The sequence below is a fragment of the Gouania willdenowi genome, chromosome 4 (assembly GCF_900634775.1).
Source record: "Gouania willdenowi chromosome 4, fGouWil2.1, whole genome shotgun sequence".
Classification (NCBI taxonomy): Eukaryota; Metazoa; Chordata; class Actinopteri; order Blenniiformes; family Gobiesocidae; genus Gouania; species Gouania willdenowi.
The window spans coordinates 37,258,929-37,323,873 of NC_041047.1; the positions used below are offsets into that span (position 1 = coordinate 37,258,929).

Sequence of the window (64,945 nt, forward strand, 5' to 3'; positions counted from 1 at the left end):
GAGTGCGTATGGATGACCTTACTTTGGACGGAGCGGCTGAGCGCTCCGTTACGTCCTGTGTATTCAGTGGTTAACTGATGCTGAGATTTCCCATGGCCATGAAAGCATCATGGTTACAGCTTTCTCTGCCAATGTGTGTCTTTGTTTACATGTGTTCTGAGTGCTGATTAGCTGAGAGGCTGGGGGAAAGGGCGGGCGTAAGCGGGGAAAAGAGTGAACAATTCTGTTACCACGGTAGTGTGGGTGTGTTCTTTGTGTGTTTGATTGTTTATTTTTGGAGTGTTACTACGACCTCCATTAAAGCCAGTAAAACTGTGATTATGGCCCGTCACATCATTAAAATACCTTTTGGGCTGCGGTGAGTGTGTGCACGCCCCCCCTCACCATGCGAGGCACCACGCTAATAACCTACAGGCTGCAATACATTCAATAAAATAATAATTTAGGTCGGGTTTGCTTCGGGCTCAGACCTACAATTTAAGTTAATGGGTCAGGCTCGGGTCGGGTCGAGCTTTATGCCCGTGGGTCCTAGTGATGAGACGGTCCATGCTCACACAACTTGGCTGCAGGTAATTGAATGGTGAATGCACCGAGTGTAAACACCTATGTGCTCCTTTGGAGTGTGCGTGGTCCGCTGTGAACGGAGCCAGACATAATGAGTCCTTCAGTGCGCGCTCACATTGAGTGCAGCAGTAAAAAGGAAAAACGTGCCGAGCTCCGTGATAGCGCGTACACGCTCATCAGAATCAGCTTGGAGGGACCAGAACTGATAGACTGTGATACCAGGACAGATGTTCAGCTGTGGTTCTCTCAGGGCTGGGGTCTGCAACCTGCGGCTCTGGGGCTTAATGTGGCCCTTTGACTCTTTTGCAATGGTTCCCTATAATAATAATGATTCATGACAAATAAAATCAAGATATAACAATTTGTTAACCTTAAATAAATCACGTTGTGCAATGACTCAGCACATTCCTACTTCACCTCCAGCAACATCTACAGACCATCAACTTTCCTGCACCTGTGACTAACCTTAAGTTTTAAATCCCTGGTAAAATAACTAAACCAACAAAAACACTATTCTGGAAGAAAATAAAGATTCTAATTGTTGTGGGAACAGATTCATTTAATCACCAATGTACAGGTTAAATATACATGTTTTATATGTGGCAAGAAATGAGCAATTAGCATGTGTTGATCACATGATCATGTGTTATCATATTCATGTTACTTTTGTAGACTTTCAAATGCATTAACTAAAAAAAATCTTCTTTATAAAACATTGTGTTTATGTAAACTGAGATGTGTAAGAATTTAAAGATGAAAGATAGGGTTTTTTTATTTATTTATTTGATTTTAAACTGTTTTTCCATTTACATGATCAATATAAATCAAATGAAATCAAACATTATTCTATATCATTTAATTCACTGTATTGTCTTCATTGAGAAGGTATTTATGGCTCCAGGAGGACTTTAATCCAGGTGAGATGAGGTTAAATGGTTCCTTGTAGAGTAAAGGCTGCAGACCCCTGACCAGGGGAAGAGGGTTAGGAGACCCCACTATCAGAGCTGGACCCTCTGAATTTAATTCCATGGGGTGAAACAATACAGATGCTAAGTTGGTTATGCTACGGTTAAGCAGTGATGTTGATAGGTTTTCAATGTAGTGAGTTCACGGGACCCACAGGTGGTGATTTGAGTGGGTCTCTGGGAAATTCAATGGGTCCCCAATAAAAAAAATGTATTTCTTTCTATTTCTTATATTCTTCTATTTCTTAAATTGTAGTGTTAAACTCTCTTAATGGTGGTATGATATGGCTACAATTAGCAGATATATTCACGTATGTTCAAAATGTATCTGAAATTAAACAAATACAATTCTAAATCTGAAAAGTTGATTGCACAGTAACAGGTTATATTGCACTTTTGTAGCAACATAAAAGAGCACCAAAATAAATTACTAAAATTCAAATGAAAACAAAATGGTGTCTGTTGTACAAAAATACATTATCAATAAAAGTGCTGATTTTAACACGAACAAAACATTCTCATCACCATGACAGAGTCAAAAAATAAATTGTCACCAAAATAAGACCAGAATGTTCTTGTCTGAAGATCAACTAAATCAAATGAACTGAGTCAATCACTATGAAACTATTAGCACAGAAATGTAACTTAACTAACAGTGCAAAGTCTGTTGAGAAAAATAAAATGATCAGATATGTTTGTGGTGTATTGTAAGCAGCTAGTGAACTGGCTGATTGTTGTTGTAGTGGCTAAACTAGCATGTACTCAAGGCGACCATGTCTGCGCTGAGTTAATGGATAAAGGGGTCCACTGACGGCTACGTTTCTTTTGCTAGTTACTGTGATTTTAAGCATAAGTTGATGTTTACAATGTATCGTACCAAGCAACATCACTGCTTACTACTAACAATTTTGTATCTTTAACTTAGGGCCATATAAAATCCGGTTTTTTTTTTGTTTTTTTTTTTACAATTTACGTTTTATTTTTTCCAAAATTCCAATATTTTTCCCCAAATTCCGTGTTTTCCACTTAATTTTTTTAACTTAGGGTTTTTTTTTAGAAATATTTATAATTTTTTAAAGAGAATTTTAGTTTTTAACTCCTGGGAGGAAACAAAATAAATGCTAATAAATAAAAAACTCATAATTAAACAAAGAATGTATGTAAAAAATAAAGTAAGATACAATTAAAAGGTAGATATATTTGTAGTGACATGAATTATTCTGACTTCTCCTTTTTAATTATTTATATGTCATATAAAGATGTATGAGAACAGAATTAATGTCACCCATTTCCTCTCAGGGATCAATGGTTTACTGAATCTGATCAGGTTTAATGATTAAGTTTTGATCAACTTAGTTTAAATTAACCTAATCTAAATGATCCTATCTTCTGTAGTTCTGATGAGAAGTTGTTAGAATGTATCATTCTAATAACGTTGCTCCAACGGACTTTTATTTTGTAAACCGGAAGTTCCCACTGAAACGGTTGTACTTGAGGTAGTAATGTTTACCTACGAGACACGGACAAAAAGGCTGGAATAAAAAGAACTAAAAGACAACACGGACTGAGTTATTCTTAGTTAACCATACACAACAGTTCAAACACTGAGCAGGTGAAGATGATTAAAGCTGATCACATTCTCACGGAGCACCACTGCGCTACACGAAGCACGGAAGGAGCTTTGAGGGGGGAGGGCAGTGCACTTAATAAGCGGTCCCAGGAAACATTTTGAAATGAAATCCACGTTAACTTGCTAGTTGGCTAAACTAGCATGTAGTCAATGGGATCATGTCTGCGCTGAGTTATTGCGTAAAGGGGTCCACTGACGGCTACGTTTCTTTTGCAAGTTACTGTGATTTTAAACATAAGTTGTTGTTCACAATGTGTCGTTTTTCATGAGAAAAATGAGGTGCGTCCTTGGGACGCATGGATAGTGGATTTATCCTTTTAGATTTTTATGCGTCAGGGACGCAGGACGCGTACCGAGCAACATCACTGATCACGGCAGAGGGAAAGGGAAGTTAGAAGCCTGAAAGGTTTAATGGCTCAGAAAGATCAGGAGAAACTGGTCCATGCTTTTATCTCCAGCAAACTGGACTATTGTAATGGTCTTCTGACAGGAATCCCCCAAAAGAGCATCAAACAGCTGCAGCTGGTTCAGAACGCTGCAGCTCGGGTCTGAACCAGAACAAAGAGGTCAGAGCACATTACTCCAGTTTTAAAGTCTTTACACTGGCTCCCAGTCAGCCTCAGAATAGACTTTAAAGTTCTGCTGCTGGTGTATAAATCTGTGAATGGGTTTGGTCCAGAATACATCAGTGAGATGTTAGTCAGGTATGAACCCAGCAGGTCTCTCAGATCTATGGACACAGGTCAGATAGTGGAGCCCAGAGCTCACAGTAAACATGGTGATGCTGCTTTTAGTTGTTATGCTGCAAAGAAGTGGAACAAACTGCAGCAGAGCTGAAGTCAGCATCACATGTGAACATTTTTAAATCAAAGTTAAAGGCACTTTTTTTCTCTACTGCATATGATTGAGAGAGAGATTTTTTGTCATGTTGTTGATGTAATGATGATTTTACTGATGATTTTAATTGATTTTACTGATGATTTTAATTGATTTTACTGATGATTTTAAATGTTCTTATTGATTTTAAACAATTGAATGTTTTATCATGTAAAGCACATTGAGTTGCCTTGAGTATGAAATGCGCTATATAAATAAATTTGCCTTGCCTTGCCTTGAAGTAAGATTGAAAGCACACAGAAGTTTAACATAGGCCAAAAATGTTGAAAATATTGTCAATAATGCAGTTATTGATGCCAAATTACCGAAAATTCCAGTGATGTCAATTGATTTGAAGAGGCCGCCATTGACTTCCGGTGTACGAATTCAGTCTTACATGAATCACGTGACGGTGAAGGATTTTGGACTTCTGATGTTGCGACTCTCTATACCATAGACATTATATACGTAGACGCCGCATTGACTGTTGAGGGACATGTCAACAGCGCTGCCATCCTGGACCGGTGGTGGTGGAGGCAGCGGTGCATGGACATTACGACAAAAAGAGGTATTTCTCAATCTCTAAGTAGAATTATTCGTTGAATTTTGAACCGATTTCTAAACTATTTAATTTTTTTAAAACGTCACACATGTAGCTATGTTACAAGGTGCTTGGATATATTTAAAATACTGGTTTTACCACTCAACACTTAATCTCCACACCCACATCCTTGAATATTTCCGTTCTTTGACTACAATAAATAATGATGATAATATAATAGTGATAGTGGTAGAAATAATAGTAATAATCATAATAGTAATGGATATAATAATAATAATAATAATAATAATAATAATAATAATAACAAAAGAATATAATAGGAATCCAATAACAATAATAAAAACAATAATATAAATAATAAACAATATTTATTAATAATAATAATAGCAATAACAAAATATATCATATAAGAATCCAGTAACAATAACAAAAAACAATAATATTAATAATAAACAATACTTATTAATAATAACGTAATATAAGAGAATAATATAATAATACAGCAATAATAATAATACAATGAGATGTCCAGTAACTATAATATAAAATATTAATAATAAAATAATATTACAATAATATGAGAATATAATTATATTTATAAGAAGAGCAAAAACAATAATATAGTCGTAGTACAATTATACAATAATAATAATAATTGTCAAGTGCAATGTATAGCCTTAAACAATGTTGTCAATAAAAAGCTTAGGCAATCTGAACGTATTCTGGGTTCCTTTTGTTCTCTATCTATCTATCTATCTATCTATCTATCTATCTATCTATCTATCTATCTATCTACATATCTATCTATCTATCATGTCTTGTTCCAACCAAACCCCGTGAAAATTGCTCACAAATTGAGTGATTTATGACAACTTTAATTATATAAACACATCATTCCTCTATAGATGTAATGCACTGTAGGAGCGATTGCCACCGGTCCAAGATGGCCGCCCTGTTGACGCAGCGCTCTGGTGGGCGGTAGCAGTCATCTACGTATATTTATGTCTATGCTCTATAGGGCTCTGATGCAAACAGTTGGTGCTTACTTGCCAAATGGGCTCCGTCTATTAACTGTCTCAAAAAAAAAAAAAAGACATAATTTGCGACACATACGGTCAACATCTACATATAAACTTGGCAGAAACATGAAAAACAAATTTCATAACTTTGAGTCGCTGACTGACATATGAATACTGGAGGTTCCCAGCATTTAGCCCACGCCACGCACTACAGCTTGCAATTCAAGCAGGCAAATAAAGTCAAAATAATGTATATATAAAATAGAAATAACAGAGCCGAAGATAAGGATTCCCTGATTCCCATGAACATTTCTAACAATTGAGAGACACTTACTTTCCAAAGTAGTCCTGAGGTTGTTCCACTGATGGCTGAAAACGTGGGTGATGAGTTGAAACTTTCACAGGTGGGGGCGTGGTTTTTGAGGGAACATCCTCCAAAAATATGAAAATGTCAAATGACCAAATCATGTTTACTTCCAAACATAATAAAATGCTGTCGAATGTAAAATCTTTATGTTCCACGGTTTTTTTCAGTGTAGAACCCAATAATGGGAACCTGATGAAAAAATCTAACATGTAAAAAAAAATTGATTAAAAATGTACAATATATTATTGAAAATAGTTTTATTGTGACTTGCTGATGTGCGTGCGTTCCACATCTGGCTCTAACAGCAGCTTTGTGTGAAACGTGACTGCGGGCAGCTCGCGCTCTCCTCCCATTGGCTGGCTGTGACAAGAGTGGGCGTGTCCACAGTGTGAGGATGCGGATGAAGTAAATGCTGGATGCTGAGTGGATGGATGGATGGATGCAGACTTCCTCCATCCTCCACCCTACCCGCGCTGCGTTCTGACGCTGGCCCGTGGACTCGTTATGTAACACGGAACAAACAGACGGTCTGTCGGTGCTGAAAGATGGAGGTTATTATCACACGGTAAATATGACGATGCAGACGGTGTTTTCAGTGTGAACGGAGGCTGTAGCGGCCTGTGGACAGACGGCGGGGCTCGGTTTGCTGCTGAGGCCGCATCGACGCATCTACCAGGAGTAGATCAGGATCAGAACCAGGACTAAGACCAGGACCAGGACCAGGATCAGGACTAAGACCAGGACCAGGACCAGGATCAGGACTAAGACCAGGACCAGGATCAGGATCAGGACTATATGATGGCGGGTCCAGAGCAGCAGCAGCAGCACCAGCACCAGGAGGAGAAGGATGCTGAGCGCATGGATGATGCTGAGATGGCTCTGCAGGGCATCAACATGCTGCTCAACAACGGCTTCAAGGAGAGCGATGAGCTCTTCAAACGCTACCGGTGGGTTAATAATAACAATAATAATAATAATAATAATAATAATAGAATGAGAACTAATCCTTGTATTTTTAGATCTGTAGTATTTACAGCACATACAGATGTGTGAGACTCCTTCATAAACATCTGTAATGAGCCAAACCATTAAAATAGCATTAACAGGCACAACATGTTTTACCATCTAACTTCACCAATGTGTTTTTATTTTGCCAGCAAGTCATTTTTAAAGAGTATGTATTTACATATTTAACAAAAGTAAAGTGTGATGTTAGTTATTTTCGGCCTCCTCTGATGTGTCATACAGCAAGGGTTCTCAACCTTGAGTTCAGGATCACATTTGGGTCGCCAGATGTCTTCAAGAAACTAAGAGTATTTCTTTTTAACAATTTGAACCCATTTTTGCTTATTTTTACCTTTTTTCTGCAACTACACCAAACTTGCCTTATTTTAACCTATTTTCATCACTTTTTCTTGCCATATTTTTGCTCCTTTTAATGCATTTTTGCTAAATTTCTCCCATTTCTAACACTTTCGACATTTTCAGCACTTTCTACCACTTTTCCACCTAATGTTGCATATGTTGACCCATTATTGTCACTTTTAACCTCTTTTCACCATATTTCATGCTTATTTTTGCCAATTTAACCACAATCACTATTTGTCATGTTCATTACTTGCCAGTTTAAACTAATTGTTGGTACTTTTAAAATGACATTATCCCAATCCCCCTTCCCCTATTTCTGCCACTTCTGAGCCAATATTGACACTTTGACCCCTTTTTACCTCTTTTTCTGTCTGTTTTCTGTCTAATTTGCAACTGTTAACCAATTCCTGTGGTTTTTAAAATCCTCTTTCACCACCTTTTCCACCATTTTGTTGGTGACACTTTTAACCCATTTTTGACCCTATAGATGACTATACTCTATAGTCCAAATGATAATAAACGTTCCTGGATAACAGTGGATATTATTCAGATGAATAAATAAATGTGGTTATCACAGATTCATAGAACAATAGACCATCATTTTACTGACTTTATGGATGGACCCCAAAAATCTCTCCCCTTTATTCCCCCTTATAGATGGTCCTGTCTCCACATGACTGTTCTTCAATGTTCATGTCTGTGTTCAACCACCTTCAGCTACAGTGGGGGTCCCCACTCTCTAATACCTTTATTTTGGGGCTCACGGCCTGAAAAGGTTTCTGTAGATCATTCACTGCATGACCTGCAGAAAAAGTTTCTCTTCTCATGATCCAGTTCTATTTTATTATCCAAGGACATCATTATTAACGTGCGTTCCTCTCTTGTTTTTCCTCTGCAGGACCCAGAGTCCACTGATGAGCTTTGGTGCCAGTTTCGTCAGTTTTCTGGTGAGTTCTCTCTAATCCAGTGTTTCTCAATTGGGGGTACGTGTACCCTAAGGGGTACGCGATGGCACTACAGGAAGTAAGAGAAAGAGAGAGAGAAAAAAAGAGAGGGAGGGCAATTTACAAATGAAAGCATTAAAAGTATGGGCTTTTATGTAAATTTTTAGTTAAAAATGATATAATATTACCAGCAACTCACAAAACGACAACAAAAACACACAAAAGAAAAGAAGAGAAAAATATACTGACTATTAAAAAGAACATACAAACAACAACAAAATACACAAAATGACACAAAAACACACATACTAAGAGATAAAAAAAATACTTACGACCAGCAACAGACAAAATGACAACACACACTAAATGAGAAAAAATACACAAGATCACAACGAAATACACAAAACTAACAGAGAAACATACAAAACGACACAAAAACACACACACTGAGAGAAACATGTACTGAATAATTAAAAGAACAGAAAACAACAAAATACAGAAATGATCTTGATTAGAACATGAAGTGAAAATACAAGAGTCAGTCTTGGTCCCACACCAGGAGGGAGATTATACCTTCATAGATAAAACTATAGAAATAAATCTATTCAGGAGGCACTAAATACTGTTTTATTCACTTATTTACAAAATGAGATCCTTTAAAATGTGAGATATCACTCATTCATTCATCATTATGATCTATAGTTGTTATTTTACTGAGCAAAATGTTCTAGTCAGACATAGGGGGTACTTGCATTTAAAAGTTGGATAAAATTTGGGATCCACTGGTCTAATCCAATGTGAAACGTACAGTATGAATGTGATGAGGATGAGATGATTAACCTCAAACTAACAATCATCAGGAGAACTCTGGGTCCTGAGCTGACCCAATGTGTTCTATAAGTGGCACCATTGACACTGGCTGCTTTGTCTTCTTCTCTTTTCCCTCCATTAACATAATGGATGTTTCTTCTTCCTGTCAACAGCAGCATTACCTCTGCAGGGAAGCATCTTACTGAAGGGCAGACTGGAGCTTTTTCATACAGTGATGGCACAAAAACACAAAGTCCACACAGCTGAAGCACACATGAGGTCATCCACCAATAGGGAGAAGAAAAGGTGGTGACGCTCATGGGCTTCAGGGCAGACGGCAGTGTAGGAAATATAACAAACTAACATACAAATCTACAATTCTCCATCTTTTTACTACTTTTTTGGTTCATTGGGTTAAAAAAAATCTCTGTCCAGTTCAGTGAGATGTTAGCAATGACTGAATGACATTTCCAGCTCGTTTCTGCCCACACACACACACACACAGAGATGTCGCTGTGTTCTACCATTCACTCTTGTGCACAAAGCCTTTTTCTGTCCCCGCTCTAATATATGACGATTACATAATAATGCACCGTCATTGAGCTGCTGAGCAGATTCATTAAAGTGCTCCGTGTTGTTGGATTATCTGTGAACCTTTGATCATTGAATGTCAACTGCTTATTCTAAGTAGCCCTTCAGGTTTAGTCCCCTTGAAGCACATGTGTCAACCTCATGGCTCAGGGGCCAAATCCGTCCCTTTGGAGCACCCAATTCGGCCCGCTGGAGAAAGTAAAAATAGAAAACATGAATCATTGTGTAAATGAAACTCAACTTTCCTAATGCTTATATCGCATGATTGCAGTCGTTTTTAGTCTTAAACTGTTGAAAAAATTCAAAATTCTTTCAAAGTTCTTCAAATTTCTCAAATTATTACATAATATTTCCCTGCTATGCTCTGTCTTGGAGAATAAGGTCCTATTTCCTCCATACAGAACATCACTGGGGGCTGTACGGACGGAAATAGGACTTTATTCATATTCTTAAATGTAAATAGTTCCTAAACATTTACAAATGCACTTCAGTAATCAGTATTGTGATGAATTATAGGTGAAATTGGCTGAAGGCATAATAAACCCAGATAAGGGACAACTTTTAGTCACTTTTAAGGCTATTTTAAAGAGTTTCAATCCTTATTTTATTTTAGTGTGATATTTACTCCCTAAAGCATGTGGACTGATGCTGATAAAAATGTCATATCCGTGTGTCGCCAGGATGTCTGCTGTGAAGTTGTTCTCAGTGCACACAGGGGGGCAGACGTCACCTGCTCAGTAGCGGATTCTCTTCCACAGAGCGTTTAAATGAGCTTCTTAAATTCCAGTCTTCAAATCTTTGTTTTGCTTCACCTCAGATATGAAGATGTCTATTTTCATCCTGGAGAAGTTTCTTTTCTTGTTTGACCTCAGTGGGCGGGGCTTCCGAAACATGAGGGCAGAACATGTTAATGACGATCAAATTCATTTATCAACACCTGATCATTTGTACGTTGGGATTGGTTGAATACCAATGTTTCATAAATCACATGTTGGTCCTGTCGTACGACACAATGTGCTCAGATTTACACCTGTTTTCACACAAGGTTGATAAATTAGAGTCATTGTGTGTATTTTTGTTGTTGTTTTGTATATTATTTATCATTTTGTGTGTGTTTGTTGATGTTATATGCATTTTTTGAGTATTGTTTTATTGTAATTTTGTGTATTTCTGTTCTCATTTTTGTTGTTGTTCTTGTCGTATATTTCTCTGTTATTTTTGTGTAATTCCAGAGCGATTTTGTGTTTTTATGAAGTAATTTTGATTATTTTAGTTGCCTTTTTGGAGTCATCTGCCAGTATGCAAACCTTGACCAGTTACTTTTTCTCCATTTTTTGCAGAATGCCATGATGACCTTTGAGGAGGAGAAGATGCAGACAGCCTGCGATGACCTGAGGACCACTGAGAAACTGTGTGAGAGCGACAGTGCCGGAGTTTTAGAAACCATCAGGAACAAGATTAAAAAGAGTGTAAGTGTAAGTTTATAGCAAAAATATCACAAAGAAAGAAGAACTCAAAAGCTACATTTAAATTACATTTGAGGGCCTCCATTTTTTTTTGATGAGCACAAATGCACACGATCTGTTCCGCAAATATATATGTTTTGCAAACTCGTAATATAAATTCTGAAATGCACACGCTCTACTTCACAAATATTATTTTGAGGCATACTTGTAATATAAATCCACAGATGATGCAAAATGCTGAATGTGCATTTACAAACTGCTTCCGTGCTGTGAGAGAAATGTGTGTGTGGTGAATTATGAGACTGCCCTGACGTCACCATTGGCTGGTAAAAGTGATTGACAGATTCATCAGCCAATCAGGTGTGTTTGCTTTCAGCCAATCATATGGCTTCTTACATTTTCTCCACACTTTTAAACCAATTGCAGAGCTACTGATATGTGCGCATACGCAGTGTTCAAACAAGAGTGTGGAGAAAATGTAAGAAGCCATATGATTGGCTGATGAATTCATTAACCCGCGACGTCAGGGCATTCTCAAAATTCACCACACACATTTCTCTCACAGATACACAGAGGTTTCACAGCACAGAAGCAGTTTGTAAATGCACATTCAGCAATTTGCATCATCTGTGGATTTATATTACAAGTATGCCTGAAAATAATATTTGTGATGTAGAGCGTGTGCATTTCAGATTTTATATTACATGTTTGCATAAAATAAATATTTGCGAAACAGATCGTGTGCATTTGTGAATCTGAAATACAACTGTGAAACAAAGCATGTGCTTTCGTGAAAAACACTGCAAGAGTTCATTCATTATGATTCTGTTCTGATTCCATAAAACTCCATTACAGTGGTAGGATTCTCCTTGTTCCCCTTTTTGCTCTCTAGGACTCTCCTGGTCTGATGCAACTCATGTTTAAGATCCTCAATATTTGAATCATAGGCTTTAGCCAACAAAAGAACAGCTTCCTCTTTCAAAAAAGTGGGATTTGATGGATTTAGTGCCTGGATACCTTGCATAATATTACAGTTTGTGTTAGAGATTCTTCTCCCTATTTCTCCAATCATGTTATCCACAACTGGATAGTACACAGAGACATTAAAGGTGTGCTTGCAATCTGGAACTGTATGCTGTCCCAAGGTGGTGTGGATTACAGTATCCTGAAGCACCTTTGGTGTGAGTCTTGCCCTCTTTGGTCTTTGCTGAGCTGTACTAATGTCACTTTTTTTACATACATCGGGTGTTTCACTCCACATTACTTCAAAAGAGGCTGGACTACGATACTGAACCAGTGTGTTTTTAAGAGCTTCGATAAGTTCAACAGCCTTAGCATAGTCCACTGTTTTAGATTGGAGCATGTCTGATAAAAACTTGGGCTCACTCAGGACCATTTGGAACAGAACAAGGGATCCAGCAAAATTTAGATCAATCTGGACCAATATCCCTCTTCCTTCAATAGCTCTTTGTGGATTATTCTCAGAAGCTATTGCAGGCAACCTGTCCTTAACATTGTGACAAGCTATGTGTCTACAGGCCCAATGTGTATCACTGAGCTGTTGAAGCTCCCTTGGTGCACCATCAAACATTTCTCTCTGCACTTCCAGCCATTTGTTATGTACATAAGACCCAGACATGAATACATACAGTCGTTCTAATAATGAAAAGAAGTTGCCTGAATCTGCCACACTTTTTACAGTATCTACAATGACTAAGTTTAAGCAGTGTGCACGACAGTGAACATAGAAGGCATGTTTGGCTACTTCTTTTATTTTTGCTTGGACACCAGCATGTGTCCCACTCATCCCTGCAGCACCATCATAGCCCTGGCCCACAAGGTTTTCCTTGCACTCCAGCCTATGCTTCTCAAAAAGCATATAATCTTCTCACTTACTGTAAGGCGACAGCATCCTGGTGTTCTGCCACTTCAAACTCCAGAAAGCTCTCATGAACCACACCGTTGTAAAAATACCTTAAAACAAAGGATATTTGCTCTTTCTTTCCTACATCTTTAGTTTCATCAACAATAAGTGAAAATTGCTTGCTTGTTTTAACCTCTTGGATAATTTCTTCTTTGACCATTGTAGCCAAGCATTCAAGCATTTCATTCTGGATTGTTTTACTTGTGTATTTAGCATTTTTAGCTGGTTGTTCAAGCCTTTTTTTAATGATGGGGTTGTGGTTACCCAGCAATTCTAACATGGACAGAAACACACAGACTTCCTATGACCACGCTGAGCTATGTTTTCTGTGGCTGTTAAAACAAGAACTTCAGCTAATGTTTTAATATAGTTTAATATAGTACTGATTCTCAGCCACCTGCTTCTTATTTTGTTTATCTGTTTATACATTGAGGTGTTTCTATCCATAATGTTCTTGTTCTCTGTCCATGCAAACATTGTATATACATGGAGTTCAGATCTGGCATGAGAACAGAAACCACTGTCTTTCATAACAGCCTTTTTCCAGATACGAAAACTATCGAAAGAAGTGAAAACTGTCCTTGGAGCATTAGGAAGCAAGTTTTGCCTGCAGGCAGAACAGCATGCTGCATCTTCTGAATACGAGTATTCTAACCAGCTGTGAGTTTTGTACCAGTTGCTACGGATGCTTCTCCTGGCTCCTCCCTGAAGAGTCTTTGGGAAACTCTCTCGCACTGGCTGCACTGGTACCTCACACCTGGACTTGGATATGTCTAGAAGATAGAGTGGAGTAAAGAATCAAACTGCATTACATCACAACTTATCACACAATATAACAACTAGTAAAAACACAATCAATTTGGAACTATCATTGATTAGTGATGGCCCTCAAGCTGTGTTATAACACACCAATGTTTTGTTTTTTGTTTGATTTTGAAATTTAACCTGTACCAAAATACACAAAATAGTAAAACCCTTTATCTACTCACACTTCCAATTTTCACAATTACTCACATTTAAGCAAACAAATGACCATAAATATTTATTTTATTTTAAAGAAGTTTAAGCAATAACTCATGAATACATCTCTTAGCAAAATGTAATTTTTTGCCTATTCTTGTTCTTATTCAATGGAACTTGGTGTACTATGCAACAAATATTTGCATACCATGTGGACCAGCTGGAGCTGGCACAGACTGTCTGTGATCCACATAGCCTGTCACTTTCTCCCTCTTCATGTTGGGGATGTTCTTCCTCCTTCGTATCTTCACAGCTGTGGTGTTCTCTGACCTCATCACCTTGGCCTTCTACTCCACCTTTGTCATGCTTTTGTGGCTCTTCTCTCTCTTCTTGCACCTTTTCCATTTCTCCTTCTCCATCTACCTTACTGAGTTCTTCTGCTTCTGTTTCTTTTTCCTTTCTCTTTGGTGGGAAAAAGTGACTTATAGTACCTTTCCTCTTCATTTGTGTAAGATTCACAAAGTAGCTTCACAATGTTTTCCTTGACAGACATTGATTTATAGACATACAGAAGTAAGTGGACATCTTGGCTGCAATAGCTCGGCACTGTTAATATCTTACTGTAGTGGAGACTAACATCCACACAGAAAAACAGATTCTGTCTATGAAAATGAACAGGACAACTGGCACATCCATCACATTAAAGAACCATTCTGTAATATTTAACATTGTGTAAGACTTGGTTGAGTAATAAAAATTGTGGAGTAGTTTTATACCCTAATCTCACTCAAGCCATTTTTGTAAAAAATGTACACACAGATACCAGTGATTATTTATGTGGAGAAACATTATTCATACGTTTTTGCAATTCATAACAATTCACAAGAGCCACAAAACGTCCCAATCGACAACAAAAAAAATCCAATGCATCACAATTTATGTGAGTAAGTTGTTTCCCATGTTTTGAATTTATTTTATTCTATTGTTTTCACTCAGAATATACTTAGAATGTAAAAGGCTTATTCAAGGAGTATTCCATTTTAATTTTGGCCTCAGGAAGTTGAGGAAATGTAAAACCCTCTCAGTGCAGCTGCAGCCTCCAGCTGTACAGACGGTGAGGACCAGGGGAAGTTACATAGGGAGTGAATGTCGTGACACAGCGTTGCTCAAAGTCGCTTGGAATATAAACATTTGTCAACAAAGTCCTCAGTGAGTTGTGTCACTGGAAGGGAGGTCGTTTGATGTCGCATCATTTACATTCATTTAAAATTTAATCTCGTCAGCAGAGTCACTGAAGTCGCATTCGGCGTCAACGCACTTTTAGGTTTACATTCAATGTATCCCGTCTGTTCTCATTCTCCCTCTGACACATATACGTGGGGTGGACTGCGCGCAGCACGGATGTCTACTTTGAGTTTGTGTAGACCTTGGTGGAGTCCCTTTCCCCCAAACATCTTTGTGCCTTTATTCTGTTGCTTCTCCACTTCATTCCTTCTTCCTCGTGCTTTGCCGTGTAAAGATACAACAGATAGCGACATGAACGCAAATTACCTTCAGTCAAGGAGCCAATAGGAACACCCAGCGCTGTTTAGAGAGAGAGTTGCAACATCTCCGTTCACGTTCTTTTTACAGCAATGAAAATTGATGGAGCCTCACAATAGTTCCTGGAAGTGATCAGTTGACTATTGCAAAACAATAGAGCTAGAGTGGAGTAGACAGTTGGTGATGCACTTTTGAACGGTAAGACGTTTAAATAATCATATTGGATATTATTATCAGCGTATCTGAACCATTAACGTGTGCATTATTAACTAATTATTTATTAATTAATAATACATTATTAACATATGATGTGTACTGTATAAATATTGTAAATCAATGCAGTTATTGACGACAGATTACCTAAAATCTCAGTTATGTCACTCTGAATCAATGGATTCGAATTGCCCACCAATAACTTCCGGGAACTATTTGAGTCTATTTTGAACTTCTCTCTAAACGGCTCTGGTAACCCCCCAACGCAGCTCATGGAGCACTCCGTACAAAGATCTCTGATTGGCTGAAAAGAAGCTTTGACGCTCCTGGATTTCTAAATCTAAAATACAGAGCGAAGAGAAGGAGCAGAGGTCCAGAGTCCTCTCAGAAAACTTTGAATTACAATATGATCAAAGGTTAGGATGGATTTTAGACCAAAAAACACCCAAAAAAACAAACTTACATACTGCAACTTTAAGTCATCTTAACATGGAAAGATCATGAAATGAAAAAGTTTAAAGTGACGCGGACGTGACACAGAAATGTGTGAACTCTGAAACAGAATTTGGGAAATTTTGAAATGGAAAATCAAAGGCCCTATAATCCCTCTTAAAACATACAAATCCATAAATATGCTGCTGTAGTGAAATGTGTGTGTTCCAGATGGATTCCCAAAGGTCAGGGGTCGTGGTTGTGGACCGCCTACAGAGACAGATCATCGTGGCAGACTGCCAGGTGTACCTCGCTGTGCTCTCCTTTGTCAAACAGGAGCTGTCAGGTAAATACTGATGGTTTCTTTGGCACAATAAGAACAATGTACATCTTGGTCTGTGTTCTACCGTTAAAATCATGTAAAAACTCAACAAATGAGCCTGAGGAGCCCAAATATGATGCTTTAGATTATTGTCCCAACATCAAATGAAGCCGAGCCCTATCTTATATTAAAGTTAAATGTTTATTTTTATTTTTAAACATTTTGGGATTAAGATGAAGATGTGCCTCTTTTCTCTTTTATATTTATTGTCAGTTTTTACGTTTGTTATACGTAATGATAATAATAAAAATGCAATAAATCTAAAATACCATTTAAGCTCTTACTATGTGGACCAAAAAATACATTTAAATATGGCATTTTGTTTAAACTTGTCACTTGTTCAGTTTAAATATTCAGCTAAAGATGAGGTGGATTTTTCCAGAAACGAAGAGATGAATGAATATTCATATGTGGGAGTGAGACGAGTTCACAGTACAATACAATATTAGACTATGGACTCACGATTACAATAAATACAATGTTTTTGGAGGGAATAAAAATAGAAAATAAAATTGCAGTTGGAAAAATAAGCATGAATTTATTTTATTTTATTTAACTCTGGACAAACTTACTCTGACCTTTTTCAACTATATAGGAATTAGAGGTGGGACTCAATTTAAAAAAAAAAATATAGAGACTTTGTAGTTAATGAATCTTGATTCATCTAAATTAATAGCTTAACAATATTTGACATGAGAAGCAACGTTTTTTAATATTAAATGTATGTTGGTTTATGACTGAATCAATGAAAACAATAAATGAGCTGAAACAACTAAAATCATGTTTATTATTAAATCACTGAGCACAAACATTATGTGTAATGTGAATAAAGAATATTATGATTGCATTGTTCACAAAACACTAACTTACATTTAATTAAGATATATTCATGCTTTTCTGGATTTTTGTAAACTTTCTACAACAAATGTGTTGTCTCTGCTAGCTGCTACATGTTAGCATTGAGGTGCTAGCTGTTACACATTAGCAGTGAGGTGCTAGCTGCTACATATTAGGATTGAGGTGCTAGCTGCTACATGTTTAGCATTGAGGTGCTAGCTGCTACATGTTTAGCATTGAGGTTCTAGCTGCAACATGTTAGCATTGAGGTGTTAGCTGAGGGTAGAAGAGATCCGGTGATCAACAAACTCTGTCTTGCACAATTTTCACAAAACTGGGCTTTTGTTTTCCATCCAGTGTTTTTTTTTAAATAGAATTAACACCCTTGAAACATAGAAATGACTTCTCCTCTGGTTCTCCTGTTTCTTGTGTTGTGGTCTGTGTATCAGTATTATGGGTATACGGGGAACTTATCACTCGTACCCTCAATGATTAATATTAATATTCTGATGTCTATCTTTATTCATATATAAGGATTTCTACTAATTTGTGACTTTTGTTGCCCTACTTTCACTAACAGCCTACATCAAAGGGGGCTGGATTCTCCGTAAGGCATGGAAAATGTACAACAAGTGCCACAGTGACATCAGTCAGCTGCAGGAGGCGTGTCAGCCGAGTGCCGCCGCCGCCGCCGCCAACCAGGAGTCCATGTCAGCCGACAACGCCAACCACAACGCGGTGGAGAACGGCGTGACGGCCGAGGCCCTGGACCGGCTCAAGGGCTCCGTCAGCTTTGGCTACGGCCTCTTCCACCTGTGCATTTCCATGGTGCCCCCGCACCTGCTCAAGATCATCAATCTGCTTGGTTTCCCTGGCGACCGTCTCCAGGGTCTGTCCTCCCTCATGTATGCCAGCGAGAGCAAAGACATGAAGGCTCCGCTCGCAACGTAAGACACACTTTCACTGAAATAGGAAGAGTTTAATGTCCCTTAAACAACACACGTGGTTTCAGGGCCCGCAGAATATTTTCTATTTTTCAATCTGAAAACTCTTCACCTTCCTCGCACCAAACGGCTCCCAATGTTTGTTATTGAGATATGAAATCTGAAATATGCTGCAGATTGTCTTTGTGCTCAAATGCACAATAAAACAACAACCACAAAAATGCAGAGAAATATAGAAAACACAAAAATTACTCCTAAAGCACAAAATCACAAACTAACACAAATTGACTCCAAAAACACACAAAATGAAAGGAAAAATACACGAAATGTTCTCGAAAAAACACCTGATTCTTGCACAAAAATTGTTCTTAAAACACAAAACAAAATAACAACAAATTAAAAAAGAAAAAATACACAAAGTACAAGAAAAATACACAAAATGTACTCCAAAAAAACACTATAAACATACAGAAAAATATACAAAACAACCATAAAATGCACAAAAACAACTCATAAAACACAAAATGACAACATAAATTTACTCCAAACACACACAAAATAAAAGAGAAAAAAAAATACACAAAATTTACTTGAAAAACACACATACAAAGAGACAGAGAAATATACAAAACAAAACAAAATGACTCCAAAAATGCACTGAGATGAGAGAAAAATTAAAAAACACAAAACAACAACACAAGAGCACAAAAATGACTAAAAATACAATATCACAACAAAAACACACAAAATGAGAGAATAATATACGTAATAACAAGAAAAAATCCATTAAAATCATTCCAAAAACACAATATCACAACAAAAATACACAAATAGACATAAACAGAAAACAAAAAATACACACAAACGTACAAAATGAGAGAAAAAAACAAAAAACTGCAAAAACAAAAGAAAAGACTCCAAACACACAAACTCTTTGTTCCTTCCTGTGTTAATGCCCTGATTGGTCAATATTCTAATGTTGGTATGAATGTGGAAAATGTGACCCACAGATCAGATATAATCACATTTTTGTGGCGCTAAATGTGATGAAAGCTATTATATTATTATACCCAAAATATGATTAAAAAAAAGAAGCAGAACACTACTGAATGAAAATAAGGAACTTTATTAGTAACACTGTCAACATAAGGACTGTAATCACATTGATAAATAAGAAAAGGCAAACATTAACTGATTTCAAGGAATAATCAGCCTCCTGAATAATGAAAAACAAAAACCCACAGATGAGTTTAAAAACACAGGAAATGAGCCTTTCTTTACAATGTTAAACATGCTTAGAGCTGCCTTGTTGATCTGATTATTCCCGTGTTGTGTTGCTCAGGTTGGCCCTCCTGTGGTACCACACAGTTGTGCTGCCTTTCTTTGCCCTGGAGGGTTCAGACACTGATGCAGGACTGATGGAGGCTAAAACCATTCTACAAAGAAAGTCTGTGGTTTATCCAAACTCGTCTCTCTTCATGTTCTTCAAAGGACGAGTTCAGAGGCTCGAGGTAATGCTCGCTGATCCTCCACTGTTTTTACACCTAAAATCTTTTAAATGTACTTATTAGCAGATCTATGTCTAACAAAACACATTATTATGAACAATATTCATTTCATTTCCTTTTTGAAATGGGTCCACTTTACAGTTTTAGAGCCTCCATCATGAAATCATGTGATTGATGATGTCACACGGCCCCACTGCCTGTAATTATTTTATTGTTTCCTACTTTAACTTGTGCTATTCATAAAAACACCATGTGATATTTGCTCGCTATAAGCACCACATGTGGTCTTTGCTGAGCTTTAGGACTGATCTACTCACTCTGAGGAGGAACAGATGAGGACCGTGAAACAGCCATAAAAAATAAATAATGAAAAAGAACGGCACACAACTGTCACTCAGTTCTCATGTTAATAAAATAGATTCAGTTCATTTTTTAACATCACATCAATAACAGCCTTTGGATCAAATCTGACACTTTAAACGTTTAACAATACAGAACAAAAAGGAATTATAAAAGTGTGTTATATAGTTATATATTATACACTTTTTTATAATAATAATAATAACAATATATTTATATAAGTAGAATATAAAATTATATCATATGTATGGAACAAAACAATATTTAACAGAATAAAGTTCTCTTGTAGTTCTAATTATATTTAAAGTTTTTTAAACTTACTTTTATCCATCCCACGACATGCATCAAGTCTGCAAAAATATGAAAGATGATAAAATTATTATAGTTGTTTTTTTTTGTTTGATTTGTATTCAAGACACTTTGATAAAAATTACTGCATATTGTTAATTGCACTTTTTTTTTAAAACTAAATTTGAAAAATAGATTTTATTGTTGTTCATTTGATTCCAATGAAAAACACTTAGAACAATGACTGTAGAGTGTTAATTTCACTTTTTATTAGAAAGAAGAAATATGAAAGATCATAAAAACCTTTTTCTTTGTGTTTATTTGATTCCTATTCAAGACACTGTGATAAGAATCTCTGTATATTGTTAATATATGCTGCAAAGTTTCATTTTTTAATATTTTCAGTTGGTGGTGTCATGCCTTGGGATAATTTTTCAATGAAAAGATATCCATGTAATCCTCTTTTGTTTACCACAAGAAGATTAAAAAGCACTTGTGACCCTAAAAAAATTGGTGACCGCAGGGGGGACAGTTCCAAGCAGAGAAGAAGAGCTCTCTTAAGGCACCTTTACTCTCCCTTAAACAGTGCGCTGACACGCTCTGGTGGGTGAAGATAGCAACGGACTGTTGAAGACACAAACCCTGACAATCCTTCAACAGTCCTTGATTTACAATGTGATGTTTACAGGCAGTGGGGCCGTGTGACATCATCAATCACTTGGTCTCAAGATGGAGGAACACAGGCTCTAAAACTGTGAAGTAGTCCCATGCGTGTCCAAAAGTCCAAAAAGCCCAGTTACGCACTGTGGGTGGAGCAGCCCTGAAATGTGGGCGTTCCCATTCAAATCTGGCTTTATGCGCATTCTGCGGTGTGCGTAAGTCCTTTTCCTCTTACGCACTTCTAACCCTGGAATATGTGCAGCGCCCCCATAAGGTGAAACATTATATTGCACTACAAATATGGATTTACTGTAGTTACATTTGAAGCCACACAGACTTGTGCGTCGCGCAGCAGCAGCTGTGATCACTCAGCTGCTGCTGTGATTAATTAAAACTCTGACAGACGCAGACTTCTGTCCACGTTGGTCACAGTGATTCAACTATTTTCATATTATGTCCAACGTAAAGTCACAATTTGATCCACTACAGAGTGAAACATGCTGTCATATGCAGATGAGGATGGAACACAAACTCTTCCCACACATATTTTAATGAGGCTCAGGTCACTTTAAACTATTTATATTTAAAACTGTGTATCATAGAAGCCAATAGTTCTGTTTCACTGCAAACTCTGCGGATAGGTTATTTCCTCATATCTCCAGCATCAAACTCAGTCACACTTTACAGCGATGATGATGATGATGATGATGATCAAGGAGAGAGATTTTAACTGTGACTCAGTCACACTGCAATAATCTGATCAATGATCTGATCATATCAACCTGTTACATTGTTTATCAATGAAGGCATTTCACATTAAAAGGGCGCTTAATAATTCTCACGGATTTCAATGACATTTACAAGCGTTGGGAAAACTCCATGTTCCAGGATTTGTAGACGGCCCAAAAAAGACATCACTGCCTCCTTTCCTTCGGCCCTCCTCCATTGACAGAATTCTGGCCTCCTTACTTGCGGTGGGCGTGTTAGTAGCCTAGACGGGAGGATATGAGCAGAAGAGAAGTGTGTAACTGCAGATGCGCAAAAAAGCGCATAAGTCCAGATGGGAGAATAGACCCCTTAGTGAATATGGTGCATAATAATGTGTTTTGCGTAGGCATAGATATACTTATACACGTGTCAAACTCAAGGCCCGGTGGCCAAAACCATCCCTTTAGAGCAGGTACCCTATGGATATCCAATGGCACTACAGGGGGTACTTTTGAGAAAGGGAGAGAGAGAGAGAGAGAGAGAGAGGAAAAATAACAAATTACAGCATTAAAAATATGGGCTTTTTTTAAATTATTTTTAGTTAAAAATGATAATCCTACTAAATATTACTAGCAAATCACAAAACTTCAATAAAATATACAAAATGACACCAAAAACACACGCACTAAGAGAGAAAAATATTACGTACTATTACCAACAACACACAAAGACACACTAAAACCAGCATCGACCTAGTAGCTCATTACAATCGCACTCACATTCAGCCTTAATGCTCTTGCACCAGTTAAAACTGCAACAGTCACATTCTCCTGCTCTGCTCCCTGGTTTACCTCTGAACTGCACAAACTTAAAAAAGAACTCAGACAACTGGAACACCTACAGAAGAAAACTGGACTCACCGTACACCTACAAGCCTACAAGGATCACAGCCATCATTACAGAACAGCGCTCACATCAGCCCGCACAGCTTTTTATTCTGGTATCAGTCACTCTAGATCCTCCAATCCCCAGACTCTGTTTGCCACAGTCAATAAACTACTCAAACCCATTGACAATATCACTCAGTCATTCATCATTCAACATGAACTCTCAGTGACAATCTCTCCCAGTACAGACCCTCAACCCGACTCATCCCTTCCATCTCACACCACTCTCCCCTCCCCATCAGTCATTACAGATTCTGATCTCACCAACCATTTCAACAAAATCCACCTCACAACCTGCCCACTGGCCTCCATTCCATCTGCACTGGTCAAGCTCTGCCTCCCCTGCCTCAGTCCACTCATCATGGACCTCATCATCTCCTCTCTCACCTCTGGAACAGTTCCCTCCTCCTTCAAAGTCACATCACACCAATACCAAAAAAACCTGGCCTGGATCCTGACAACCCCAACAACTTTTGCCCCATCTCTAATCTTCCTTTCCTGTCGAAAACCTTGGAACACTCGGTCACCTCTCAACCAAAACATCACCTCCTCTCCAATCAGCTCTATGAAACCTTTCAGTCTGGATTCTGCACTCATGATTCCACCGAAACCGCACTACTCAAAGAAACAAACGATCTCCTGCTCGCCTCTGACTCTGGTTCTCTCTCCATCCTCCTCCTATATGACCTCTCTGCCACCTTTGACACCATCGACCACTCCATCCTTCTCCAACACCTACAGCATCTTGACATCTCTGGCTCAGCTCTCTCCTGGTTGACCTCCTACCTCACCAATTGATCCCAATTCATATCCATCAACAACTGCACGCCTGTCAACCATGGAGTTCCTCAAGGCTCGGTGCTTGGTCCAATTCTGTTTCTTCTGTACATGCTTCCCCTTGGACTCATCATTCATAATCACAAACTACAATTCCACAGTTATGCAGATGACACATAACTCTACCTCAGCACCAGATCCATCACTCCTACCACAGTATCCACCATCACAAACTGCTCCTCTGCAATAAAATCCTGGATGAACGCCAACGTCCTTAAACTCAACTACAAAAAAATCGGAAATCATTGTCATTGGTCCCAAATCCCTCCTCCCCTCCTCTCAGGATTTCACTCTCTCTGTCGATGGCCATACAGTTACCACCTCTCCCCTGATCCGAAATCTTGGTTTCATTTTTGACCCCACATTCACATTTAAGCCCCACATCCATCAGATCACCAAATCCACCTTTTTCCTCCTCCGTAACATTGCTCCCCTCCGCCCTACCCTTTCCACGTCTGCTGCTGAAACGCTCATGCATGCATTTATCACATCAAGACGACTCCTGTATGGTCTACCTTCCTCTGATTTACAAAAACTGCAATATGTTCAAAATTCTCCCGCCCGCTTCCTCACCTACACCCGCGCCAGAGACCACATCACCCCCATCCTCCAACAGCTTCACTGGCTAACCATACACCAGCGCATCCATTACAAAGTTCTGCTCATCACCTACAAAGCCCTCAATAACCTGGCCCCTCCGTACCTCACAGACCTTCTACAGTGCCACCAGCCCCCCCGTCGCCTCCGCTCTGTCAACTTAAACCTTCTCAAACCATCACCAAATCAAAGCACCGAACACTGGGGTACCGAGCCTTCACCATTGCTGCCCTGACCCTCTGGAACTCACTCCACATCCACATTAGAAACTCGGACTCACTGACCACCTACAAAAAACTGCTCAAAACTCACCTATTTCAGCTTGCATGCAACCTACAATAGCACTCCCATTGTTTGATTGTTTTAATTTGTAAAGTGTTTTTCAGTTCCTTGAAAAGAGCTATGAATTATTATTATTATTATTATTATTATTATTCAAATGAGCAAAAAATACACAATCATGACAAACTACAACAAAAATAACAGAGAAACATACAAAACAACATAAGAAACAACCAAACACACACACAGAGACTAATTCCAATAATACCAACAACACACAAACATGACAACAAAAACACACAAAATAAGAGAAAAATATACTGAATGATAAAAAGAACAGACAACAACAAAATACACAAAGTGACACAAAAACATACAAAATTATGATAGAAATGATATTGATTATGAGGGAGATGACCGTAAATTATAAAAAACTATAGAAATAAATCTATTCGGGAGGCACTAAACACTGTTTTGTTCCACTTATTTACAAAATGAGATTCTTTAAAATGTGTGTTATCACTCATTTATTCCATCACAGAATTCTGAGCAAAACGTTGCAGTCGGACAAAGGGGGAACTTGATTTCATAAGTAAGAGAAAGAGGGTACTTGAGCCAAAAAAGTTTGAGAACCACTGCTTTAGAGCATCCAATACGACCCGCAGGAGAAAGTAAAAATCAATTATTGTGTAAATTACCAAATAATCCAGTTGTAGATGGACAAATTCAAGCAATTTAATGAAACTCCACTAATTTTTGGGGGGCCTGCATGTTTCCTTTGTTTATATCACATGAATGCAGTCATTTTTATTTGCAAACTGTGTAAAGAACTCTCAATTTTTCCACAAATCTTGCAATTGCTCACAAATGATGGCACAAAATTCCTCTAAATTACACAATTTGTAAGAAAATCAAGAATTTTTGAAGTGAATTGAACTGATTGAAAACTAGGTCACAATTATGTTAAAATGGTTTTTTTTCCCAATCTATAATCTGCGGCCCACTTGAGATTAAACTGGTCCGTATTTGGCCACTGAACTAAAATGAGTTTGACACCCCTGCTCTAATAAGTACATTTTAAAGATTTTAGGCCATACTTGTAAAAAAATTGTAGCATCCCTTCATCAAATGCACACACACATGTTGAGGACGTCTCCTGTGTTTACAGTGTCACATCAACAGTGCTCTGGCCTGTTTCCATGACGCCCTGGAGTTGGCTTCAGACCAAAGAGAGATCCAGCACGTGTGTCTCTATGAGATCGGTGCGTACGTGCTTCCTCATCACATTAGTCAACACTTACTAATAACAATGGCAGCCAGTGATTAACATTACAGTGTGTTGGGCTCAGGTTGGTGCAGCATGATAGAGATGAACTTTGATGATGCGTACAGGGCCTTTGAGAGGCTGAAGGACGAGTCCCGATGGTCCCAGTGCTACTACGCCTACCTGACTGGAGGTGAGCTTATTAAAGTTCAATGTGTGCTTCTCTTTAAACACACCACAGATGACACCCACAAGGTAGTTATTACCTCGTCTTAGAAGCTTAATGTTAGCTGACTAATTATAAGAGAAAATAAATAATAATTATTAATTATGCATCAAGTAATATTACATTAATATTGATTCTATCAGAGATGGGTCACATTTTCTACATTCATGTCAGCATTTAGAACTAGAAAAGCACTCGGACAGCGCAGACTTCCGCCAAGCAGCCCAACCTCGGCTAACACGCTCCAGTCGCGGTAACATAGTAAAGTCAGGATTACGATGACTACCTGTCAACACTGAGCTGTGTTACCATGACTAATCACCTGTTTCTTGTCCCATTTATCAATTTTTCTGAAAATTTCATCCAAATTCATTCATAACTTTGAAGGTTATCTTGCTAACAGACAGATTGACCCCCCCCCTTGTAACCGTAACCTCAACCAATACACAAGCAGAGACGCACACAGCCGCTCCCACACACCTCTTCACCGATGCCTGCCTGGCGAGTTCTCTGCCAGCGGCGGAGATCGAGCACGCGGTCATGGAAGGTGTACGAGCTGCACTTCAATGTACTCCCCCAACACCACAGTGCAACACAGTTATTAAAATGTATTTTAATGCTGTATTTTGTCAATGTTTGTTAATTTGGTAAACTAATGGCTTAATCCAACGATGCGACATGCTGAGATCTCCTGGTGTTCATGTGGTTACGGTAGCTGAATAGATAAGGAAGTGGTTTAGGGATCGAACCCACCATGGACCAGCTTTCTAATTTCGTGTTTCTGGGGATGTCTAGAAAGTTGTAAAAATGTTCATTCTGCACCCACCAGAGACGTCATCTCAACTTCAGGCCATCACGTCATTTCAACGTTGGTCTGCTCAGCAGACGTATTCTCGACATCCCAAAAAAGTAGAAAGGAGGCCCCGATCCCTAAACCTTTCAAGCGCACCTCTTTATCTTCCTGACCCATGTAACTACCGTAAAATTACCAAATTAACAAACACTGGCAAACTACAGCATTAAAATACATTTTAATAACTGTGTTGCACTGTTGTGTTGGGAGTATACTGTGAAGTGCAGCTCGTAAACCTGCCATGACCGTGCGCTCCATCTCCGCCACCGGGAGAGAACCAACCATACATATCACCCAGGCAGGCATCGGTGAAGAGGTGGGTGGGAGAAGCTGTGTGTGTCTCTGCTTGTGTATTGGTTGAGGTTGCATGGGGCGGGGTCATTTTGCATATGTGCAAAACATTTAGGTTCAACATTTAGATTTAACATTTAGATTTAGATTTAACATTTAGATATAAGATTAAGCATTTAGATAATGATATATAACATTTAGATTTAAACATTTAGATTTAACATAATATTTACTTTTAGATTTAATATTTAGATTTAGATTTAACATTTAGATATAAGATTTAGCATTTAGATATGATATTTAACATTTAGATTAAATATTTAGACTTAGATTTAACATTTAGATAACATAACATTTAGATTTAAAATTTAGATAAAATATTTAGATATAGATTTAACATTTAGATTTAAATATTTAGATTTAATGCTTTTTTACCTCTATATATGTGGTTAAATGTTGTGTTAAATGTAGGAAAATGTGCTAAATATGAGAAAAGTGAGATAAATAATGAAAATGTGTTAGCTTAGCTACAACTTTTAAACTAATTTTTTTACACTTGGCACCCCATAGTTTGTGTACTTTGTTGTCGTTTAGTGTTTTTGGAATCATTCTGAGTGTTTTGGCTGTTTTCGTGCATGTTGAGTCATTTTGTGTATTTTCAAACATTCATATATTGTTTGTAAATGAACGATAGAAATTTGAAGTAAATGCTTGGAAAAGAGGAGATTTAGCCCTTGGTATAGGTTTGTGCTTATTCTGTGTGTTTTATTAGTTCTTTTGTGCATTTTTGGATTAATTTCATGTATTTTTCTGTTCTTTATGTGTATCTTTGTCATGATTTTGTGCATTTTTTCCCCTTGGTATATTTTCTGTCATTTATGTGTTTTTGTCATTCTGTGTATTTTTTGTATGCTATTGTTTTATGTGTTATGAGTGTTATTCTTTGGTGTATTTTTTGAGTAATTTCTGTGCCTTTGTGTATTTTTTGTCATTTTTGTTGTCATTTTGTGTATTTGTTTTCTCATTGTGTTTATTTTTGTTATTTTATGTGTTCTTGTTATTCTTTTGTACAGGCTTATTGTATTGTAATTTTCTGTCTTTTTCAAGTCATTTTATAGATTTTTATTGTCATTTTGTGTATCATGTGGGCCCCCTGGTTTATACAATTTTGTGTAGAACATTACTTTGGGCTTTTACTGCCTGAAATATCTGTGTATTATTTTAAATGGTTGTGTGGACGCTGAATAAAAATCCATTGTTTTAGTTTGTCAGGGGGCCTCAGGAGACCTCAACGGAGCCATGGGAGCTTTCAAGGACGTGCAGAAGCTTTTTAAAAGAAAAAACAACCAGATTGAGCAGTTTGCTGTCAAAAGGGTGAGTGCAGCATGTTAGTTTTTTATTCAAACATCCCTTTAAGGCTGTGATAGGAATGTCTTTTTATTTTTAATTACTATTTACAGGCAGACAGACTGAGAAAGATGTCACCTACAAGAGAGCTCTGCATTCTGGGTGTAATCGAAGTGCTTTATCTGTGGAAAGCACTTCAGAACTGCTCTTCATCCAAACTGCAAATAATGAATCAGGGTGAATGAAGGATTCTTAAAGGATCATCCACCGTTTTTACAAGTTTGACCTAAAACCTTTGAAATGTACTAGAAGTTCTATGTCTAACAAAACACATTGTAGTGCACCATATTAATTTAATCGTCTTTTAAAATGGGAAATCTTGAAATCACGTGATTGATGATGTCACACAGCCCCACTGCCTGTAAACATCCCATTGTTTTCTATTGGAGTGACCCGAAAAAAATCTGTGATAGCAGGGGGCGACAGTTCCAACTCTGCCGTTCGGTAGTAGACAACGAAGCAGAGAAGAAGAGCTCTTCTAAGGGACCTTTAGTCTCCCTTAAACAGTGCTTGGCTGACGCTCTAGTGGCTGAAGTTAGCGAGTAAATCACAAACCCTTTGGGTGGGAGTCCTGTTTTTGTCCTCTTTCTGTAAAAAAAAAAAAGTGGGCTACATTGGCATCTTTAACTTTTCCTAATATTTAGACTTTAGATTCCCAAAGTGAGGTACGGGTACCCCCAGGGGTACACAAATTGTCATATGGGGCATGTGAATAAAAACAGCAGCAGTCAGGAGCCTCTATGCATTGCCACAAATGACACATTGGCCTCTGTTAGACTGCCCTCTAGTGGTGAAAGAGAAACAATCTGATTAAAAAGCTCATATGGTGAGAGCTGCATTGTTTTATGTTTTCCAAATGTGACTTTGATGCTCTTTTGCCAGCACGTACTTGTGTGAAAGTGGAGTTTCAGCTTTGACAAACATAAAAACAAAATACAGAACACAATTTCAGACTCAAATTCATCCAAACATTACAGAGTTCTGTTCGTTCTCTCAACCTCAGGCTTCTCATTGAAGTTGTAGTGAGTTGTATTTCATAGTTTCAAGGTAATGAATGTTGTATTACTGATGTGTTCAATAACATACATTTGGTAGATTTATTCTACCAAAACAAAAGAGTTTATCACTGAAAATGCCAGAAGGTTAATTAATTAAATCAAGTGATAATTCTGAATAAGATGTTTTGATTATTATTCTTTTATTTATATATGTTGTTCTTCAACAGAATAAGTAAAATTCAGAGACAAATTTCAGTGTAGGGCTACATTGTATTATGTTTTTTTAAGTGTGCAGGAGTAGGGGGTACATGGCTTTAGGTTAACTGTCTTGGGGGTATGGGACTGTGGAAAGTTTGGGAAGCACTGATTTAGAGCAACCAAAAGTTGTAGTTTTGACTGAAAAAGCTACTAAATGATGTTTAAATGAATATATCTGAATATTTCACTCCAATAGAAAACAATGGGATGTTTACAGGCAGTGGGGCCGTGTGACATCATCAATCACGTGATTTCAAGGTGGCGGAACACAGGCTCTAAAACTAAAGTAGTCCCATTTTTAAAAGGTAATTAAATGAATATGGTGCATAATAATGTGTTTTGTTAGACATAGATCTACTAATAAATATATTTAGAATATTTGAGGCCACATTTATAAAAACAGTGGAGGATCCTTTTAAGAGCAAAAGCATTTTCACTGAGATGTGATTCCTCAGCTTTCTGATGGTTTCCTGTTGTCTTTCCTTAGTGTTACAGAGGTTAGATGAGACTTCCTGCAGAGGCTTAAAACATCTGCTTCTCGGTGCCATTCATAAATGCCATGGAAACGTGAGAGATGCAGTTCAGGTACGTATCTATCTCCACATTGAACTTCTGAACATCTCCATAGTGAATCTACTGGTGCTAATGTTGCTCATCCAGATGTTTGGTTTGTGTCCAGTCGTTTCAGATGGCTGTGGGAGACGAGTACGGACGACAGATCAACTCATACGTTCAGCCGTATGCTGTCTATGAGCTGGGGTGTATACTGCTAGCCAAACCAGAGGTGTGTGTGCGTGTCATTTTTTGTAGTGGTTGGAAAATAATAAAATTCTCAGGCTCTAAGTCAGATATAGGCAACTGGCGGACAGGGGGCCACATGCGGCCCTGGGTCTAATTGTGTGGCCCCAAAACCAAATTTTAATTAAGTTGGAAATCATGTGAACAACAAAATACAAAAAAATCTAGAAAATAAGAACAGAAAAATATAGCAAAAACACACAATGACAATCACATTTTTGTGGCCCCTGCTGTGATAGAAGTTGCACATCTCTACTCCAAGTATAGCTACATTAATGAACTGGTCACGTGCAGGTGTAGACCCAAATGCAGGGACGGAGGTGGAGCTCAAGTGCAATAAACCAATATTTATTGTTTTCTTAGGCATGGTCAGGCAAGCAGAGATTCGGCACATAGGTGGTCGTTCCAGGGGGGCAGAGGTATCCAAAAACACAATAGGCAAAAACAAAGAACACTGAGCGAGGGTAAACAAGACGAATGTCAAAAACAGAGTTCTGGTGGAACTCCCATGAAGCGGCGCAGGCGCGGCCGTGAAGCAGGAATCTGGTGGCCTCCCATGAGGCGGCGCAGACCAAGAGGGCCAGACAAAGGGGACTCCTCAGGTGCGAGGAGCTGGCACTGGCGATGATGTTGGCAGCCTGGTGCAGAGAGCCGGCACTGGAACCTAGCCCGACAGCTAGGGGATGCTAGACCGACAGCTAGGGGACTCAGGGACGCGAGCCCAACAGCTAGGGAACTCTGACTGGGAACTGGGGCCTCATTTATAAAGGTGTGCCTAGGTAAGCACACTTCAGCTGGCGTACGCTAAAAACCAGGACGTGCGTACAAAATCCTTTTTTAACGATTTATAAACGAGGGCGTACGTACGTCCCACGCCTGTTTTCGTTTATAAATCACTATCAATTCGAAGGTTGGCGCACGTGAAGAAACACCTTGCTCCACCCATTTGGTGCCCATAAAAGGTCAGGTAAACGCCCTAAATTAATATTCACTAATACGAATGGTGGACCGAAGAGGAAAACGAGCAAACAAACTTCACTCAATGTGAGGTGGAGGTATTAATTCTTGAGGTGTAAACACGCAGAGGAGCATAATGTGGTGACACAGTGAACATTACAAATGATAGAAAGGCAGATCGCGTTGCCTCATCAGACTGTGGCAGGTGAAAAATAAACGATCACACATAAAAGCGGAGGACGACATGTGGATCACTCTCCATAGGAAGAACATCTGTTCAACAGGTGGAGGAAAGGGGCGGAGCTCAGCCTCACAAAAAGCTGCAGGATTAGTGGGGATCCCCTCTGTGTAACGGCAGTGGGGACACACAGATTCACTATATATATGCGCCAAAAACATGGGATTAAACTCCGCAGCAGCTTGTCTTCCTCCACCGCAGCACCTCGTCCTCACGGGGGTCCCGTCTATAGGTCTTGCTGGTTTCTGTAGATCCTCCCCTCCAGAGTCTCGCGTGCACCTCATCCTCCAGCACTGCCAAATAAGCCACTGTGCATCTTTACGCATTAGTGTGTTCCTTTTATAACAGCTACATGTGTTGCAGCCAATTGATTGGCAGTTTTGCACAATGATCATGTGATTTTGATCACAATTATTATTAATATAAAACTGTATTTGTAGGCGCCCACACGTCACTCCCTGCAGGCATTTTGTCCTCCTCTGTTTTTGCAAATGCATCCTTCAAATAATATGTGTTGTGAAATGTTCAATGTGTTCGATTATTTCACACAAATTCCATAAATTTCACAGAGCTGTCATTAATTTGATCCTTCTCCTGTTGGCGTCAGAGTTTCCCGTTTCTCTTGATTTTGTGCGTACAGCAGGATCAGAGGTGCACACATTATCTCGGCTTTCTTTTGTACGTACGCAGCATTTATAAATGAGGCCGCTGGACTGTAACTGAGGACTGGATACTGGACTCCAACTGAGTGTTGTGTGCTGTGGAGGGAATTAGCTTTTGATGGTGCGTGGATTCTGGTGATGAGGTTGTCTCCAGAGGTGGAGTACAGGGAGAACCTAGCAACCTCCTGATCTGCTTCTTTGCGTTCTTCAATGTCTCTGCCATGACGGGGACTTTCTCCAGAACGGGCCGGAGACGAATGGTCACACAAACTCCCATCAGAGTGTACACTCTCTCCTGGGGATAGATGGTCTTCTTCAGTCTGGAGAGCAGGGGTTCCAGCTTGGCAAGAAGCTCCTCCAACTCGCTGTAAAATGAAAAATCCTGCATCGAGGGTCCTGCTGGGTTTGCTGGTGGCTGGGACAGTCTGTCACGTGCAGATGTAGGAGTAGACAGAGGCCGAGCTCAGGTGCAATAAACCAATATTTATTGTTTTCTTAGGCATGGTCAGGCAAGCAGGGATTCAGCACACAGGTGGTCAGTCCAGGAAGGCAGAAGTAATCAATAAACACAAAAGGCAAAACTAAGAACACAGAGCGAGCGTAAAGAAGAAGAATGTCAAAAAGCAAAAACACTTATTGTAGATCCAGGAATTACTGGCATGAAACTGAGCACAGGCCATAAGTGATAACATAGTATATCCCAGCACTGAACTGAGGCAAAGCCTCCCCTTTATATACAGAGCAGTTAGTTTCATCAGCAGCAGCTGGTGCTCAGCAGGAGAAGAGCTGCTGGGAGGGAGGCCAACAAAATAAAACTCGATCCTGACAGAACTCTGTTCATGTGAAGCATTTGATTGTTGTCTGGTTATTTCATTTTTTGTAGTTTCACAAGGTGTGTTGATCATTTTAAAACAAAAAATAATCATTTACTCAGTAACGGTTGGGTGTAGAAATGTAATAAATGACTTTTAAAACTTAATTAAGTACAAGTAAAATTACTGACTCATAACAGTACAAGTAGTACCCATAAAAGCAACTCAATTACAGTAATGTGAGTACTTGTAATCAGTTACTTCACCTGTGCTTAGTAACTGTTTTTTATGTTACAAACTATAGACTGTGGGGAAAGGAAGATCATTTTTACTTCAAGCAAAGGTGAGTTGATCAAATGTCATATTTTCCTACTATTATAAATGACCTGGGGGATGATGGTGACATTTTAATGAACTGTTTGAACTGTTTTAAGGAGGATTTCACAGGCTACGACTTTGAGAACAGGCTCCACGTTCGCATCCACTCCGCCCTGGCTTCTTTGAAGGAAGTAGTGCCTCAGTGACTCCAGGGGAACCACCAGGTGCAGCAGCGTGGCCCAAGCTTTGCACAAAGTCTGAAGCCTTTCACAGTAAATGTGTGACGGATCAGATGCGAAGCATATTGTGTTTGTCACTTTTCTCTGGAAGACTGAAAGTTGAAGTGCCATCTATGTGCATTTTGTAGAGCGGGAAACGTGGGAACGTGTCATTCCTGCTGGAGCTAAGCTCACTGGTCCAGTTAGGGCGACTAGAATGAGAAAATTCAAATGAAATCCCCACGTATTGGTATTAGCCCGGCAGGTTTGTCAAAAAGATGTTCACTTCTGGAAGATAACGTGAAAACGTGTACAGGGGGTTTTTGAGTATGCTGAATCATTTTTTAATGGGATCCACACTGGCAAACCAATAGTTCCCACATTAAAAATCAAGGAATCCAAGATTAAATAAATCTACATCAAATGTTTGAGTTTAATCATTGTACATGTTGGCAAGTGTTGCAAAATAAACATATCATCAGATTAATGCTTATGCATACACAATGGATATAATCTTCCTGAGAAATAAATGAAATAGATATAATAATTCATTTTTTGATGGGGATTTAAATTAAATTGTTCATCCTTTAAAAGGCTTCTTTTTCATACAGTTGTGGCAGCAAATCACAATTTCACCCTTTCCATGTGTAAAGTGTTGCGGTGGCCGTCCTATGTATTGCTCTGGTTGCAATTTACAGTATTTTTAGCTAGTTCATGACAATCATTGTCCCCAAAAACCTACATTTTGCCACAAAGATCATGTTTCTACATCTAACAGAACAGAAGTTACGGTGAGATTGAAACTGGCAATACAGATGGTGGCCATCTTGGATCTTGCTCTGAGGAAAAACTACAGTGTTTTAAGATATATTATTGAATTCCTTGACCCTGAAAACCTATAAATCACCATTGAGATCATGTTTCTATGTCAAACAGAACCAAAGTTATGACAAAATATCCAAATTGGCAACAGATAGTGGCCATCTTGGATTCCTTGATATTGAGTGGGAACATTGGTTTTCCAGTGTGGATCCCATTAAAAATGGATTTAGCATACGCAGAAAAACCCATGTACAAATGTTCATGTACATATCTGCCGGGCTATATGTTTTTAGCTTGCAAACTACTCAAAATTCATATTACAGGTGGTTAGTCTGACTGCTAACCATTAGCTTTGACCTGCTAATGCTGAAATCACTATAGAAGTGAAGCACCAAAAAGAAATAGCAGTGATAAAGTCAATGTTACCCCCAAAATGTAATCGACTGAACATTTGTTATTGATTATCTTTCGGCCATTGTTTTCGCTTGCTGTTAGCGTCAAGCAGGAAACGTGGCGAGCTAGCACTTAAACCTTTTCTCACTTGTTGGAAAAAACACTAATAATAGAAGATGTCACTAAATAAATTAAATATTTCATATGTTTAAATGTACTTTTCTTTTGCAATTTTTATCAGTCAAACTAGTCCAACACAAGTGGGACTTCTTTTTTTTTTTTTCCATTTTTGTGTTTTCTAACAAACTTAAGTTATTCTTTTTAAAAACATTAAAACTTTCCTTCACCTTCACTCTCTAAGGCAGTGGTTCTCAACCTTTTCAGTCCACGACCCACAAAATAAAGGTTCCAGAGAGCGGGGACCCGCACTGTAGCTGAAGGTGGTTGAACACAGACATGAACATTGAAGAACAGTCATGTGGAGACAGGACCATCTATAAGGGGGAATAAAGGGGAGAGATTTTTGGGGTCCATCCATAAAGTCAGTAAAATGATGGTCCATTGTTCTATGAATCTGTGATAACCACATTTATTTATTCATCTGAATAATATCCACTGTTATCCAGGAACGTTTATTATTATTATTATAGTCATCTTAAATCATTGTTTTAAGCAGAAATAAAACATGTTAAGTGACCAAAAATGGTGGAAAAGGTGGTAAATTTTGAATTTTAAAAACCACAGAAATTGGTTAAAAGTTGCAAATTAGAGTGGGCAAAAACAAAAAAGGGTTCAAAGTGTCAATATTAGCTTAAAAGTGGCAGAAATTAGGGGGAGAGGGGGTTGGGGTCACGTAATTTAAAAAGTACGAACAATTAGACATGACAAATTGTGAATGTGGTTAAATTGACAAAAATAAGCATGAAATGTGGTGAAAAGAGGTTAAAAGTGACAATGATGTGTCAACATATGTGACATTAGGTGGAAAAGCAGTGGAAAGGGTTTATTAGTGCTGGAAATGTCTTGAAAGTGGAAATAATGCAGAAAAGGCATTGACATTTGATGGAGAAATGGGAGTAATGTAGTAAAAATGCATTAAAGAGCAAAAATATGGCAAGAAAAAGAGATGAAAATAGGTTACAATATGGTGAGTTTGATGTAGTTGCAGAAAAATTGTAAAAATAAGCAAAAATGGGATCAAATTGCTCCAATAATGATTCCTAGCTCATTGAAGGCATCTGGCAACCCCCTCCCAGTGTCTTGCGACCCCAAATGAGGTCCTGACCCCAAGGTTGAGAACCCCCGCTGTAGTTAAAGTGCTGAGAAGCGGCCACTAAACGTAGGCTAATGTGTTAATTTGAAAATTATTTTTCTAGTTGGAACTCTATTGCACATATGCTACGCTGCAGAAATATTGTTTTCACTTCAAGTTTTGTAAATCTTACCTTAATAATCGTGTGAAAGACACAGATGATAATCCATTGTCACACTATTACAGATATTTTCTAAGTTTAACATGACATTTGTGCTGATTCTTGCGTTATTTACTGTACATGAAGGTATTCCAAAAAGCGTATATAGTCTCAATCATGTTCACTCATGGAAGGTGCTGCTAATTATCAGCCTAATAACTGTGTTTGAAATGATTTTATTTGTGTTTTTTTGTTTCTTTTATGACACAAAGGAGGGTAGGCAATGTCGTCACAAACATTATTTATTAATAATATTGGTAATTCTAGACAGAAAGGACAAGAAGATGTCCCTACATTACATAGAGCCGAGCAGATATGTAGCAATATTAAGCTGAGATGTTCACTTCTGGAAGAAAGCATAAACATTTGCAGATGTTTTTTGTTGTTGTTGTTGAATATGCTAAATCCATTTTTAATGGGATCCACGCTGGAAAATCAACGGTTTCCACTCAAAATCATGGAATCCATGAAACCACCATCTGTTGCCAATTTGGATATTTTGTCATAACTCTTTTCACGGATCTTCTCTAAAAAGGATTTAAACATTTGTTACGTTCACTTAAACATTAATAATCAGATAATTAATCATTGTACATGTTGGCAAGTGCTGTAAAATAAACACACCATTAGATTAATGCTGATGCATGCATCACGATCACAATGGTTATAATCTTCCTGAGAAAAAATGAAAATAGTTTTGATGGAGATTTAAATCAAATTCTTCACCGTTTAAAAGGCATCTTTGTCATACACAGTTGTGGCTGCAAAGAAATCATAATTTCACCTTTTCCATGTGTAAAGTGTTGTGGTGGCCATCTTATATCTTGCTCCGGATGCAAATTACAGTTTTTTAAGCATATTCATGACAATCGTTGTCCCCAAAAACCTACATTTTGCCAGAAAGATCATGTTTTTACATTTAACTGAACCCAAGTTATGGTAAGGTTAAATATTGGTAATATGGATGGTGGCCATCATGGATTTTGCCCTGATGAAAATTTACAGTAATTTAAGATATATTGTTTAATTCCTTGACCCTGAAAAACTATAATTCTCCACTGAGATCATGTTTCTATGTCAAATAGAACCAAAGTTATGACAAAATATCCAAATTGACAACAGAGATGGTGGCCATCTTGGATTTCTTGATTTTGAATGGGAACCGTTGGTTTGCCAGTGTGGATCCCATTAAAAATGGATTCCATCCACCCATCCATCCATTTTCTTCCACTTTATCCGGGGCCGGGTGGCGGAGGCATCCGAAACAAATGCCCGAGCCACCTCAGCTGGCTCTTTTCAACGTGAAGGAGCAGAGGCTCTACTTCGAGCTCCTCCCGAGTGACTGAGCTTCTCACCCTATCTCGAAGGGTGCGCCCAGCCACCCTGTGAAGGAAACTCATTTCGGTCGCCTGTATCCGCCATCTTGTCCTTTCGGTCATTACCCAAATCTCATGACCATAGGTGAGGGTAGGAACGTAGATCGATCGGTAAATTGAGAGCTTTGCCCCCCGACTCAGCTCCTTCTTCACCACAACAGTCCGATACAGCGACCGCATCACTGCTGACGCCACACCGATCCGTCTATCAATCTCACGCTCCATCCTACCCTCACTCGTGAACAAGACCCCGAGATACTTGAACTCCTCCAGTTGATGCAAGGACTCTCCACCGACACAGAGAGGGGAAGCCGGTGGAGAACCATGGCCTCAGATTTGGAGGTGCTGATCCTCATCCCGGCCGCTTCACAACAGAACAACATCATCTGCAAACAGCAGAGATGAAATCCTGAGGGTCCCAAATCGGACCCCCTCCGGTCCCTGGCTGCACCTAGAAATTCTGTCCATAAAAGTACTGAACAGAACCGGTGACAAAGGGCAGCCCTGGCAGAGACCAACATGCACTGGGAACAGGTCTGACTTACTGCCGGCAATGCAAACCAGGCTCCTGCTGCGGTCATACAGGGAACAGACAGCCCTTTGCAAAGGCCCCGGACCCCATACTCCCGGAGCACCCCCCACAGGGCACCATGAGGGACTCAACATACTAAAAAAAAAGCCCATGTACAAATTTCCAAGCTTTCTTCCAGAAGTGAACATCTTTTTAACATATCTGCAGGGCTAATATAGAATATTGTGTGCATTATTTTTGCTTCTCCATCTTTCATGTTGTTATTCCACAGGCTTTAAACAGCAGCTGCGGTTTATTTTCCATCTCATGTTGTGCTTTTAAGCTTTGACTTATTTGATCAATATCTTCTTTCACCTTTGTGGTCGTAATGGATGTTTGAACTGTGATAATAAATGTTGAGGTGAATGCTTCGCAAAGTGAAGTGACAGTAAATACGTGGCCTACTTCCTGTACCAAATACACACGTGGTTTAAAGAGGGTTCTCCAATGATTCAGAAAGGTTGTGTTCTAATGTGTCACTGAACTCTATAGTAATAAAGTGTTATCCATTAATCTCAGTCAATGATTTCATTTTTCATCATTTGTCTCCTCAGTACTCCCTTTGTCGTTGATGGTAAATCAGTTTAAAAATGGGTCTCACATTGTAGATCAGACAATGTTGTGCAGCCCCCAAAAGCATCACTGTCAAGTTTTGGATTTGAAAATAAGAGAAATTTTCTGGCGCCCACTACGAGCCAACCCACCCGCTCAACCAAGCTCCAGTATCCCTTATAATTTAAGACAAATGTACACAAAATCTAAAATAGCCACTTACTAAATACAATAATGTGATTATAATCTGATAGGCCGACCTTTATTAACATTAAAATGCTGTGAACATTTCTACTAGGGCTGGTGATATGAACCAAAACTCATATCTCAATATATTTTCTCTAAATGGTGATATACGATATAAATCTAGATCATTTTATTAAATAAAATCTGACCAGAAAAACAATTCTGGGTTAAATTTGCTGATGCAAAATGTTACACAGACACATTTATTAACAAACAGCTGATCAATATGTGACACTCATTAATCATCTACTGAGCTTTACATGTTGTTCTGAGAAGTAAAAGCAGCGACTCTTAAAACTAATATTTTGTTTTGTATGATATATGAAATATTATAGTTTTCTATATCGCCAAAATAAAAAACTCGATACATCGCCCAGCCCTAATTCCTAAATTATAAAACAGTCTAAATAAAAACATAAATGTGTATATGAAGCACATGTGTTTATTTAATATACTTACAGTTTATATACAAGTCAACACGTTGAATTTTCTCATGCTCACTCATGTGGTTCTCTGATATTCACTAATGACTTATTAGACACATTTATTACAGACTTTACATTATTTAACTTTTTTAAAGCTGTGTATATTTGTGGAGCTTGTGATTGGCTGATTTTTCATGGTGACTTACGTGGTTCCTTCTGCTGTGGTAAACGTTAAAATATCAGTTATTAATCTAACAGAACGTGTAACTGTGCCACATCCTGATGGTCTTTATGAAGATAAACATTTTACAACGTATTTACACCAGTTCTTTGTTTTTTTCACCAGAACGTCTTCATTCATCATCTCTGTTCTGAGTTGTTTCTGGGTTTCTTGGCGCTATCGACACTAATCTCGTGAGAACTGTCACTTAGACCATTTCAGGTGGTAGTTCTTGTGAGGCTAGTGACGGCGTTCAGTTTAGTAAGGCATCTTTTAATTATTATTACATTAAAATAAGGGATATTTACGGGAAAATACTAATACGGGAACATGGCAGGAAAGAGGGGTAAAATACGGGAGTTAAAACGGGATACTTGACAGGTATGTTCTGAGCCTTTTTTCTGTCACTGTAACAATGAGGTGACGTGACTTATGGACTGTTGTCATTTGAAAAGGATAAATTGTGATGACAGACTAGCAGTGCTTCATTAAATTAAGAAAACACATTTTGTTGTATTGGTTTAATGAATTTGTTTAAGTTGTCATTTATCATGCAGACAGGTGGTGAAGCACATTCCGGCCACAGGATTCATCTAGTGATAAAAACAGAAAATACATTTTAGTATAACTAAAATAACTTAGCAATGACATCAAAGATAAAACAATTAAATATGTTCTGTTATTCTGGGTGTGATTGAGATGTGGGCCGTTTCTCAATTCTAAGTATGCATACTCCGTATTTGTGAACTCCTGCTACAAACTCATGGGACCAGACTTAAAGGAGACATATCATGGTTTTAAATCCTTCCTTTTTACATATAAATCATACAGTTGTGGTCTATATAAAGCAGAACTGCAATGCTTGGGTCTGAATTCCTCATTTTTATAGCTCCACCCCTTTTCTGATGTGCTTCTGAGAGCAACTCGTTTTGGTGCTGTCTCTTTAAATGCAAATGAGACACTTCATACCCCGCCCCCTCTCCAGGTGACACTCGGTTCAACTCGACCCTGCTCGGCCATTTTTGTAGTTTGATAGAAGAGATACGGCTATGTAGCGGAGCATAAACTTTTTATTCAGAGGTTATTTACAAAATGTCAACAACGTTAGACTTGTCCATCCAGCCTTACATGTTCCAGCCAGAGTCTGACCCAGCGGAGCGAGATGAAAAAGAAGATGATGAACCTGCAGAACCCTAACAAGTGAGCTAACACAAGCACCGAGCTAATGCTAGCGCCAAGCTAACGTCACGAAATGCATTTTAATACAGTCTTTTCAAAGACAAAAACGGCAAAATGAAATGACTAATGAAAACTTTAGACTTAAATTAAATCACGTAGGCCATATCATCAAGGATCTAAAACGAGCACACAGCGCTAACATATGAAGTCTGAAGACGGTGCAACTGCTAATGCTAACAAAACAATGACAGGGACGTCTTATCATCACACTTTTTAGCATTATTTACAGCTTACCGAAGTGCTCTGTTCATCGTCTCCAAAGATAGAAGGAATTGAACCCTCAATCAGACAAAGTCTTTCTGTAAATCCTTCTTTATACTGGTGGAGGTTGATGAAGCAGTCATCATTGAAGTGCTTCACACACACTAAAATGACCTTACCCACAGATGTGGGTACATTTCTATAAAAAATAAAACTCAACCAGGCACTTTGAAAAGGTTCTGATGCTGGGAGACGGTGTAATGAAGCGTGTGGGTTACTACATCCAACAATCCAACATTTTGACTAATCCTCTCGTAACTTCTGCATCCTTGAGCTTGGAAATACTGTGATGTAATAGTTCAAAAAACGTAATAGAGAATAGAAAAATCGAAACAGATTGAAAAATATGAGCAAAACAGAATATAAAGATATCTACGGAGCACCTGAAGAGACTAATTTGATTTTTTCTGTACTTCTAAACAATCTAAATATACAGCAAAATGCATTTAAGGGCTAAAAAAGTGGATTTAGCATGATATGTCCCCTTTAAAGAATGGACTTGCGGATTGCGAATGCGCAAACTTCACATACAAAGCAAACTTCCTGCCATTGTTGTGTGGAGTATGTGCGCTCCACTGTAGATATAAAAAAATTAAATAAAAATGTATCATTGAGTAGATTTCATTGTGGAAATATTAATTATTTTGGAAACCAATAAAACTTGGTGATAAATAAAAAAAAAATCTGAACAGATTTTATGAACATTTTATGTATAGCAATAATAATAAAATATTTTATATCAAAATAAGGTATTTTATTTCTTACTTGACTCGTTTTTTTTTTTTAGGTAAAAAGTAATAAATAAATAATTCAGGGTAGATTTTGGAAATACTTTAGGCCCACAAACAACAAGATTAATTTTATTTATATTGATAATATTAATGATAATAAAAAACACAAAAGTCATTCTCCATTTTGAATAATTAATTGTCAATAATTACATGTTTTAGGTATTACATTTTTTAAAGAAAAACAAAATTCTGTCATGAAAATACTTTCTTTAGGACAAAACAGAATCTGCACCATGAAATTAAACTCCTAATCTAATGCATTATTATTATGTTCAATATATTGGTCAACGTATTTTTTGTAACTTACACATGTGCGGCTTATCCTCCTCCGTCGTCATCTTTGAAATCATGCGCTTGTTCGAAGTGCATGCTGGGAATTATGGCTGGCGGAGTACGCACAAGTCTCCTTTGATGCATGCTCGGTGCAATGGGCGTGGCAAGTTCTCATCCGGGGATTTACAGCGGACTTGCTGAGAAGCGGACTTTGAATTGGAACAGGACTTGGGCTGCGCATGATGACGTTTCACGAGCACAAGTACAGATTGAGAAACAAAGCTTACCTGTGAATGCGCTCTTCCTCTTTCCTGAGGTGTCCTGGTAAAACTGTTCCCTGGGGCCTTTGGACACCTTTTTATAGTTCCAGGTGGGAGAGACCAAGTAGAGACTAGGAACAGGAGAGCTTTATGTTTGTAAATCAATGTAAATATGTACTTTAATCATTTAGGGGATGTGAATAAGGTTAATTATATTAATACAGGGTTATTGTTTGTGATGGTGTCTGTTAAGAATTGTTTGTGTAAATGTTTTTGTTGTACTTTTAATATGGGAATGAAATGTCACCCCCATGCTTGGTACAGGCTAAGACCAAGCATGGGGGTTGAGTGGAGATAGAAGCACACTGTGTTTGTGGTGCAAATTAAAAATAAAATAAAATAAAACATTTGTATTGGACAGAAGTATAGGAGTTAGCATATGAGTGTGTGTGTGTGTGTGTGTGTGTGTGTGTGTGTGTGTTTCACTCTGGTTGTAACCTGAGCAGTAATAGTATCCTTGGTTCCTGTTCGCTACCACTAATTGTTCCTGAGCCTCTTTACAAATAAATGCACACAGAAAATACTGCTGTTTTCACTGGAGAACAGTTTATTTGAGCACATATGTGAAAAAGCTACAGCAGAGAAACACAACATGATAGAAATGTGGTGTGAATCATTCTATGCAGCATCGCTCTAGCTGTTAAAACTGATAAGTAGAGGTGAAAGTAATGGATCTCAAGTGCTCACGTTACTGTAATTGAGTTGCTTTAATGGGTATATTTCTCAATCAGTAATTCTATTTGCACCTTTTAAAATAGGTAAAGTAATTAGTTATAGTACTTTTCTCCACCCAACCGTTACTAAGTAAATTATTATTTTTCTGATTATTTCTTTATTTTTGCTTCATAGTCTCTTCAGTTTTTGGAGGTACATTGAATATGATCCATATGTTCATCAGTCCTATCAATACCGTGATAACACTGGTATATTAGAACATGTGTGATGTCGACAAAACCTGTTCTAAATAAGCCTTTGGATGTTAACATGCAGAAAACCAGTCGTACAAAGAGAGAACAAAAACGTCAGGCAATGCACGTTATGCTGAGTCAGCTTTTGGTGATGTTCTGGATTACCAAAAATGAAAAAATACCACTCACAATATGGGTGGATGTGAGCTGTGCCTGAGCCTGCTCCTTTAAGCAGTGGCTTATGGGTAATGTAGTAGTGGTAGGGAAGTGCATTGTGTGTATGTCCTGCCCGGTAATTGTGCTGTACTCTTTATGTGTTTGTGACAAATCTTAAAAAGAATAAATGTGGCACCATTAAAATAAAATAGTGCAGAGGTCTGCGCTCTCCGAGTTGATAATGTCATTGTAATTAACTTTCAGGGAAAAAATATTGTAATTGGAAAAAATGCCGATCATTGTAATCATATTTGAGCTGTAATTGAACGAACATGGTTAATAAAAGATGTAATTGTAATAAAAAATTTAGGTGACTCCAACCTTGGTGAAAAATCACCTCAGAAAAAGCCTCAGATTTCAAAAACAGGGCTAAAGTACCAGTTTATTTTAGTATGCATCTATAATTGTTTATGTGTAGCTCTTTTTGTCCTCTTTTTGTTTTTCTGAGTCTTTGTCGAGTCTAGCCTCTTGTTAACTCTTGTCTTCGTGTTCCCAGGTATTCCTGCTTGTGTCTCCACCTCCCAGTGATGTCAGTGGCTGCGTCCAAATATTATCTATTTCCTTTCCTATCCACTTTTCCTTAAATCCTTGTGTTAAAGTGGTGGTAATGATAAAGTGCATCCTTTATAACGTCCTTTACCTGAGGTAACACTGATTCATCCTTCACCAAAGGAGACCACATAATACTGACCCACAATCCCTTGCAGCGACAACATTTAAAGATTCAGAAAATTTTATTTGTCCCCGAGGGGCAATTTAGTTTTAGTTTCATCCCGACCAAGAAACATGACAGACAATAACATAGCGTTCCGTTTCTTAGATGAGAAATATGAAGAGAAGGGCGGAGTTTGGGATCATGAAAAAACTCTTCAGCAAACATTGCAGTGAAAACCAACAAACACAACATTCCAACAGACACAATATTCACAATTCAATACAATACAACAGCACCTTAGCACAAGGGTTGGGTCTTATATAGGTAGTTTGCAGGTCAGCCACCAAATGCGCTGCCCTTTGTCACGGCAAATTTGCGGTTGACCTCATTTGGAGACATGATTTATTGCTCTGGTTGAATGATGGAGTCCAGTCGAAGCATTGATGATTTTATAAAAAAGAGTTATTATAAAATTAAATAAAAAGGGAGTAAAAAAGAAGCTCCCATCCTGAAAGAATGAAAAGCAGCCCCCCCAACAAGGATGGTCAAAAGGCTCCTGGGAGAGCAAAAAGGCAAGACCCACTAACTAAAAGTTTCACAGCTTAAGCTTTTATACAGATAACAGAAAAAGTTCCACCCTGAGGTGAGGAGAAGGAGGGGGTCAGATGCCCAACAGTGGAAACGTTTGAGGATGATGAAGACGTGTATATTATGAGGAAGGTTGGGCGCCACTCTTATCTATCCTTGATAGTGTGTGTGTGCGTGTTTATCTGCATGTGAGTTTGATTTTGGCCTTCAGCAGAGACTCTGTGTTGCACTGTGGATACAATATGATCTGTACTGTTTAATCTAACATGACTCAGCTGTTCAAAAGTGCAAAGAGTAATGCAGTCATCATGTATTAAAACATGACAAATTGTACACAAGAACACACATTTGACGATATGATGATGAATATAATAATTGCCATAACATTCCCCACTTTTGGTCGCCATCAACGACAAAATCAAGAAACGAAATTATTATATTCTGGTAGAATAACCTTGGATCCACCTTTGCTGTCTGTCAGGGTTAACCATTAGCATCGTTATTGTCATACATTGGATATATTCTTCTTTTGTGAGGCACAGACAAATCAAGAAAAATGTGGAAATAAACCTTAAAAAACTTCATCATTATTATCAATGGCATGAATCATCAAAAATCATCCTCTATTACCATCTAGATAAGCAAAAATCATCATTTACATCAAGGACGTCACTTGTCTTCATTGACTGAGTTCAGTGGTAACTGGGGTCACCAATAGCCAGAAGAATAGTGGAACCATGGTTAGAATCACCGCACTTGATTGGCGGCATCATGAGTGAAGAACCTTGAGTGTTTTCCTCAATCGCAGCAGAAGGTTTTGTGACTGTATCATCTTGCAGCTAGGTGTGAGGTTGTCCACACTCCACCTAGCTATAAGCCTTTCATGGGTGTGGCTTATAAACAAAGGAAAGGAAGAACAGTGTTACGGCTGAATTTACGGTTGACCTCATTTGAAGACATGATTCATTGCTCTGGTTGAATGATGGAGTCCAGGAGAAGCATTGATGATTTTATATAAAAAATAGTTTATTCTAAACTAAATAAAAGAATACAAAGTGGAAACAAAAATGGTGACCCCCTGGTCAGGCGATCCAAAGACAGAGTGACGAGACACAATATTAAAGCCACGTATATCTCCCCTTAGTTCCCCCCTCCCTCCTCCCCCCCCCCGAGATTGAGACAGAGGCAGAGGCAGAGGGAGGAGGTGAGGACAGAGGGTGAAAAAAAGAAAGACAGTTTGTTCTTTTGGGTCTAAACAACCAGTCCTGTATCTGTCGGTTGTCTTAGAGACGGAGGAGTGTGCGTTTGTGTTTGTGTGTGTGAATGAATGTGTATGGGGTGTGCTATGTGACATGTGACTGTGTGAGCATGTGAGTACGCACACAGAGTGCCTATGCGTCCTTGTGCGTTTATTGTTTTGGGGAGATATTGTGTGCTTTTGACAAGGCAGTTTGACCCAGCAAGGTTTAAGACATGAAAATCACACAATGGAAAGTTACACCCCAAGGCTTAAGGATTAAAATATATAAGTAATTATATTATTAAGCATAACTAATTATTCTGCCCCAACAACAGAATCCCACGTTGGCGGGGTCCTCAAGGCTTGGTCTAGGCTTTTGCTCACTAACTTTCACCTCCATCTGATTATTACGTCACCTAGTGAAAGTATGCCAGATTCAAGGTGATCGCCTTTTCCTAAATCCTTTAGTCTACTAACACCTTTATAGAGGAAAGGAGAGAGGAGGTGTTTGGGTTGTGAGTGATTAGCTCCCTCATGCTTCTACCCAGATGTGGCCTGTTCCAATTAGGTCTCCTGCCCTATTTAGCTGACTACTTGGACACAGAATGCTGCTGTTTGTTGGCAATGTTGCCATCATGGGCTTCTGCGTTCCACCTTGAGCATTAAAAATGGACTCCTACTATGAGTGCTATGCCTGCCTGATTCTGTCTCTGCGCTTGGATCCCCGTCATCCACAATTCCTACTCGTGACAGAATGATCCTGCCACAAATGAACCCAGTAGAGGACATGGATGAACTGCTCTTTGAACTGGAGAGTGTCCTCTGTGAAGTGGAAGCTTCCAACCATTCAGAAAGGCTTGAGACGGTCTGGAGAATATACCACACTATATATACCTGAGCTCAGGTGTCAGTTATCCGCCCTTCAGCAACATCTTGCCACTGTTGAGGAGCTGCTTTTCCAGGCTTCCGGCAAGCATCTGGCACGAGACGTTACTCCAGGCTAGTATTTCCGAGTCCTCTAGCTTCCAAGCTTGTTTTCCAGAGCCCCCTAGTTTCCAGGCTAGTATTCTTGAGAAGTGTGTTTTATATAAATACATTTTAATCATTCTTAGACTATTTACACTGAAATGAAAAGGGCCCTGTGTGAAAATAAGCTGGTTGTTAAGCACAGTTTTGCACTAAAAATAACTATTCATGCTGCATCAGGGCCCAAGCTACCACCCCTTTCAAACAGTGCAAATGGTACGACCCACATGTGCATCTGCTGCTGCATTGTGGGGGGAGTGGAGATACGCAACATTATGCACTCTCGCGCATTTAAATGCTGGAACATTACTGTTATGTTTGTCACTTACATAACCTTGTAAAATAATAGACGAAAGCTCCGGCAACGTTTTAAACATCTTTTACTCCACAGGTGCCTTATCACAACTCTAACATTAGTGCGCTGACACTGTACACATAACGTATGCGCCTGTACACATGCGCAACATAAAGTAGTGCCTCTTACACAGTACTTTCGTCCATCTCCATTTGTAGATAGGCCTGAGCAAGGTCTATTTTTGTAAAGTGCTCACCATTTGCCAAAGATGCAAAAATGTCATCAATGCGAGGAAGTGGATACTGGACTGCGTGCAGTACAGGGTTAACTGTTCCTTTGAAGTCTTCACAAATACGCACTCGTTCTGAAGACTTCTTAGCCACTGGTATGATTGGCGTTGCCCATTCAGACCAATCCACTTTGGACAAGATCCCTTGATCCATTAGTTGTTGTAGCTCAGCTTCAACCTTTGGGCGTAGAGCATACGGTACCGGGCGTGCTTTGTGAAACTTTGGCTTTGCATCATTTTGAAGCTCTAGACATGCTTTAATGTTTTTCATGGTTCCTATGCCCTCGCTGAACACTGCTGCATGTTTCTCTATTATTTCTGACAGCCTTTGGCCTGTGAGCTGTTTAGAAGCAACGTTCATAGTCTTTATTTCTTGTCAGTTTAGTTTGATTTGTCTTAGCCATTGCCGTCCAAACAGCTGCGCACCTCCTTCTTTGAGAACAAACAGTTCCAGATTACATGTTTGATTTTTATATTTCACCTTTACTTTCAACTTTCCCAGAGGAGCTACTCTTTGACCTGTATAGGTTTTCAGTTTCACACTTGTGCGAGACAACTTCATGTCTGGAAAGTTTTTCATGTAATCTTTGTTGGATATGAGTGACAGTGCAGATCCTGTGTCCAGTTCCATCTTTAATGGCACTCCATTGACTTTTGGTGTCACCCATATTACATCACTATCATCCTCATCAGTTGCATATAGTCCAACACAAGACAGTTCCTCCTCACTTGAGCTGTCGAACTCCGTTTCTGTGACTTTATGCAGCTTTTTCCCCCATTTTGCATTTGATTTCTCTTTATTGTATTTAGCTTTACACATCTTCTGTATGTGCCCCCTTTTTCTGCATTGCCTACAATCTTTATCTTTAAACCAACAGTCAGCTGGGTCATGTGATCGTTTACCGCATCTGAAACACGGCTTCGATTTGAAACTACGTTGCTTGGTTTGTAATTCATACACAGCGCATGCAGCGGCCTGTTTACCTTGTAGTTCAGTGGCGTCTCTCACTGCTGTTTCCACCGACACAGCGACATCCACCGCACGTTGCAAGGTGAGCCTATCCTCTGTTAAAAGGCGTTTTTGAGCGCTCTCATTGTGTAGACCACAGACGAACCGGTTTCTCAGTGCGTCAGATAGTCCCACTCCAAACTGGCAATACTCCGCCAGCCTCCTCAGTTCAGCTATGTACTCCGACACAGTCTCAGTCTTTGCTTGGTTTCTCTTATGGAATCTGAAGCGCTCCGCGATCACCAACAGGGCTGGATTCAGGTGATTTTTGAGAGTTCTCGTAATCTCACCGATCGTTTTGTCTGCCAGTTTATCTGGTGCAGTGAGGCTGCGGAGGAGATTATAGGTTTTTGCACCCATGAGGCTCAAAAGAACAGCCACTTTTCTCTCATCCCTGATGTCATTAGCTAAGCAATACTGTTCAAATCTTTCCACATAGATTGTCCAGTCCTCCACTGAACTGTCAAAAGTGTCCATATGTCCCAAAACGCCGACATTATGCCTCTTTATCGCGTCCAATCACTTTCTTTAGTTTCGTGTTATAATCGTCCCCAGCTCCGGCGATCCTATTTCCGGGTTGAGCAAACAAAATACTGCTCACAAAACCAAGTCCGTTTGTACCTTTTACTTGTCCTCGAGCATCCGCAGTAATTGCCCGGGTTCATGTGAATCCTCTTCGCCAGTTTTGTTATCTTTTGTTTGTCACTTACATAACCTTGTAATATAATAGACGAAAGCTCTTTCTTTTTTGAAGCTCCTTTTGCTGATTCGTGAGTGTCTATCCACTTCAGGGTTCTTCTTCTCTTTCTGTTTTAATGGCGACGCTTCAGAGTTCTTCTGATTTTTACGTTGCATTTCCAGAAACAAGACCCTGACGTCTTGTGTATGAACGTTAGGGCTGCACAATTAATCAAATTTCAATCGTGATCACGATTTTGGTTGCCACGATTAAATTAACGTAAACGTCGGCAACATTTAGATTTTAAAAAACGGGCTCTGCACTCTGTAATAGTGTATTTATTCAATTAGCCTTTGATACATTTTTATTTCTTTGGTAATTTTTTTTTTGTTTTTAATTTTAAAGCTTAATTTTGCACTGTAAACTGTACACCTATTGTTTGTTTAAAAGTCAAAATTGCAGAAAATGGACCGGGAGGGGGTCCGCTACTGTTTATACCGTTGCATAGGACCCACTTAAAGCACTGCATTTAGGTGAGGGTGAAGGATTTAATACACAAGTCTCACTGGTGGTAACTCCGCTACTCTGACTGTAAGTGGCAAATAGCGCTAGTGTTTGTGGATGAGCTGCTATTTGCTCTGAGGCTTATTTTCATATACTGTGGCAAATTTGCAAGGAGTAATGAGTATTCCCTCATTTACATACAGTTGAAAGCAGAAGTTTACATACCGTGCAAAAAAAGACACTAAAACACTATTTTTTTCTCACTGTCTGAAATTAAATCAGACTAAACCTCTCCTGTTTCAGGTCAGTTAGGATTACCAAAATTATTTCATTTTGCTAAATGCCACAATGACAGATAATTTCTTAGATATTTTTTTTATTACTTTCTTTGAGGTCATCCCTAACTGGGGGTTTCCACTGCGCCACGGCACAGATCCGGTTGTGGGGGGCGAAATTATTAGTTAGGCTTAATAATATATTTACTCATATATTTTAATCCTTAAGCCTTGGGTAACTTTCCATTGTGTGATTTTCATGTCTTCAACTTTGCTGGGTCAGACTGCCTTGTCCAAAGCACACGATATCTCCCCAAAACAATAATCGCACAAGGACGCATAGGCACTCTGTGTGCGCACTCACATGCTCACACAGTCACATGTCACACATACACACGCCATACACATTCATTCACACACACAAACACATAAACGCACACCCCTCCGTCTCTATGACAACCGGCAGATACCAGAACTGGTTGTTTAGACCCAAAGAAGAAACTGTCTTTCTTTTTCACCCTCTGTCCTCACCTCCTCCCTCTCCCTCTATCTCTATCTCCTGGGGGGAGGAGGGAGGGGGACTGAGGGGAATATACGTGTTGGATCAGAACTGTGTGTCACTGAATCATCGGACCTCCGGCCGGGACGGTCACTTCTTTTGTTCCATCTTGTACTTTTTTACTTAGTTTAGAATAAACTTTTTTTTTATAAAATCATCAATGCTTCTCCTGGACTCCATCATTCAACCAGAGCAATAAATCATGTCTCCAAATGAGGTCAACCGCAAATTCTACCGTAACACGGTTTTTCCCCGCTGTTCCCGTCATGTCATCCTCACCGGTTGCGTTTTGAGTGCGGCACGGTTCACTCCAGTTGGACAACTGTGACGTCACGAGACAGAGCAGTTCTCACGATATTTATATAATAGCGAGAACCCAGTTACAACAGATAAACAGGTCAGTGTTCCTAACGAAGGAGAACAAGAAGGTTGGACTCTCTGGATTTGTCATAGCCACAGAGAAGAGAAAAAACTGCACCAGTAAAACATGAACTAAATCAAAGTTGCTGCAGTTTCCAGTACAGTTGCAGTATTAGGGGAATCAATATAGTGGATGTGATTTTGTTTTTATACATTATGACGTTTTGGTGATGTATTTACTTGAAATATAATCTGAAGTGTTTTATTTTGAAAAGTAACCCGATATTTTATTGCGGAGTACGTGCTTAATTTCCTGTTTAGCTTCATTTGCTCTGTGCTGATTGATGCGTCGTGCTCCGGTATCTGCCAGAAATAATACTTCAGGGCACTTACATCAAATCTATCTGCTCACATTTCACTTTAAAAAGCCCAACATCTAAACTGGCCTCATTGTAAAACATTTCATATCAGTTATTCTTGCAAATGAACGTTCACCTGCTGCCTTAAAGACGCATGTTAACTGAACTTGAGGTTTTATCACTTGCTGTCTCAACTTAATAATTGGAGTTAAAACAAAAAATCTTTACACATATGTATAACAAAACTGTTAATTACTTGTTTTAAATTAATAATGCGAGTTAAAACAAAAAATATCGTACATAACCAATACAAGGACTTTCCTTAGCTACAGTAGTTGAAAAAACACATTTCTGCATTATTGTAACATACAGTTTTGAGTAAAAAAACAAAAAACTTACTATGTTTATACAACTTCCCATTTCAAGTTAAGATGATTTAAATTTCTAATTTATTATAGCTTATATGGTACATGATAAAACACAGAATACTTGCATTTGTCCAAAAACTCATTTATTTGTAAAACACATTAAACATTGGGTTGTGCAATACCCCAAACAGGTAGCAGCTTCATTAAAACCTCAATATGAAGAAAAATGCTAATCATTGCGAACACCCACAAAACATTTGTGATAACTGAACACCAACTTTTAAAACTTTTTCTTCACAGGTGATATCTAAGCAGTGTATTTCTTAGGCCATGGACTCTAACCTGGCAAGAGCCAGATTGATGTGTAGCCCCTCCCTCTAACTCCAGTTCTCCACATCGATCTGGATCTGGGTCTGTGTCTGGCAAATCCTTTTGGAACCAGGGAGGGACATAAACACATAGCTTGAAGCTGATTGGGCGAAGCGCATGTCCACCATGATTTGTTGTAGCCAATCACACGGCAGAGACGCTGCTATGGCTACAACAACAAGGCTCCACTTTGCAGTCTTGACCATCCAAAAATGCACAAAGCGCCTCTCGCTGTTACTCTTTCAAAAAGGAAATGCTGGATTCTTCTACAACTGAGTTTATAGCAGCTTCCACACGTTCATCCTCCTGTGTCGATGTCTTTCTGTTTTGATTCGGAGCTACGCCAATAGTGGTAGCTCAGCTAGCTCTTCTCCCCGCAACTGCGCATGCGGCAGTTTTACTTCGACGCTTCTGCCTTCATCACACCCGGATAGCCTGTCCTAAACCACAACACTGCCTCATGATTGGTTCGAACCGGTTTGGTTTGCTTATGAAGGCTAAGGGCTGGTGCAGAACAAGATCGTTCAGGCAAGGTTACATGGACTCTGCTCATGATGACCTTCTGAAGGAACTCAAAGATATACCTCATATTTCGCGGGTACTCAAGATTAAGTCAGTAGAAGGCTCCCAGTAGCATGGCAAAGCCAATGGGCACATCTCTGATGTCATGTAGGATGATCTTTTCCTCTGCTACCACAGCCACATTAAAGACTTCAAAAGGAAATGCATCCGGCAGAAGACCTTCATGCCCAATCAGCAGTCCAACTTCCATCCGGTGTCGGCCTGGTGGCGCGTGGGGGTGCCTCTTCCCTTCGGGTGTGGCTTGGTGCTTGTCTTGTTTCCTGGTTGCCTTGGGGGCGGTCCCCGCGGTGTGGGGGGTGGGCACGCTGGGGGGTGCTGGCGTCTGTACTGGGGTAGGGGCAGGGTTGCTTGGCGCTTCGGGATGATGCTGTTTGCTGGGGCGTGGCGCTAGCTGTTGCGAGGGTTGAGGTCGCTGTCGGCCGTTTGGCCTTTTTTTTTTTTTCTCGTATGCACATGCTGTCAAGGTTATGCATTCAAGCCATTCTGGTGACAGATGTGAGGCTTAAGTCTAATGGTGGTGGTTGTGGACAAAGGGAAGGAGTGAGTGGTGATACCTAGAACAGGTATTTGGGATCAATGTGTCTAAAATTAAGCCCAGTACAAGTTTTATCCCACAGCTCAAGGCATGCCAGTGCATCGTAGATCAATGTATTTGCAAAAACCGCTACTGTAAACCCAAGCGCTGCACCGGACCCGAAGATGCAGCCAGGTCAGCAGAGAGAGTGGGGGCCAGGGAGCCCAAGGCCACCCCCCACGGCCGAGCAACCCCCCCTAAAGGTTTACAGTAAAACTGTATTTAATAAATATTATATTATATTTTTTTACAGCTCTGACCCTGCTTTTATTTAACAGGTGAATTAAATCTAATGCCTACAGAGCTTCACAAAATACATGTTTTTTAAAAGCTACTGATGTAAAGAAAGAGATAAAAAAATAAATAAAATTAACTGTAAGTTACAGCTATTTACTGGCAATTCTAGTTACCAGGTAAATTCTGTAATATGAATTGCAAGATAAAACACCACTTTTTTTGTAAAAAATGCAATAAATTGTAATTCATATACAACAAAAACATGTAAAAGTCATGCTGTTATATACTGTAATTATTTTTACAGTAATTAAATGAGATGTTTACAATACTTTATTGGCAATTTTTTTGCCAAGTGTTTACTGTAAAATCCCCAATAAATTCTTTACAGTGAAGGCACCATAAGTGGGTGGTGGGTAGGTGCACACATTTGGGCCTGTCAGGTGGGGGCCCGGCCCCTGTGTTGATGGTTGGGCCACCATGTAGAGTACAAATACAACAGGAAGATCGGGCATGGCGGGGTGGTGGGTCTTGGGGTGCGTGGGGGGTTGTTGCTGGGGGCTCTGTTCGCGGGGTTTTTTCGGCGGTGTCGGCCTGGCGGGGCGTGGGGGTGCCTCTTCCCTTTGGGTGTGCGCTGGGTCCTCAGCTCCTTGGGGCTTTCTCGGATGTGTATATGGGGGCTATCTCTCAGCTTGGGATCTTGGGGGCGTCTGGGGGGCCGCTCGGCCATGGAGTGATGGCCTGGGACTCCTTGGCTCCTGCTCTTTCTGCTGGCCTGGCTGCATGTTTGGTTCGGGACAGTGCTTTGGTTTGCAGTAGCGATTCTTGCACATACATTGGTCTACAATGCACTGGCATGTCTTGGGCTGTGGGATTAAAACTCGTACTGGACTTAATCTTAGACACATTGATCCCAAATACCTGTTTTAGGTATTACCACTCACTCCTTCCCTCTATCCACAGCCACCACCATTATACCTAAGCTTCACACTTGTCACCAGACTGGCTTGACATACACAACTACAACTTCACATCTCACTCTCACTTTTAAATAATCAATTCTTCCAAGCCTTTAAAGTGTGAATGATCACTGTACCATGATCAGTATCACTGATCCAGATAATTGACAATATCTGGAGAAGAGGAGATCTGGAGTTTGGTGTAGTAAAGTCTCTGAGTAGGGCTGACCGATATTGGAAAATAATTTAAGTGCGATTTTTATTCCTCAATTGTGCAATTGCAATTTAAAATGCAATAATTTTTTCTAGGGCCTCTCATCATGTATGTTTCAATGAACACAAGCAATAAATCAGTCTGTTTCATAATAAAAAAATTCAGATTTATTTAAACTTTAAATAAATATGAAATGTAAATTTTAAAGCACATAACTATAAAGCAAACAAATCTGAGGCTTTACCTCTTCAACATTAGGGATGGGTATATTACTATACTACTATTTTTATCAATCTGGTACTTTATCGATACCTTACTTTTTTTAAATCAATGGAAAAACAAATAATGAACATCGATCTGTTTATTTTTGAACATTTTTGAATATTTTCAAGCATATCAAACAACTTAACAATGAAAACACTTTCAAAAAGAGAATTAGTGAGCTGTGCCTCTGATGGCTGCTGCACTGACTCGTGACAACAAGTCTAACTATGTTGATTTACCCGTTTTGCCATATTAACTCGCAGCGTTTTAGCTGTAAGATAATATATGATCGCAAGTCACTACTCGAACTAAACGTTACCGGCAGCCGAGGCACAGTAGCGACCGATGTGCGGGGAAACCTACGCAACTGCTACACCGAGACAACCCAGCGGCCCACGAAGCAGTGGGTTTGCCTGCCAGCACTCGTCTCCACTGGAGCAGACGGAGGCAGCGCGACAGAAGGTTCTGGTTCTGCAGAGGCACACACTTTTCTGACTCAAAATCGCAATAGCCGCTTAAAGAGCAATGTGTTTTATTGTAGTGTGCAGTTTTTTGATTTAAAACAATAAAAATGTGCGGATAGCGTCTACAGACACGCCTACTCATGAAGCGAGGCGAACAGGCGAGCTGTCAACAGTAGCCCCTCCCATCAGTCAGCTCCGCATGTGGGTTCTTAACTCATTCAGTGCCAGCCATTTTCAGAATTTCTACCCCCCTCAGTGCCTGCTGTTTTAGAGCATTTTGACTGATTTTTAAAGACCCACATAAGATTTTGTACTTTGACAATCTGAAATCTGACACCAGATTCTGAAAGATTGAAGTCTCTACTTTCATCAAAAAAAAAATGTTTTTCTCACTGTATTTTGTATCTGCCACCGTCAATCACACAGACGTAACTTGCTCTTCCTCCCGACACGCAGAGATGACACGTTTGGCCCGGTTAGTCGATGGTTTTATCTCGCCATTGCAACATTTTCACTTAACGTTTTAACCAGCACTTGGTTTTTTTCCATAGAGCTTTCAACTTAGTAGTTTTCTTCTCCTCTTTCTTGTCCTTGGATGTGTGTGGGCTCGTAAACAGGCTGTCCTCCTGCTGGCCGCCATTGGCTTGTGCATCCGCTGAGACTCTCTGTGTATGAGCAAGGTTGGAAATAGTCTTGGTGTTCTCAGACTGCTCCTTTTCTATTTGAAGATCTTGGGCGTTAGGTTTTTTCACAGCTCTATCCAAGGAGGCCTGTAGCAGGTTCAGTTGTTGTTGGTATTTGCTCTCTTCATGGCAGTGAGCTTCCTCTAATGCCTCGACTACTTTCAAAGCATCAGCCTTCTCCTTCACTAGTTGAGTGCACTGGTCTGTCTGGGATTTTAAGTCCTTCTCCATCTTCTTGAGAGCGTTCCCTATTTTTGTGATTTTCAGTAGATGTTCGTTTATGAGAAGATCCTTCCTTCTCAAATCAAAATTTTTATCATAAATGATCTTATTAGCCTTAGCTTGCTGCTGTCTACAATATTGGTACTGATGCTCAATCCAGTTGTTCCGCTGCTCTATCTCATACAGCAAAGCATCCCTCTCTGCCACCAACTTTCTATTCTGAGCATGGAGAATCTGTTGAAACTCCCCCACTGAAAATGTGAGAGTGTTCATTTCTCCTTTATGGCTTTGAGGCCTGAAGTTGGTTTGTGCTTTCTGCTGGTACTCCCGCAACTGCTGGGTTTTCTTCAACGATTTTGCATCACTGTTACGCAGTAATTTTCTGAGTTTGAAGATTTCCTTGTCTTTGCTTTGAAGGATGGAGATGCATTCTACTTCCTTACTCATCATCCCCTGCAGGTTCTCCTCTAACAGCTTGTTTTGTTTGTTTTTCTGATGTAATTCTTTTTCCCGCTGATTCAGTAAACGTTTGAGTTTGGAGATTTCCTTGTCTTTGCTTTCAAGGATGGAGTTGTCTCCTTCCTTTTTCAGAATTGGTTTTCTTTTTAATTCAAATGGGTCTGAATCTATTTGTGACAGGCCGTGTGCAGGTTGGTCTTCTTCTGGAACAGTAGTTTTCTCCTCCTGCTTTATATACTCCTCTGTGGTTCTATTCTGACAAGGCTGGGAGGTATTAAGTTCAGGTTCCTCATCATCACGACAAAACATGTTCATCCCCCAACTTGAGGGTGGTCTATACCTCTGACGTGATGCAACCCAATTTCCTTTTTTGGATGACTTATCATGTCTTTTAAAGTTGGCATCAGCATTCCTTCCCTGTTCGTCATTTGCCATTTTTAATGTTGGAGAATGGAGAATGATAGTGTGACTGAACACAACACTCTATTATGTGAGCTATGGCATCACTGCTATTGATGTTTGGTTCTTTAGCTCCGGGTCACTATGACATCACTGCCTTCAAAATGTGGTTCTGAATGTTGATTGGCTGACATACGTGTCAGAGAAGACAGAGATTTATGGTAAAGGGTCGTAGGAATATGGGATAAAATAGGAAATGGAAAAGACCGCAGAAACTGGGAATATGGTTGCTAGTAAGTGTGGGTGTGTCTCTCTGGTGATTCTTTAATTTATATTTGTGAAAAATAATAGGGTTTTTTAAACAAAAGGAGGGTTTGATATGTGATTACAGAATCTCTCCCGGTCAGTTCTGGTCAGACTGCCCTAAGCGGGCCAGATACCATCCTACACTGATAGCATTTAACCAGGTCTCTTCTCTGACGCTATGTCATTGTTATGGGGAACCATAATATTTTCCTTAACACTAGAAGTCCCAGGGATTTCTATATCCCCCCAGAAGTCCCAGAGCAGGGTCAAATGAACTCTAGGACCAAACTGACGACTCTGATGGCTACAATTTCCATCTATTCATTTGTAAATGCTCTTTTTGGCCTGGGGTGCCTGGGGGGCCTGGTCCCTGGGGGTGAACCTTAACACCAAGCCTAGCTCAGCCCGGTGGCCTCGTCCCATCCAGGGTACCAGGGGTGCTCTTTTCGGCCTGGGGGGCCTGGGGTGCCTGGTCCCTGGGGGTGAACCTTAACACCAAGCCTAGCTCAGCCCGGTGGCCTAGTCCCATCCAGGGTACCAGGGTGCTCTTTTCGGCCTGGGGGGCCTGGTCCCTGGGGGTGAACCTTAACACCAAGCCTAGCTCAGCCCAGTGGCCTCGTCCCATCCAGGGCGCCAGGGGTGCTCTTTTCGGCCTGGGGGGCCTGGGGGGCCTGGTCCCTGGGGGTGAACCTTAACACCAAGCCTAGCTCAGCCCGGTGGCCTCGTCCCATCCAGGGTACCAGGGGTGCTCTTTTCGGCCTGGGGGGCCTGGGGGGCCTGGTCCCTGGGGGTGAACCTTAACACCAAGCCTAGCTCAGCCCGGTGGCCTCGTCCCATCCAGGGTACCAGGGGTGCTCTTTTCGGCCTGGGGGGCCTGGTCCCTGGGGGTGAACCTTAACACCAAGCCTAGCTCAGCCCGGTGGCCTAGTCCCATCCAGGGTACCAGGGGTGCTCTTTTCGGCCTGGGGGGCCTGGTCCCTGGGGGTGAACCTTAACACCAAGCCTAGTTCAGCCCGGTGGCCTCGTCCCATCCAGGGTACCAGGGGTGCTCTTTTCGGCATGGGGGGCATGGTCCCTGGGGGTGAACCTTAACACCAAGCCTAGCTCAGCCCGGTGGCCTAGTCCCATCCAGGGTACCAGGGGTGCTCTTTTCGGCCTGGGGGGCCTGGTCCCTGGGGGTGAACCTTAACACCAAGCCTAGCTCAGCCCAGTGGCCTCGTCCCATCCAGGGCGCCAGGGGTGCTCTTTTCGGCCTGGGGGGCCTGGGGGGCCTGGTCCCTGGGGGTGAACCTTAACACCAAGCCTAGCTCAGCCCGGTGGCCTCGTCCCATCCAGGGTACCAGGGGTGCTCTTTTCGGCCTGGGGGGCCTGGTCCCTGGGGGTGAACCTTAACACCAAGCCTAGCTCAGCCCAGTGGCCTCGTCCCATCCAGGGTACCAGGGGTGCTCTTTTCGGCCTGGGGGGCCTGGTCCCTGGGGGTGAACCTTAACACCAAGCCTAGCTCAGCCCGGTGGCCTCGTCCCATCCAGGGTACCAGGGGTGCTCTTTTCGGCCTGGGGGGCCTGGTCCCTGGGGGTGAACCTTAACACCAAGCCTAGCTCAGCCCGGTGGCCTAGTCCCATCCAGGGTACCAGGGGTGCTCTTTTCGGCCTGGGGGGCCTGGTCCCTGGGGGTGAACCTTAACACTAGAAGTCCCAGGGATTTCTATATCCCCCCAGAAGTCCCAGAGCAGGGTCAAATGAACTCTAGGACCAAACTGACGACTCTGATGGCTACAATTTGCATCTATTCATTTGTAAATGAATCACCTGAGAAATCAGCAGGGGGGAGAGCCTGACTCTAACAATGGAAGTCTGGAATGTTAGGGGGAAGTGCCCTGGAAGCTAAAGTCACAATGCCCCGTTTATTAACTCGTTCTGCTTGATGCTGGGGGAGAACAAACACAGACTACAAACATTGAAAGAAACAGAGTCACCTCTTCCAACACACCTGATTCAAATGATTATCAGGCTTCTGCAGAGCTGGATGATCATTTGAATAAGGTGTGCTGATTAGTGGCCCTCGAGGACCGGAATTGGACACCCCTGGAATACCCTGTTGTCATGCAGCCTTTTGTGCTGTGGGGAATAAATAGCTGGCTGCTTCCACCTGCTGACACTCCACACTTATTCTACTCAAAATGCAGAGAAGATTTACCACTCAAGAAGCGTTGGAATTGATCCTGAACAATGCAAACCCTTGTGACTCAGATGGGGAGGACATAAACCTTCAGCCAAATTCGGATTCGGACTCTGAGCTGTCTTCAGGTTAGATTTCCCAAACATCCTATTTTCATTTCCTGACTTTATTTTTATTTAAAACCGAAGAAAAGAATAATTTGAATTTGTTCACATTGCAGATGACGAGACTGCTCCTCATCTGGAAAAGAGAGCTCGGTTGGAGAGTGAGCCCACAGAGACGGCGAAAGAGGGCACAGTGTGGCATGAAGAACATGTGGGTACAATTCTCCGTTTCACTCCAAAATGGAACCGTACGCTGCAGATGGAGAGCCAACAGCAAAGGCCAGAAGAAGAATCAGGAGTCGCCTTCAGAGCTTCCTCTGTTTCATTACTGTTGGCATGCTCCGTCCCATTCAAGAATGGACTATTCAGCATGCACGGCAAACGGAGCAGACGGACTGGTTTATGATCCTCCATGAACTAATGGCATTTATTTCTGTTATTATTTTGAGGGGGGTGACCAAGGTTCCATCTCTGCGTGACAGCTGGTCAGCATGCCTGGGAAACCCACTTATCACTGGAATTATGTCACGAAACCGTTTCCAAGACATCATGCGTCACCTACGATTTGATGACATGTTTACGCGCAGTGAGCGAGTGCAGACAGATAAGTTTGCTGCAATTTCGGATGTGTGGGGATCGTTTGTTACAAACTGCATCACATGCTACAACCCTGGTCGACACATCACAATTGATGAACAGCTTTTCCCATCGAAGACTCGCTGCTGTTTCCTGCAGTACATTGCAACAAAACCCGACAAATTTGGCATAAAGTTTTGGGTGGCTTGTGATTTGAAAACAAAGTACATCTGCAATGTCCTCCCATATCTTGGAAAGGACCCCAGTCGTCCCAGTGAGGAGAGACTTTCTGAGAGTGTGGTGATGAAGCTGATGGAACCATTTATGGACAAAGGCAGGACGGTCACCACGGACAATTTCTTTACATCACTGACACTTGCACGACGACTGCTCAGCCGGAAAACCACCATCCTCGGGACAGTCAACAAGATTCGCCGGGAAATTCCTCAGTCAACTAGAAAGATGGACCGCAAGGAATTCACCACTCAGGTATGTTGTTGGTCTTTTTTATTCCATCAACACCTCTGAGTGTGTCATTGTGTTTAAAACCGCTATAATAACAACAATTTCTTCTTTTTTAGGTGTTTTCCACCACTGGTGCCACGCTGACGGTGTATGCGCCCAAACGAAAAAAGACCGTCTACATTCTCAGCAGCATGCACAGCGTGGTTGAGACTGAGGAAACCATCAAAAGGAAGCCAAACACCATCACCCAATACAACACCACAAAGTGCGGAGTGGATGTGATGGACCAGATGGTGCGGGAGTACAGTGTGCACACAGGAACACGGCGATGGCCAGTCGCCGTGTTCTACAACATGATCGACATGGCGGCACTCAATGCACATCTGCTTTATCAAGCATGCACCGGGGTGCAGGAGAGACGGGTGGACTTCCTGGTTCAGCTAGCAAGAGAGTTGGCTAACTCTCATGTGAGTGAAAAGAAGGCACTCAAAGAGCAACTGCGCCAACAACAACCGCCTACACCTGGCCCTGGGAAAAGGGCTAAGTGTCAGATCAACCATTGCTGCAAGAGCAATCGCGCAACTGTGCGATGTGTTCATTGCCACAAATACACATGTGGCAAATGTAGGAGAGAGATACCGTGGCAGTGCCAAGTATGTCACGAGTCTCAATAAGAGGATGAAGGAGATTCTTCTAAATATCTGCACAGTTGCTTTGTTATTATCATTATTTTTATTTATTTTGTTTTTTTTTTTTTTACACAAATAAAAACCATTGAAAACAAATCACAGTTGTTCTTTTGCACATTTCTCACACCAAACTGCCATTAAAAATAAATAATTTTTGTGTTCTCTTTGGGTCAAATGACACCTCTCTGGGTTTTATAGGTAAAAAGTTCATTTGACACCTCTGTGGGACTTCTAGTGTTAATGAACGAAGGGAACAAAGAACAAAGTCAGGGAAAACATCACTAGTAAGAATGAAACAAATACAGGCATCAAAATATATGTCACTTGGAGGTACAGGAAACAGTTCTTCATATAGAAGTAGAGTTCTTTCACCTTTTTTGTTTTAAGGAATATGGGATTTTGCCAATAATATTATGAGGCCAATTATGAAAGTTACCAATTTATTTTTTTATTATAGATAAAAATAACATCTTTTGGCGTTATTTCTATCACGTTTTTGGCTGTGCTGTAAACATAACCCTTAGCCGCATTCCAGAATAATAAAGTAAATTGGTAGTGGTAAAATAAATGTTAAATCGTTTCAGGTTAATTTTAACAAAATGTGCATTTATAGCTATTATCAGTATATTCGGAAATTAACATGTTACAGGGATAAATGTTATGTAACATTTTGAAATGTACTTAAAAAATTGAAAGGGGCATAACCAAGCTTTTTTTCACTTTATATTTTCGAAATGTGAGTTCAAAATTGATTTACCTCTGTGTGTAATTTTATTGTGAAAAATGATTTATTTTCTTATATGTATATTATTACACTTTTTATCAGTTAGTTTAATGCCACTTAACATTAAACAAGGGAGCTTTGGTTTGCATATTTTATATGGCCTTTAAAAAGTTCACTTGTGCCTGAAGGGAAAGGCTTTAAAATTAAATTAAAATGGTTATAGTGATTAGAAAATTTCATCACCGTGCCATCAAACCAGAAGTCGCCATATTGGAGGTACTCAGCAGGTAAACAAAGCCCATCCCGAATGTGGAATGAAAGGAAATGGTGAATTATTGCAGTGTTTTTGGCTGTACCAATGTGACATTTGGAGTTTTATAGACTGCCAAAAGTTAAAACAAATCAGGGAGAACAATGTCAAAAGTTATCAGAGGAAATGAGGCATTTGTGGTTAGAGAAGCTAAACCAGGACCTACAGGGCAAAAAGGTAAAAGGTCTGACCTTTATCAAAAGGATGACCCAGAATGGGTTAGGGTTAAAACCAGGTAGTTGACTATATCAGGATACGCAATAAACGGAAGACTCTCCGGGTCGTCATTGATCCAAGATGAGGGAGTCAACTCGTATGGATCTGCACCACCAATAAAACTGAACTTTTCTAAGTTCTTCCCTGTGTGCCTTTGCATCGATAACAAAATTTCAGGAGCTTTTCTGTGGTTTTGCACATTTATCCATCGCAGTGTTTACAGTAGTCCCTCGCTATATCACCTTTCAAGGCCTCTATGTTTCGCTGATTTTTTTTTTTTACAGTGCAATTTTGGATGCATTTATTTTACAGCGCATGAACAAGCATTGTGTTCTGCATTCTGATTGGCTAATGTTGCGTTCACCCACTGGCGACACATCCAACTCCGTGAGTTTCACTGTCTGCTAAAGCGAGAAGCTGCACTCCTTTTTCTCCTCTCATAAACATAAACCAACAGTGAAAAAATCTGGTATGATTAGCGGCTAATGCTAACCTTGCTCAGTGCTACAGACAGAACTTTTACCTGCTACTACCACCTCCTCTCTGATTCTCCTCCACGCCTAATCCTTCCTAGTCCAGTCCTGGTTATAAAGACCATGTCCTACAGCTCCAGGTGGTCACACACAGCTTTTACTCCATGGTTGAATGGGTGAACAGACCGGTGTCCATGTTGACGTGACGTCATCGTCAATAAAGACGGATTTCGTTTGGCATCAATGTCTGATCGCTAGCAGTGTGACTCTGAAGTGCTGTATGTTTGAAACAGGTTTATGTTTTAAAATCTACGAAGGTTTGAACTTTGGGAGTGTTTAAACCAGAGTGAAATGTTAATTCCTGTCTGAGAAAAGTGTATAAAGTTTGTGGGGAGGGGTTTTACAGCCTTAAAACATGTATAATAATTGTAAAAAATAAAGCTGACTACTTCGCGGATTTCGCCTATTGTGGGTTATTTTTAGAACATAACCCACGCGATAAACGAGGGACTACTGTACCTCCGAGTGCCTCCAATATGGCCGAGCGTCCGTGTTCCTGCCCAGAACATGACGTCAAGAAAACCCTCTATAAGAAAGATTATGCCCCTCTCAATCAATTTTTTTATTAAATGCACTTTTGTTTTTACATACCATTATTCCAAATTATATCGTCATGAGGAGAAAAATTATGACAATGTCATAGTTTCCAAGATAGCATAGATGGTTTTCACGGTGCGTCATAAACCCGGAAATCGCCATTTTGGAGATAAGCAGCCGGTTTACATACAGCACACAAACCAGCAAATCCCAAATTTTGAGAGGAAATTATGAACTATTGCTGTGTTTTTGGCTGTACTAATCGGTCAGAACGTGAAAAACGTGGAGTTTTATAGACTGCCAAAAGTTATAACAGATCAGGGAGAACAATGTCTGTATTTTATAGTCTGCAGTTCTATATTAGGAGAGCAGTGACATGACACTATGTATATGCAAACACTGCCGCCCTCATCTCTATCTGAAGCTCCGTAGAAGGTCCAGAGTAGTCGTATCAAACGAACTATAACTGTTTGATTTACCTAAATCTAAGATGGCCTGGTGGTCGTATATTATTTTAGAGTAACTATGCTGCAGGTTCACTGTGAAATTATTAGAACTGACTGAGTTATCTGCTGATGTATATAAACTTCTATAAGAGTTAAGGTCTTTCGCTGTGTATGGGCTTGGTGAAATCCAGGTAGTTGATGATATCAGGATACATAATAGTCCAGATTTTTGCCTCGTAGATCCTGGTTTAGCTTTACTAGCCA

General features: G+C 39.9%; 1 protein-coding gene across 1 annotated transcript; it reads left to right on the plus strand.

Moving 5' to 3' along the window:
• Nucleotides 1-6,385: 6,385 nt before the first annotated feature.
• On the plus strand, nucleotides 6,386-35,486 carry LOC114462538 (tetratricopeptide repeat protein 39C-like). Its single transcript, XM_028445444.1, has 14 exons — nucleotides 6,386-6,930; nucleotides 8,250-8,298; nucleotides 11,037-11,165; nucleotides 16,465-16,579; nucleotides 18,033-18,399; nucleotides 19,739-19,907; nucleotides 25,752-25,845; nucleotides 25,933-26,040; nucleotides 28,482-28,591; nucleotides 28,678-28,801; nucleotides 30,368-30,465; nucleotides 30,560-30,664; nucleotides 33,652-33,690; nucleotides 33,782-35,486. The coding sequence occupies exons 1-14, from the start codon at nucleotides 6,779-6,781 to the stop codon at nucleotides 33,869-33,871; spliced, it is 1,749 nt and encodes a 582-aa protein (XP_028301245.1). The 5' UTR covers nucleotides 6,386-6,778; the 3' UTR covers nucleotides 33,872-35,486.
• The last annotated feature ends 29,459 nt before the right edge of the window (nucleotides 35,487-64,945 follow it).

What these genes read in the sequence shown, in the direction of transcription:
- LOC114462538 (XM_028445444.1), top strand. Translation starts at nt 6,779, where the DNA reads ATGATGGCGGGTCCAGAGCAGCAGCAGCAGCACCAGCACCAGGAGGAG. An exon ending in GAGCTCTTCAAACGCTACCG is followed by an intron (nt 6,931 to 8,249) that starts GTGGGTTAATAA and finishes TTTCCTCTGCAG; the next exon opens with GACCCAGAGTCCACTGATGA. An exon ending in ATGAAGGCTCCGCTCGCAAC is followed by an intron (nt 18,400 to 19,738) that starts GTAAGACACACT and finishes TGTGTTGCTCAG; the next exon opens with GTTGGCCCTCCTGTGGTACC.